Consider the following 72,089-nt stretch of genomic DNA (forward strand, 5'->3'; position numbering starts at 1 on the left):
TATTATTATTATTATTAGGGCCTGAGCAGCGACCGCTGCGAAGTCCCTATTGTTTTTGTAGAAATTATTATTATTATTATTTTTCCGATTGTTCGATCGCATTTTTGACCCCCGAAACATGCACAAAAACTCACCAAACTTGGCAGTCTCATCGGGCATGGCGAAAAATTTGATATTTTAACGTCTAATATGAACAGGAAGTGAGTTATGAATTTTTGAAAGTCCGACTTTTGCCCTTTTTTGCATGTTTACAGGGGTCATTCTTTTGCACCCTGATCCTAAAGGCTTCATCTGATTGCCTTAAAATTCTGTCTGTAGCATCTGAAGACCTGGGACAAACACTGGGGCTAAAATTTTTTGTTTCCGAAATACTATATGACGGGGGCGGGGCTTCAAAGTTTTCACTTAAGATTTCCTTCGCCGCAATGGACAAAATGCTTAATAACTCTCCTGCACATGCTGCTAAAAATCCAAAACTTCACATGTACATAAAGAGTCTGTACCTGAAGACATCTATATGTTTATATTCAGTTATACACCTTGCGCCAATCAATATCATTTTTTACATTTTGACGTACTGCATGGTGCCCTTTTAACGAATCCGATTGAAAATTGGCTAGAAAAGACTCAAGACATTGATCTTACTCTATCCCTATTTTTATGACTTTCCTTCAAAGGGCGTGGCTATTACGGTGCCGCAGAGTCTGATTATTCTCCGTGGCAACAAAAGTTCCTGCAAAATGATTCAGATGATCCATCTTCTGGAAATCTTTCACATTTGAGGATATTCAGGCCCTGAAGACGGCTGCCAACTTATTTTTGATCGCAGTGGTAGCGCCACCAACTGGTTAAAACAAATACAAATTATTTTCGTTGATGTTTTTCTCCGGGCAGGTGAACAAAATCTACCTTATATTTGCTCGGATGAGTGTTTAGGCCTTGAGCATGTCACAATACAAAAGTCTTTCGCCTTCTTCAGAGTGTCACATGATGCTGTCTTGTGACCCGTCTTTATCAGCTGATGTTCCATGAGGGCGTGACTTACCTGTCACAAGAATGAAGGCAAGTCACGCCCCCCGCTGTCCGTTCACTCCGCCAAGATGCTGGTCCAGGTGGTAGAGAGGATGAAGGCTCCCTTGTCTCTGTTCATGGTTTTTATGCCTCGCTTGCAGATCTCAATGGCCTCTCTGATCCAGCGCTGTTGTTTGTTCTCTTCTGTGCGGATGACCCTGCCCTTCTCCCGGTCCATGATGTGGTTTTCCCTTTTGCAGTGGTCAGTGATTGCTGATTTGTAATGTTCATGTTGTGCTTGTTCTTTTACTGCTCTGATTTTTTCATTTTTTTGACAGGTAAGTCACACCCTCATGGAACATCAGCTGATAAAGACGGGTCTCAAGACACCATCATGCGACACTCTGAAGAAGGCGAAAGACTCGCCGAAACATGTCAGGTAAAAAATTAACCTAAAACATAATTGTCTGCTTTTAATGAATCAGTCAAATATCAATAATAAGAAGACAAAATGAACCTAATACAAATAAATGAATGCTTAATAACTCCCCTGCACATGCTCCTAAAAATCCAAACCTTCACCTGTAAATAAAACGTCCCGACCTGAAGACATCTTAATGTTATTATTTTGTTATACACACAGTGCCGCCAAGTGGAATCAAAAATTAGTTTTTATTTTAATTTTCACGTACTGCACGGTGCCCTTTTGACGAATCCGACTGAAAATGAGTCAGAAAAGACTCAAGACAATGATCTTACTCTCTGCCGAATTTTGTGACGTTTTGGCAAAAGGCGTGGCTATTAAGGTGCTGAAAAGTCCGATTGTACTCTGTGGCAACAAAAGCTCCGGCAACATGACTCAGATGATCCTATCTTCTCGAAGTTGTACACATTTGAGGATACTTCAGCCCTGAAGACATCTACCAACTTATTTTCCATCGTAGTAGTAGCGCCACCAACTGGTAAAAGCTAATACAAGTTATTTTCTTGGATGTTTTTCTCCGTGCAACTCAACAAGGTCGCCCTCATATATGCTCGGATGACTGTTTCGGCCATGAGGATGTCACAATACGAAATTCGTCCTTTTTCATGAAAAGTTGTGGGAGTGGCATTGCACTGTTCGGCAATAAAACAAAGCTGATTATGAGGTTCTAAATATGAACGACAACTCGTAAAACTTTACACACACATCAGGCCGAGCAAATTTATCAATATTTTATACGTTAGTTGTGCAGCTTTTTTGAAATGGCTCGCCATGGCCCTCGAGAAATGTTAAAAAAAGCAGCTCTGGTTGAGTGTTTCACCTCGCTTTTTGTAAATTTTATGGAGTACAGTGAACCCTCGGTTATCGCGGTTAACGGGGACCGAGACCACCCGCGAAAACTGAAAATCCGCGAAGTAGCGGCGCACCTTCAAAAATGCTTAAAAAAAATAAACAATATATATAATAAATATATATATATATATATATATATATATATATATATATATACGGGGAGAGAGAGAGTGAAATTCATGTTATAACAAAAAAACCAAATTATTATTAAAACGTATTATTTTTTTATTCCCCAGCCATTCTTTTAGTATTTATTTAATTACTCCGACTTTTACCTGCTGGTACGCCGTCCGGTGTGCCCTGTGAAATGAAAGGTGGCATTCTTTATTTATTTATTCATTTATTCATTCATAACTGACAGCCTCGCGCTCCGCTCGTGCCCGGGCAGAAGAGGTGCTCCAATTTGGCTTAACTGTGACACACGCCCGCCCTCCTCCCCCGGAGCTTCCATTCGGTTAAACTTAGGGGCCGCTTGGCACCGCCCGTGCCCGGGGAAGGTGCTCCTCTTCGGCTTACTGTGACGCGAGCATGCCCTCCTCCTCCGGAGCTTCCATTCGGTTAAACTTAGGGGCCGCTTGGAACCGCCCGTGCCCGGGGAAGGTGCTCCTCTTCGGCTTACTGTGACGCGAGCATGCCCTCCTCCTCCGGAGCTTCCATTCGGTTAAACTTAGGGGCCGCTTGGCACCGCCCGTGCCCGGGGAAGGTGCTCCTCTACGGCTTAACTGCCACGCACGCCGGCCGGAGCTCTGGTACGGTCCGAACCGCGCGAAACGTCGCCACCGATCGTGTCCGGGAGAACGTGCTCTTCTTCGTCCACTCTCCTCTTCGCCCACGCTCTTCTTCGGCGCACGCCGGCCGTCTAACCGCTCCAGCGCCCCATTTGAGGATATTCAGGCCCTGAAGACGGCTGCCAACTTATTTTTGATCGCAGTGGTAGCGCCACCAACTGGTTAAAACAAATACAAATTATTTTCGTTGATTTTTTTCTCCGGGCAGGTTAACAAAATCTACCTTACATTTGCTCGGATGAGTGTTTAGGCCTTGAGGATGTCACAATACGAAAGTCTTTCGCCTTCTTCAGAGTGTCACATGATGGTGTCTTGTGGCCCGTCTTTATCAGCTGATGTTCCATGAGGGCGTGACTTACCTGTCACAAGAATGAAGGCAAGTCACGCCCCCCGCTGTCCGTTCACTCCGCCAAAATGCTGCTCCAGGTGGTAGGTGCTCCAATTCGGCTTAACTGTGACACACGCCCGCCCACCTCCCCCGGAACTTCCATTCTGTTAAACTTAGGGGCCGCTTGGCACCGCCCGTGCCCGGGGAAGGTGCTCCTCTTCGGCTTACTGTGACGCGAGCATGCCCTCCTCCTCCGGAGCTTCCATTCAGTTAAACTTAGGGGCCGCTTGGAACCGCCCGTGCCCGGGGAAGGTGCTCCTCTTCGGCTTACTGTGACGCGAGCATGCCCTCCTCCTCCGGAGCTTCCATTCGGTTAAACTTAGGGGCCGCTTGGAACCGCCCGTGCCCGGGGAAGGTGCTCCTCTTCGGCTTACTGTGACGCGAGCATGCCCTCCTCCTCCGGAGCTTCCATTCGGTTAAACTTAGGGGCCGCTTGGCACCGCCCGTGCCCGGGGAAGGTGCTCCTCTACGGCTTAACTGCCACGCACGCCGGCCGGAGCTCTGGTACGGTCCGAACCGCGCGAAACGTCGCCACCGATCGTGTCCGGGAGAACGTGCTCTTCTTCGTCCACTCTCCTCTTCACCCACGCTCTTCTTCGGCGCACGCCGGCCGTCTAACCGCTCCAGCGCCCCATTTGAGGATATTCAGGCCCTGAAGACGGCTGCCAACTTATTTTTGATCGCAGTGGTAGCGCCACCAACTGGTTAAAACAAATACAAATTATTTTCGCTCGGCGAAACTACAATGCCCCCGAATATTTTTTAGACCCGCGAAGCACTGAACCCGCGAAAGGTGAACCGCGAAGTAGCGAGGGTTCACTGTATGTATAAGACCAAGACCTACAAAAAAGTCTCTTGGAGCAATGAGCTAGGTTTTACAGGAAGTCGGCCATTTTGAATTTACTTAAAAGGGGGCGGGTCACCACAATGGACTTTGTGTAGAAATTATTATTGGGGCCCGAGCAGCGACGGCGGCGAGGTCCCTATTGTTTTTGTAGAAATTATTATTAGGGCCTGAGCAGCGACCGCTACGAGGTCCCCATTGTTTTTGTGGAAATTATTATTATTTTTATTATTATTATTATTAGGGCCCGAGCAGTGACCGCTGCGAGGTCACTATTGTTTTTCTAGAAATTGTTATTAGGGCCCGAGCTGCGACGGCTGCGAGGTCCCTATTGTTTTTGTAGAAAATATTATTACTTTTATTATTATTAATATTATTATTATTATTATTAGGGCCTGAGCAGCGACCGCTGCGAAGTCCCTATTGTTTTTGTAGAAATTATTATTATTATTATTTTTCCGATTGTTCGATCGCATTTTTGACCCCCGAAACATGCACAAAAACTCACCAAACTTGGCAGTCTCATCGGGCATGGCGAAAAATTTGATATTTTAACGTCTAATATGAACAGGAAGTGAGTTATGAATTTTTGAAAGTCCGACTTTTGCCCTTTTTTGCATGTTTACAGGGGTCATTCTTTTGCACCCTGATCCTAAAGGCTTCATCTGATTGCCTTAAAATTCTGTCTGGAGCATCTGAAGACCTGGGACAAACACTGGGGCTAAAATTTTTTGTTTCCGAAATACTATATGACGGGGGCGGGTCTTCAAAGTTTTCACTTAAGATTTCCTTCGCCGCAATGGACAAAATGCTTAATAACTCTCCTGCACATGCTGCTAAAAATCCAAAACTTCACATGTACATAAAAAGTCTGTACCTGAAGACATCTATATGTTTATATTCAGTTATACACCTTGCGCCAATCAATATAATTTTTTACATTTTGACGTACTGCACGGTGCCCTTTTAACGAATCTGATTGAAAATTGGCTAGAAAAGACTCAAGACATTGATCTTACTCTATCCCTATTTTTGTGACTTTCCTTCGAAGGGCGTGGCTATTACGGTGCCGCAGAGTCTGATTATTCTCAGTGGCAACAAAAGTTCCTGCAAAATGATTCAGATGATCCATCTTCTCGAAATTTTTCACATTTGAGGATATTCAGGCCCTGAAGACGGCTGCCAACTTATTTTTGATCGCAGTGGTAGCGCCACCAACTGGTTAAAACAAATACAAATTATTTTCGTTGATGTTTTTCTCCGGGCAGGTGAACAAAATCTACCTTATATTTGCTCGGATGAGTGTTTAGGCCTTGAGCATGTCACAATACGAAAGTCTTTCGCCTTCTTCAGAGTGTCACATGATGCTGTCTTGTGACCCGTCTTTATCAGCTGATGTTCCATGAGGGCGTGACTTACCTGTCACAAGAATGAAGGCAAGTCACGCCCCCCGCTGTCCGTTCACTCCGCCAAAATGCTGCTCCAGGTGGTAGAGAGGATGAAGGCTCCCTTGTCTCTGTTCATGGTTTTTATGCCTCGCTTGCAGATCTCAATGGCCTCTCTGATCCAGCGCTGTTGTTTGTTCTCTTCGGTGCGGATGACCCTGCCCTTCTCCCGGTCCATGATGTGGTTTTCCCTTTTGCAGTGGTCAGTGATTGCTGATTTGTAATGTTCATGTTGTGCTTGTTCTTTTACTGCTCTGATTTTTTCATTTTTTTGACAGGTAAGTCACACCCTCATGGAACATCAGCTGATAAAGACGGGTCTCAAGACACCATCATGCGACACTCTGAAGAAGGCAAAAGACTCGCCGAAACATGTCAGGTAAAAAATTAACCTAAAACATAATTGTCTGCTTTTAATGAATCAGTCAAATATCAATAATAAGAAGACAAAATGAACCTAATACAAATAAATGAATGCTTAATAACTCCCCTGCACATGCTCCTAAAAATCCAAACCTTCACCTGTAAATAAAACGTCCCGACCTGAAGACATCTTAATGTTATTATTTTGTTATACACACAGCGCCGCCAAGTGGAATCAAAAATTTGTTTTTATTTTAATTTTCACGTACTGCACGGTGCCCTTTTGACGAATCCGACTGAAAATTAGTCAGAAAAGACTCAAGACAATGATCTTACTTTCTGCCGAATTTTGTGACGTTTTGGCAAAAGGCGTGGCTATTACGGTGCTGAAAAGTCCGATTGTACTCTGTGGCAACAAAAGCTCCGGCAACATGACTCAGATGATCCTATCTTCTCGAAGTTGTACACATTTGAGGATACTTCAGCCCAGAAGACATCTACCAACTTATTTTACATCGTAGTAGTAGCGCCACCAACTGGTAAAAGCTAATACAAGTTATTTTCTTGGATGTTTTTCTCCGTGCAACTCAACAAGGTCGCCCTCATATATGCTCGGATGACTGTTTCGGCCATGAGGATGTCACAATACGAAATTAGTCCTTTTTCGTGAAAAGTTGTGGGAGTGGCATTGCACTGTTCGGCAATAAAACAACGCTGATTATGAGGTTCTAAATATGAACGACAACTCGTGAAACTTTACACACACATCAGGCCGAGCAAATTTATCAATATTTTATACGTTAGTTGTGCAGCTTTTTTGAAATGGCTCGCCATGGCCCTCGAGAAATGTTCAAAAAAGCAGCCCTGATTGAGTGTTTCACCTCGCTTTTTGTAAATTTTATGGAGTACAGTGAACCCTCGGTTATCGCGGTTAATGGGGACCGAGACCACCCGCGAAAACTGAAAATCCGCGAAGTAGCGGCGCACCTTCAAAAATGCTTAAAAAAAATATACAATATATATATATATATATATATATATATATATATATATATATATATATATATACGGGGAGAGAGAGAGTGAAATTCATTTTATAACAAAAAAACCAAATTATTATTAAAACGTATTATTTTTTTATTCCCCAGCCATTCTTTTTGTATTTATTTAATTACTCCGACTTTTACCTGCTGGTACGCCGTCCGGTGTGCCCTGTGAAATGAAAGGTGGCATTCTTTATTTATTTATTCATTTATTCATTCATAACTGACAGCCTCGCGCTCCGCTCGTGCCCGGGCGGAAGAGGTGCTCCAATTCGGCTTAACTGTGACACACGCCCGCCCTCCTCCCCCGGAACTTCCATTCTGTTAAACTTAGGGGCCGCTTGGCACCGCCCGTGCCCGGGGAAGGTGCTCCTCTTCGGCTTACTGTGACGCGAGCATGCCCTCCTCCTCCGGAGCTTCCATTCAGTTAAACTTAGGGGCCGCTTGGAACCGCCCGTGCCCGGGGAAGGTGCTCCTCTTCGGCTTACTGTGACGCGAGCATGCCCTCCTCCTCCGGAGCTTCCATTCGGTTAAACTTAGGGGCCGCTTGGAACCGCCCGTGCCCGGGGAAGGTGCTCCTCTTCGGCTTACTGTGACGCGAGCATGCCCTCCTCCTCCGGAGCTTCCATTCGGTTAAACTTAGGGGCCGCTTGGCACCGCCCGTGCCCGGGGAAGGTGCTCCTCTACGGCTTAACTGCCACGCACGCCGGCCGGAGCTCTGGTACGGTCCGAACCGCGCGAAACGTCGCCACCGATCGTGTCCGGGAGAACGTGCTCTTCTTCGTCCACTCTCCTCTTCGCCCACGCTCTTCTTCGGCGCACGCCGGCCGTCTAACCGCTCCAGCGCCCCGTCGTGCCGCTCGGCGAAACTACAATGCCCCCGAATATTTTTTAGACCCGCGAAGCACTGAACCCGCGAAAGGTGAACCGCGAAGTAGCGAGGGTTCACTGTATGTATAAGACCAAGACCTACAAAAAAGTCTCTTGGAGCAATGAGCTAGGTTTTACAGGAAGTCGGCCATTTTGAATTTACCTAAAAGGGGGCGGGTCACCACGATGGACTTTGTGTAGAAATTATTATTGGGGCCCGAGCAGCGACGGCGGCGAGGTCCCTATTGTTTTTGTAGAAATTATTAATAGGGCCTGAGCAGCGACCGCTACGAGGTCCCCATTGTTTTTGTGGAAATTATTATTATTTTTATTATTATTATTATTAGGGCCCGAGCAGTGACCGCTGCGAGGTCCCTATTGTTTTTCTAGAAATTGTTATTAGGGCCCGAGCTGCGACGGCTGCGAGGTCCCTATTGTTTTTGTAGAAAATATTATTACTTTTATTATTATTAATATTATTATTATTATTATTAGGGCCTGAGCAGCGACCGCTGCGAAGTCCCTATTGTTTTTGTAGAAATTATTATTATTATTATTTTTCCGATTGTTCGATCGCATTTTTGACCCCCGAAACATGCACAAAAACTCACCAAACTTGGCAGTCTCATCGGGCATGGCGAAAAATTTGATATTTTAACGTCTAATATGAACAGGAAGTGAGTTATGAATTTTTGAAAGTCCGACTTTTGCCCTTTTTTGCATGTTTACAGGGGTCATTCTTTTGCACCCTGATCCTAAAGGCTTCATCTGATTGCCTTAAAATTCTGTCTGGAGCATCTGAAGACCTGGGACAAACACTGGGGCTAAAATTTTTTGTTTCCGAAATACTATATGACGGGGGCGGGTCTTCAAAGTTTTCACTTAAGATTTCCTTCGCCGCAATGGACAAAATGCTTAATAACTCTCCTGCACATGCTGCTAAAAATCCAAAACTTCACATGTACATAAAAAGTCTGTACCTGAAGACATCTATATGTTTATATTCAGTTATACACCTTGCGCCAATCAATATCTATTTTTACATTTTGACGTACTGCACGGTGCCCTTTTAACGAATCTGATTGAAAATTGGCTAGAAAAGACTCAAGACATTGATCTTACTCTATCCCTATTTTTGTGACTTTCCTTCGAAGGGCGTGGCTATTACGGTGCCGCAGAGTCTGATTATTCTCCGTGGCAACAAAAGTTCCTGCAAAATGATTCAGATGATCCATCTTCTCGAAATTTTTCACATTTGAGGATATTCAGGCCCTGAAGACGGCTGCCAACTTATTTTTGATCGCAGTGGTAGCGCCACCAACTGGTTAAAACAAATACAAATTATTTTCGTTGATGTTTTTCTCCGGGCAGGTGAACAAAATCTACCTTATATTTGCTCGGATGAGTGTTTAGGCCTTGAGCATGTCACAATACGAAAGTCTTTCGCCTTCTTCAGAGTGTCACATGATGCTGTCTTGTGTCCCGTCTTTATCAGCTGATGTTCCATGAGGGCGTGACTTACCTGTCACAAGAATGAAGGCAAGTCACGCCCCCCGCTGTCCGTTCACTCCGCCAAGATGCTGGTCCAGGTGGTAGAGAGGATGAAGGCTCCCTTGTCTCTGTTCATGGTTTTTATGCCTCGCTTGCAGATCTCAATGGCCTCTCTGATCCAGCGCTGTTGTTTGTTCTCTTCTGTGCGGATGACCCTGCCCTTCTCCCGGTCCATGATGTGGTTTTCCCTTTTGCAGTGGTCAGTGATTGCTGATTTGTAATGTTCATGTTGTGCTTGTTCTTTTACTGCTCTGATTTTTTTCATTTTTTTGACAGGTAAGTCACACCCTCATGGAACATCAGCTCAAGACACCATCATGCGACACTCTGAAGAAGGCGAAAGACTCGCCGAAACATGTCAGGTAAAAAATTAACCTAAAACATAATTGTCTGCTTTTAATGAATCAGTCAAATATCAATAATAAGAAGACAAAATGAACCTAATACAAATAAATGAATGCTTAATAACTCCCCTGCACATGCTCCTAAAAATCCAAACCTTCACCTGTAAATAAAACGTCCCGACCTGAAGACATCGTAATGTTATTATTTTGTTATACACACAGTGCCGCCAAGTGGAATCAAAAATTTGTTTTTATTTTAATTTTCACGTACTGCACGGTGCCCTTTTGACGAATCCGACTGAAAATTAGTCAGAAAAGACTCAAGACAATGATCTTACTCTCTGCCGAATTTTGTGACGTTTTGGCAAAAGGCGTGGCTATTAAGGTGCTGAAAAGTCCGATTGTACTCTGTGGCAACAAAAGCTCCGGCAACATGACTCAGATGATCCTATCTTCTCGAAGTTGTACACATTTGAGGATACTTCAGCCCTGAAGACATCTACCAACTTATTTTACATCGTAGTAGTAGCGCCACCAACTGGTAAAAGCTAATACAAGTTATTTTCTTGGATGTTTTTCTCCGTGCAACTCAACAAGGTCGCCCTCATATATGCTCGGATGACTGTTTCGGCCATGAGGATGTCACAATACGAAATTCGTGATTTTTCGTGAAAAGTTGTGGGAGTGGCATTGCACTGTTCGGCAATAAAACAAAGCTGATTATGAGGTTCTAAATATGAACGACAACTCGTAAAACTTTACACACACATCAGGCCGAGCAAATTTATCAATATTTTATACGTTAGTTGTGCAGCTTTTTTTAAATGGCTCGCCATGGCCCTCGAGAAATGTTAAAAAAAAGCAGCTCTGGTTGAGTGTTTCACCTCGCTTTTTGTAAATTTTATGGAGTACAGTGAACCCTCGGTTATCGCGGTTAATGGGGACCGAGACCATCCGCGAAAACTGAAAATCCGCGAAGTAGCGGCGCACCTTCAAAAATGCTTAAAAAAAATATACAATATATATAATAAATATATAAATTTTTATATATATATATATATATATATATATATATATATATATATATATATATATATATATATACGGGGAGAGAGAGAGTGAAATTCATGTTATAACAAAAAAAACAAATTATTATTAAAACGTATTATTTTTTTATTCCCCAGCCATTCTTTTTGTATTTATTTAATTACTCCGACTTTTACCTGCTGGTACGCCGTCCGGTGTGCCCTGTGAAATGAAAGGTGGCATTCTTTATTTATTTATTCATTTATTCATTCATAACTGACAGCCTCGCGCTCCGCTCGTGCCCGGGCAGAAGAGGTGCTCCAATTTGGCTTAACTGTGACACACGCCCGTCCTCCTCCCCCGGAGCTTCCATTCGGTTAAACTTAGGGGCCGCTTGGCACCGCCCGTGCCCGGGGAAGGTGCTCCTCTTCGGCTTACTGTGACGCGAGCATGCCCTCCTCCTCCGGAGCTTCCATTCGGTTAAACTTAGGGGCCGCTTGGAACCGCCCGTGCCCGGGGAAGGTGCTCCTCTTCGGCTTACTGTGACGCGAGCATGCCCTCCTCCTCCGGAGCTTCCATTCGGTTAAACTTAGGGGCCGCTTGGCACCGCCCGTGCCCGGGGAAGGTGCTCCTCTACGGCTTAACTGCCACGCACGCTGGCCGGAGCTCTGGTACGGTCCGAACCGCGCGAAACGTCGCCACCGATCGTGTCCGGGGGAATGTGCTCTTCTTCGTCCACTCTCCTCTTCGCCCACGCTCTTCTTCGGCGCACGCCGGCCGTCTAACCGCTCCAGCGCCCCGTCGTGCCGCTCGGCGAAACTACAATGCCCCCGAATATTTTTTAGACCCGCGAAGCACTGAACCCGCGAAAGGTGAACCACGAAGTAGCGAGGGTTCACTGTATGTATAAGACCAAGACCTACAAAAAAGTCTCTTGGAGCAATGAGCTAGGTTTTACAGGAAGTCGGCCATTTTGAATTTACTTAAAAGGGGGCAGGTCACCACAATGGACTTTGTGTAGAAATTATTATTGGGGCCCGAGCAGCGACCGCGGCGAGGTCCCTATTGTTTTTGTAGAAAATATTATTACTTTTATTATTATTATTATTATTATTATTAGGGCCTGAGCAGCGACCGCTGCGAAGTCCCTATTGTTTTTGTCGAAATTATTATTATTATTATTTTTCCGATTGTTCGATCGCATTTTTGACCCCTGAAACATGCACAAAAACTCACCAAACTTGGCAGTCTCATCGGGCATGGCGAAAAATTTGATATTTTAACGTCTAATATGAACAGGAAGTGAGTTATGAATTTTTGAAAGTCCGACTTTTGCCCTTTTTTGCATGTTTACAGGGGTCATTCTTTTGCACCCTGATCCTAAAGGCTTCATCTGATTGCCTTAAAATTCTGTCTGTAGCATCTGAAGACCTGGCACAAACACTGGGGCTAAAATTTTTTGTTTCCGAAATACTATATGACGGGGGCGGGGCATCAAAGTTTTCACTTAAGATTTCCTTCGCCGCAATGGACAAAATGCTTAATAACTCTCCTGCACATGCTGCTAAAAATCCAAAACTTCACATGTACATACAGAGTCTGTACCTGAAGACATCTATATGTTTATATTCAGTTATACACCTTGCGCCAATCAATATCATTTTTTACATTTTGACGTACTGCACGGTGCCCTTTTAACGAATCTGATTGAAAATTGGCTAGAAAAGACTCAAGTCATTGATCTTACTCTATCCCTATTTTTGTGACTTTCCTTCGAAGGGCGTGGCTATTACGGTGCCGCAGAGTCTGATTATTCTCCGTGGCAACAAAAGTTCCTGCAAAATGATTCAGATGATCCATCTTCTCGAAATTTTTCACATTTGAGGATATTCAGGCCCTGAAGACGGCTGCCAACTTATTTTTGATCGCAGTGGTAGCGCCACCAACTGGTTAAAACAAATACAAATCATTTTCATTGATTTTTTTCTCCGGGCAGGTTAACAAAATCTACCTTACATTTGCTCGGATGAGTGTTTAGGCCTTGAGGATGTCACAATACGAAAGTCTTTCGCCTTCTTCAGAGTGTCACATGATGGTGTCTTGTGGCCCGTCTTTATCAGCTGATGTTCCATGAGGGCGTGACTTACCTGTCACAAGAACGAAGGCAAGTCACGCCCCCCGCTGTCCGTTCACTCCGCCAAAATGCTGCTCCAGGTGGTAGAGAGGATGAAGGCTCCCTTGTCTCTGTTCATGGTTTTTATGCCTCGCTTGCAGATCTCAATGGCCTCTCTGATCCAGCGCTGTTGTTTGTTCTCTTCGGTGCGGATGACCCTGCCCTTCTCCCGGTCCATGATGTGGTTTTCCCTTTTGCAGTGGTCAGTGATTGCTGATTTGTAATGTTCATGTTGTGCTTGTTCTTTTACTGCTCTGATTTTTCATTTTTTTGACAGGTAAGTCACACCCTCATGGAACATCAGCTGATAAAGACGGGTCTCAAGACACCATCATGCGACACTCTGAAGAAGGCGAAAGACTCGCCGAAACATGTCAGGTAAAAAATTAACCTAAAACATAATTGTCTGCTTTTAATGAATCAGTCAAATATCAATAATAAGAAGACAAAATGAACCTAATACAAATAAATGAATGCTTAATAACTCCCCTGCACATGCTCCTAAAAATCCAAACCTTCACCTGTAAATAAAACGTCCCGACCTGAAGACATCTTAATGTTATTATTTTGTTATACACACAGTGCCGCCAAGTGGAATCAAAAATGTGTTTTTATTTTAATTTTCACGTACTGCACGGTGCCCTTTCGACGAATCCGACTGAAAATTAGTCAGAAAAGACTCAAGACAATGATCTTACTCTCTGCCGAATTTTGTGACGTTTTGGCAAAAGGCGTGGCTATTACGGTGCTGAAAAGTCCGATTGTACTCTGTGGCAACAAAAGCTCCAGCAACATGACTCAGGTGATCCTATCTTCTCGAAGTTGCACACATTTGAGGATACTTAAGCCCTGAAGACATCTACCAACTTATTTTTCATCGTAGTAGTAGCGCCACCAACTGGTAAAAGCTAATACAAGTTATTTTCTTGGATGTTTTTCTCCGTGCAACTCAACAAGGTCGCCCTCATATATGCTCGGATGACTGTTTCGGCCATGAGGATGTCACAATACGAAATTCGTGATTTTTCGTGAAAAGTTGTGGGAGTGGCATTGCACTGTTCGGCAATAAAACAAAGCTGATTATGAGGTTCTAAATATGAACGACAACTCGTAAAACTTTACACACACATCAGGCCGAGCAAATTTATCAATATTTTATACGTTAGTTGTGCAGCTTTTTTGAAATGGCTCGCCATGGCCCTCGAGAAATGTTAAAAAAAAGCAGCTCTGGTTGAGTGTTTCACCTCGCTTTTTGTAAATTTTATGGAGTACAGTGAACCCTCGGTTATCGCGGTTAATGGGGACCGAGACCACCCGCGAAAACTGAAAATCCGCGAAGTAGCGGCGCACCTTCAAAAATGCTTAAAAAAAATATACAATATATATAATAAATATAGAAATATATATATATATATATATATATATATATATATATATATATAGATATATATAGATATATATATATATATATACGGGGAGAGAGAGAGTGAAATTCATGTTATAACAAAAAAACCAAATTATTATTAAAACGTATTATTTTTTTATTCCCCAGCCATTCTTTTTGTATTTATTTAATTACTCCGACTTTTACCTGCTGGTACGCCGTCCGGTGTGCCCTGTGAAATGAAAGGTGGCATTCTTTATTTATTTATTCATTTATTCATTCATAACTGACAGCCTCGCGCTCCGCTCGTGCCCGGGCAGAAGAGGTGCTCCAATTTGGCTTAACTGTGACACACGCCCGTCCTCCTCCCCCGGAGCTTCCATTCGGTTAAACTTAGGGGCCGCTTGGCACCGCCCGTGCCCGGGGAAGGTGCTCCTCTTCGGCTTACTGTGACGCGAGCATGCCCTCCTCCTCCGGAGCTTCCATTCGGTTAAACTTAGGGGCCGCTTGGAACCGCCCGTGCCCGGGGAAGGTGCTCCTCTTCGGCTTACTGTGACGCGAGCATGCCCTCCTCCTCCGGAGCTTCCATTCGGTTAAACTTAGGGGCCGCTTGGCACCGCCCGTGCCCGGGGAAGGTGCTCCTCTACGGCTTAACTGCCACGCACGCTGGCCGGAGCTCTGGTACGGTCCGAACCGCGCGAAACGTCGCCACCGATCGTGTCCGGGGGAACGTGCTCTTCTTCGTCCACTCTCCTCTTCGCCCACGCTCTTCTTCGGCGCACGCCGGCCGTCTAACCGCTCCAGCGCCCCGTCGTGCCGCTCGGCGAAACTACAATGCCCCCGAATATTTTTTAGACCCGCGAAGCACTGAACCCGCGAAAGGTGAACCGCGAAGTAGCGAGGGTTCACTGTATGTATAAGACCAAGACCTACAAAAAAGTCTCTTGGAGCAATGAGCTAGGTTTTACAGGAAGTCGGCCATTTTGAATTTACTTAAAAGGGGGCGGGTCACCACAATGGACTTTGTGTAGAAATTATTATTGGGGCCCGAGCAGCGACCGCGGCGAGGCCCCTATTGTTTTTGTCGAAAATATTATTACTTTTATTATTATTATTATTATTATTATTATTAGGGCCTGAGCAGCGACCGCTGCGAAGTCCCTATTGTTTTTGTAGAAATTAGTATTATTATTATTTTTCCGATTGTTCGATCGCATTTTTGACCCCCGAAACATGCACAAAAACTCACCAAACTTGGCAGTCTCATCGGGCATGGCGAAAAATTTTATATTTTGTAACGTCTAATATGAACAGGAAGTGAGTTATGAATTTTTGAAAGTCCGACTTTTGCCCTTTTTTGCATGTTTACAGGGGTCATTCTTTTGCACCCTGATCCTAAAGGCTTCATCTGATTGCCTTAAAGTTCTGTCTGGAGCATCTTAAGACCTGGGACAAACACTGGGGCTAAAATTTTTTGTTTCCGAAATACTATATGACGGGGGCGGGGCTTCAAAGTTTTCACTTAAGATTTCCTTCGCCGCAATGGACAAAATGCTTAATAACTCTCCTGCACATGCTGCTAAAAATCCAAAACTTCACATGTACATAAAGAGTCGGTATCTGAAGACATCTATATGTTTATATTCAGTTATACACCTTGCGCCAATCAATATCAATTTTTACATTTTGACGTACTGCACGGTGCCCTTTTAACGAATCCGATTGAAAATTGGCTAGAAAAGACTCAAGACATTGATCTTACTCTATCCCTATTTTTACGACTTTCCTTCAAAGGGCGTGGCTATTACGGTGCCGCAGAGTCTGATTATTCTCCGTGGCAACAAAAGTTCCTGCAAAATGATTCAGATGATCCATCTTCTGGAAATCTTTCACATTTGAGGATATTCAGGCCCTGAAGACGGCTGCCAACTTATTTTTGATCGCAGTGGTAGTGCCACCAACTGGTTAAAACAAATACAAATTATTTTCGTTGATGTTTTTCTCCGGGCAGGTGAACAAAATCTACCTTATATTTGCTCGGATGAGTGTTTAGGCCTTGAGCATGTCACAATACGAAAGTCTTTCGCCTTCTTCAGAGTGTCACATGATGCTGTCTTGTGACCCGTCTTTATCAGCTGATGTTCCATGAGGGCGTGACTTACCTGTCACAAGAATGAAGGCAAGTCACGCCCCCCGCTGTCCGTTCACTCCGCCAAGATGCTGGTCCAGGTGGTAGAGAGGATGAAGGCTCCCTTGTCTCTGTTCATGGTTTTTATGCCTCGCTTGCAGATCTCAATGGCCTCTCTGATCCAGCGCTGTTGTTTGTTCTCTTCTGTGCGGATGACCCTGCCCTTCGCCCGGTCCATGATGTGGTTTTCCCTTTTGCAGTGGTCAGTGATTGCTGATTTGTAATGTTCATGTTGTGCTTGTTCTTTTACTGCTCTGATTTTTTCATTTTTTTGACAGGTAAGTCACACCCTCATGGAACATCAGCTCAAGACACCATCATGCGACACTCTGAAGAAGGCGAAAGACTCGCCGAAACATGTCAGGTAAAAAATTAACCTAAAACATAATTGTCTGCTTTTAATGAATCAGTCAAATATCAATAATAAGAAGACAAAATGAACCTAATACAAATAAATGAATGCTTAATAACTCCCCTGCACATGCTCCTAAAAATCCAAACCTTCACCTGTAAATAAAACGTCCCGACCTGAAGACATCTTAATGTTATTATTTTGTTATACACACAGTGCCGCCAAGTGGAATCAAAAATTTGTTTTTATTTTAATTTTCACGTACTGCACGGTGCCCTTTTGACGAATCCGACTGAAAATGAGTCAGAAAAGATTCAAGACAATGATCTTACTCTCTGCCGAATTTTGTGACGTTTTGGCAAAAGGCGTGGCTATTAAGGTGCTGAAAAGTCCGATTGTACTCTGTGGCAACAAAAGCTCCGGCAACATGACTCAGATGATCCTATCTTCTCGAAGTTGTACACATTTGAGGATACTTCAGCCCTGAAGACATCTACCAACTTATTTTACATCGTAGTAGTAGCGCCACCAACTGGTAAAAGCTAATACAAGTTATTTTCTTGGATGTTTTTCTCCGTGCAACTCAACAAGGTCGCCCTCATATATGCTCGGATGACTGTTTCGGCCATGAGGATGTCACAATACGAAATTCGTCCTTTTTCATGAAAAGTTGTGGGAGTGGCATTGCACTGTTCGGCAATAAAACAAAGCTGATTATGAGGTTCTAAATATGAACGACAACTTGTAAAACTTTACACACACATCAGGCCGAGCAAATTTATCAATATTTTATACGTTAGTTGTGCAGCTTTTTTTAAATGGCTCGCCATGGCCCTCGAGAAATGTTAAAAAAAGCAGCTCTGGTTGAGTGTTTCACCTCGCTTTTTGTAAATTTTATGGAGTACAGTGAACCCTCGGTTATCGCGGTTAACGGGGACCGAGACCACCCGCGAAAACTGAAAATCCGCGAAGTAGCGGCGCACCTTCAAAAATGCTTAAAAAAAATAAACAGGTCACTGCTCGGGCCCTAATAATAATAATAATAATAATTTCCACAAAAACAATGGGGACCTCGTAGCGGTCGCTGCTCGGGCCCTAATAATAATTTCTACAAAAACAATAGGGACCTCGCCGCGGTCGCTGCTCGGGCCCCAATAATAATTTCTACACAAAGTCCATTGTGGTGACCCGCCCCCTTTTAAGTAAATTCAAAATGGCCGACTTCCTGTAAAACCTAGCTCATTGCTCCAAGAGTCTTTTTTGTAGGTCTTGGTCTTATACATACAGTGAACCCTCGCTACTTGGCGGTTCACCTTTCGCGGGTTCAGTGCTTCGCGGGTCTAAAAAATATTCGGGGGCATTGTAGTTTCGCCGAGCGGCACGACGGGGCGCTGGAGCGGTTAGACGGCCGGCGTGCGCCAAAGAAGAGCGTGGGCGAAGAGGAGAGTGGACGAAGAAGAGCACGTTCCCCCGGACACGATCGGTGGCGACGTTTCGCGCGGTTCGGACAGTACCAGAGCTCCGGCCGGCGTGCGTGGCAGTTAAGCCGTAGAGGAGCACCTTCCCCGGGCACGGGCGGTGCCAAGCGGCCCCTAAGTTTAACCGAATGGAAGCTCCGGAGGAGGAGGGCATGCTCGCGTCACAGTAAGCCGAAAAGGAGCACCTTCCCCGGGCACGGGCGGTTCCAAGCGTCCCCTAAGTTTAACCGAATGGAAGCTCCGGAGGAGGAGGGCATGCTCGCGTCACAGTAAGCCGAAGAGGAGCACCTTCCCCGGCCACGGGCGGTTCCAAGCGGCCCCTAAGTTTAACCGAATGGAAGCTCCGGAGGAGGAGGGCATGCTCGCGTCACAGTAAGCCGAAGAGGAGCACCTTCCCCGGGCACGGGCGGTGCCAAGCGGCCCCTAAGTTTAACCGAATGGAAGCTCCGGGGGAGGAGGGTGGGCGTGTGTCACAGTTAAGCCGAATTGGAGCACCTCTTCCGCCCGGGAACGAGCGGAGCGCGAAGCTGTCAGTTATGAATGAATAAATAAATAAAGAAAGAAAGAATGGCACCTTTCATTTCACAGGGCACACCAGACGGCGTACCAGCAGGTAAAAGTCTGAGTAATTAAATAAATACAAAAAGAATGGCTGGGGAATAAAAAAATAATACGTTTTAATAATAATTTGGTTTTTTTGTTATAACATCAATTTCACTCTCTCTCTCTCTCCCCGTATATATATATTTATATATTTATTATATATATTGTATTTTTTTTTAAGCATTTTTGAAGGTGCGCCGCTACTTCGCGGATTTTCAGTTTTCGCGGGTGGTCTCGGTCCCCATTAACCGCGATAACCGAGGGTTCACTGTACTCCATAAAATTTACAAAAAGCGAGGTGAAACACTCAACCAGGGCTGCTTTTTTTAACATTTCTCGAGGGCCATGGCGAGCCATTTCAAAATAGCTGCACAACTAACGTATAAAATATTGATAAATTTGCTCTGCCTGATGTGTGTGTAAAGTTTCACGAGTTGTCGTTCATATTTAGAACCTCATAATCAGCGTTGTTTTATTGCCGAACAGTGCAATGCCACTCCCACAACTTTTCACGAAAAAGGATGAATTTCGTATTGTGACATCCTCATGGCCGAAACAGTCATCCGAGCATATATGAGGGCGACCTTGTTGAGTTGCACGGAGAAAAACATCCAAAAAAATAACTTGTATTAGCTTTTACCAGTTGGTGGCGCTACTACTACGATGAAAAATAAGTTGGTGGATGTCTTCAGGGCTGAAGTATCCTCAAATGTGTACAACTTCGAGAAGATAGTATCATCTGAGTAATGTTGCCGGAGCTTTTGTTGCCACAGAGTACAATCGGACTTTTCAGCACCGTAATAGCCACGCCTTTTGCCAAAACGTCACAAAATTCGGCAGAGAGTAAGTGAGTCTTTTCTGACTAATTTTCAGTCGGATTCGTCAAAAGGGCACCGTGCAGTACGTGAAAATTAAAATAAAAACAAATTTTTGATTCCACTTGGCGGCGCTGTGTGTATAACAAAATAATAACATTAAGATGTCTTCAGGTCGGGACGTTTTATTTACAGGTGAAGGTTTGGATTTTTAGGAGCATGTCCAGGGGAGTTATTAAGCATTCATTTATTTGTATTAGGTTCATTTTGTCTTCTTATTATTGATATTTGACTGATTCATTAAAAGCAGACAATTATGTTTTAGGTTAATTTTTTACCTGACATGTTTCGGCGAGTCTTTCGCCTTCTTCAGAGTGTCGCATGATGGTGTCTTGAGACCCGTCTTTATCAGCTGATGTTCCATGAGGGTGTGACTTACCTGTCAAAAAAATTAAAAAATCAGAGCAGTAAAAGAACAAGCACAACATGAACATTACAAATCAGCAATCACTGACCACTGCAAAAGGGAAAACCACATCATGGACTGGGAGAAGGGCAGGGTCATCCGCACCGGAGAGAACAAACTACAGCGCTGGATCAAAGAAGCAATTGAGATCTGCAAGCGAGGCATAAAAACCATGAACAGAGACAAGGGAGCCTTCATCCTCTCTACCACCTGGAGCAGCATCTTGGCGGAGTGAACGGACAGCGGGGGGCGTGACTTGCCTTCATTCTTGTGACAGGTAAGGCACGCCTTCATGGAACATCAGCTGATTAAGACTGGTCACAAGACACCATCACAGGGTTCGAAGTTAACTTTAAAAACTGCTTCCCCATAGGGCAAGTGCCACTAAAATTTGCCTTGCCCGAGTGGCCAAATTACTTGCCCAACTTGGGCAAGTGACAATTCTTTTTCTCTTGCCCTGAGTGACTTTTTGTATGACAAAGTGTATAATTACAAATTGCATGAATTTTTTGTTCGGACAGTTCCCGCCTAGAAAGAATTAAAAATACGTTACAATCATAAGTGTTGCTTATATAAAAATGTATCATGTATTAACACATTAATTAGGTGTCTGCTGACCCAGGATTATGTTATTGTTATGTTATGTTATATATCAAAGAGAATGTGGAATGACACTGAACGATGGAAGGTGGAAGGATGTGGAAAGATCGTGAATGACATTGAATGATTTGGAATGACACTGAAAGATTTTGAATAATACTGAATGACACTGAATGAAGTAAAACTCTCTGGGAACGGGCCAATTCAAGATAGCTGCCGCACTGTGGGGGAGGCTTTGGTACCAAATTTGGAAAGAGACCCAAACGGTTGGGTCCATTTTATATCAGTGTGGGGGTGAAACGTTGGTCTCTGCGGAGCTGTCTGAATATTGGAGAAGTGAGAAGACAAAGTAAAACAGAACAATTAAAATCACTCTTCAAATACATATTGTTTGGTAAGCAGAGCATGATTTACAGCTCACCATTTTATTGCATGCACCAAGCATGTTATACATTTTTCTGTCCACGGGATGGCGTAGTCAAGAAAAATGAAGCATCTCGAAGCCCATTCGTGTGTGAAGTATTTCCCTGCAGGGCTTGGCTGCTTTATGGGGCTTCATTTTGCCATCACTAGTTTTAGATAGTTTTAATTTTTGAAAGAGCATTTTCATTTTACAGTGAACCCTCGCTACTTCGCGGTTCACCTTTCGCGGGTTCAGTGCTTCGCGGGTCTAAAAAATATTCGGGGGCATTGTAGTTTCGCCGAGCGGCACGACGGGGCGCTGGAGCTGTAAGACGGCCGGCATGCGCCGAAGAAGAGCGTGGGCGAAGAGGAGAGTGGACGAAGAAGAGCACGTTCCCCCGGGCACGATTTGGGGCGACGTTTCGCGCGGTTCGGACCGTACCAGAGCTCCGGCCAGCGTGCGTGGCAGTTAAGCCGAAGAGGAACAACTTCCGCCCGGGCACTAGCGGGGCGACATTTCGCTCTGTTCGGGAGCGTACGAGAGCTCCGGAGGAGGCCGGCCGGCGTGCGTGGCAGTTAAGCCGAAGAGGAGCACCTTCCCCGGGCACGGGCGGTGTCAAGCGGCCCCTAAGTTTAACCGAATGGAAGCTCCGGAGGAGGAGGGCATGCTCGCGTCACAGTTAAGCCGAAGAGAAGCACCTTCCCCGGGCACGGGCGGGGCGAAATGAAACCGAGTTCAACCGAACGGAGACACGCTTCGGGGGAGCAGGTGCATGACAATTAAGCCGAAGAGGAGCACCTCTTCCGCCCGAGCACGAGCGGAGCGCGAGGCTGTCAGTTATGAATGAATAAATGAATAAAAAAAATAAATGAAGAATGCCACCTTTCATACAAAAAGAAGTAATTGAATAAATACAAAAATAATGGCTGGGGAATAAAAAAATAATAAGTTTTAATAATAATTTTTTTTTTTTTGTTATAGCATGAATTTCACTCTCTCTCTCTCTACCCGTGTATATATATATATATATACATATATATATATATATATACATATTTATTATTATTTTTTTTTTAAGCATTTTTGAAGGTGCACCACTACTTCGCACTTTTTTTTTTTAAGCATTTTTGAAGGTGCGCCGCTACTTCGCGGATTTTCAGTTTTCGCGGGTGGTCTCGGTCCCCATTAACCGCGATAACCGAGGGTTCACTGTATTTTTTTCATTATCGAATTTTATTTTTTTCTATTCAAGTTTTGAGTTCATTTTCGTTTACTAAAATAACCTTGGGCTGCAACTACTATCACAGCAACGGCTCATTATATTTTGGCTGCTAAATATGCCAATTTGTCAGAGAGAAGACCGTGACAAAGAATGGCCCAATCGCAATAAACACTCTACACCATACGTTCCTCGTTGACGTGTACATGGGGTGTTGCAGAGCACAGGTTCCAAGCGTACCGATATTGCAAAATTGGGACAATGCGTGTGACGACACCAACTTCCGCCTCCTATGTCATCGAGCTTGGCGGCACGTTATCATTATGTATTTATTTGTAACAATTTTGACGTTGAGAGTGATATTAAAACTTAAGTAATGTGGTAGTTAAGAAAAAACCCTGGCTTGGGACCCACCGGAACAAGCTATAGCTTCATTTGTACTATTTGAGGCGCTCTCACAATCTGCGGCGCATGCACACAAGGTCGCTAAGTACGCTAGCTGCACTCGGACAAAACACGTAGGTGACTTTAAAAGAGTGACCGAAATTGCACACATGCAACTGTTTATCATAATGTCATAATTTGATATGTACATTTGAAGAGAATTTTTTTCAGCATGGGCACAAGAATTCCACCGAACATCGCCAGTTCAATGGGATTTTGGTTAAGTCCGCAAATAATTGTGGACAATATACTTTGGCTGCGCGCTCGAATAATTTTACTCGTATATACTTCAATGAGGGTGTAGTGTGGGTATCGGGATCTTTAACACGCCCTAACACGAAGCTGACTCTCCAACCGCCACAGCCTTTTAATGACGAAATTATAAAATAAACAAAAACACTGTTCAACAACATAAAATAAAATAAAAAATCACATCATACTTACATTTATAAACTTTAATCCTCAAGAACATTATTCTCAGGTTGACCGAAAGACGAGGACACGGGAGCGCCTCGGGCATGTTCTTCTTCCTTGTGTAGGCGAATGACGTTTTAAGGTGCTTGTCCGCCACCTGCTGTGCTGAACTATGTATTAAATAAGAAAAGCAAATTGTTGAATGTTTTTTCCCCAATGAAGACTGAATTGTAAAATACCCGGAAATGGCTTTTCTGTTTTATTGTGCATTTAAAAAAAATTCAGATTGTCCTTTTTTGTTGAGATAATTGTTGAATATTGAAATTGCACATGTAACTGGTAATTTAGTTTTAGATATTATTTGAACCAGTGGAGGGCCATGCATTTCACACCTGGGCCTTCAATGAAGTCCTACTTAGTCCTACTTGAATAAATCCCCCTCATAATACCATAATTTATGACACCACGGGTGGACAAACAATATACAGAAAAGCACTTAGACAGCACTGACCGAGTGTTGGACGATATAGCTTCTCTTGAAAGGTCCGTGTTGAAAATGGCCTCGCAAGTGAATCTTCAATTTCTAAAGATAAAGATGTCTTTTAATTGTCCAATAACGGGGACATTTGCAGTGTTACAGCAGCAAAGATATACATCACACAGTGGCACCGACGTAATGTAGCCGTTAATGTATAACATTGGCAGCAGGCATTCATAAAAAGCATGCAAATATACACAGTATATACGTATATACACAGATCCCCATGTATATACACACTTACAGCCCACAACATATACAAGTGTAAGGAAACACTCCTAATGCCTGTCTATGGTTCAGAGGGGAAATAAATAAAAATGCTGCAATGATAAAAAAAAATACTGAATGATTGAAAATACTGCAATGATAAAAATACTGCAAGAATAAAAGTACTGTACCCAGCCAACATGTCCAACTGGGCCCCAAATGGGGTAAATGCGGGATTCCTGGGTACCAAGTGGGAATGGGCTAGAAGTGGGCAATGGTACAGGGTTCCATGTGGGCGCCATCTGGGATTGGTGGGCATGGGCTTAAACTGGGCAAATGTTGTGGGTGCAATACGGGTTGTGTATGGGCTAAGTGGGCATGGGTTAGAACTGGTAAAGATAAAGATAAAGATGTCCTTTATTAGTCCCACAATGGGGAAATTTGAGGTGTTACAGCAGCAAAGATATAGCTCACACAGAGTCGGCGGCGTAATGTAGCCGTTAATGTATAACATTAGCAGCAGACATTCATAAAAAGCATGCAAATATACACAGTATAAACGTATCTAAGTGTAAGGAAACACTCCTAATGTCTGTCCATTATACAGAGGGGAAAATGCTGTAATGATAAAAACTACTGAATCTACTACTGAAACCATTTATAGGTCCTATTTGGGTTATGTGTGGGCTAAGTGGGCATGGGTTAGAACTGGTCAACCATGTGAGGGTCTCATATGGGCTGTATATGGGCCAAGTGGGCATGGGTTAGAGCTGGTCAACCATGTCTGGGTCCTATTTGGGTTATGTGTGGGCTAAGTGGGCATGGGTTAGAAGTGGTCACCATTTATCGGTCCTGTTTGGGTTATGTGTGGGATAAGTGGGCATAGGTTAGAGCTGGTCAACCATGTCTGGGTCCTGTATGGGTTATAGATGAGCTAAGCGGGCATGGGTTTGAAAATTTGTTCTGGAGCCTTTTTGATATTTAATGCATGCTATGCTAATAGTAACCACCCTGAAGACTATTCTCAGTAGAACTATTCAATGGATGCCAAAACGATAGAGACATGGCCATGGAGCCTATGCTGCGAGATTGTGAAAGGACTAAAATAAGTGTAGGATTTTTGAGGACCAGAAGTCAGCTTTTATTAGGTTTGACATTGATTTAACTTATGGAACAATGCAAATTATGGTCGGGTTGTTGTTGGACTTTTTCCGCTTTTGACTAAGGGACGGGTGTTTTTATTTTCTGGGACTCTTTAGAACAAGCGGCACGGTGGCGGACTGGTTAGCAAGTCCGCATCACAGTACAGAAGTGCAAGGTTCTCCCTGTGCCTGCTAGGGTTTTCGCCGGTTTCCTCCCACTTTCCAAAAACATCCATGATAGGTTGATTGGTCACTGGTCCAAGGTCTGAGTGTGAGAGCGGATGGTTGCTTGTCTCTGTGTGCCCTGCGATTGACTGGCAACCAGTTCAGGGTGTACCCTGTCGACTGCCCGAAGACAGCTGGGATAGGCTCCAGCACTCCCGGGGACCCTTGTGAGGACAAGAAGCAGTACAGAGGATTGATTGATTTATTAAAATTAAAATTAAATTCATGTATTTATCTATGCTAAATTTAACAAGGCTGGACGTTATATTTTGTGAATTTACATGTACCCCCAACTGTGACTTAATAACCCTTAAGGGACAAGATAACATTTTATAATATACCAGACAGCTAAGATTGTCATCTATGAACTATTTGACAAGGCAGGTCCAGCATTGTCAGCCACATCCAACAGTCAACACAGTTACTTTTTTTTAAATAAACAAAATCAACATTATTAATTAATGTTATTTTATTAATTCTGTATGCTGTGAAAGATCTTTATTCAAAGTATATTTGAAGTTATTTCTACCTTATTGCTTGATTTTTGTAGATTCAAGTTGGAGTTGTCAAAATTACAGATTCTTTTGAAGGCAGCATATTCAAACTGTGAGAAAAGGAGCGAATGCAAGCTACGCGGTCTTTGAGGTGCGGCAGAAGAGCTGAAAGCACGGTGAGTCCCGAACGATAATTGAATTAATTAATTAATCTTGGGTAAATGTCTGGCTCTCATTTTTTAGACTTACTTTACAATGTGTTTTGTAATTTTTCAAGGTTGCCTGTGTTGGAAAACTGCTTGGTGCGTTAGCTAAAACACAGTATGCTAAAATGATAAGTGACGAGAACACAGAGGGTATATCAACAACGTACGTACTCGAATTATTTTGGGGAAAACTTAAGTACATTATAATCACCCTTTTAATAATACTGATAAGCGTTGTGTGTTTTATTTATTTTTATGAGGACCTTTACAACGAGCTACATATTGTTAGCATTGGGCCTACGACGCTAAACACAGTGTCCCTCGATCTCTCTCCAAAATTCTCCAAAAGACTTAAGCTTTCACTCAAATTAATACAATCTACTCCACTAGCTCATTTAAGGCTTTTTTGTGATGTGTTTGATTTGGGTAAGTAAAGCAAAACATATTAACTGTTGAATGTTGCCTGTTATTTAAATAATAGAAATTCAAGATGAAAGTTGAACAGATATTGAAATGCTAGATTGGCTCATTCAGAATCATGCCACAATGTGCTTTGTATGTTTTGTGTGTGGGTTTATCAAGCTCTAATTCAATGCAGTGTCCAAAACGAGCGCGCATAATTGTTGGATGAATGTTGGTTAATAGAGTCAGATAATAGTTAAAATTCCAACAGTTGAACAGATGTTGAAATGCTAGATTGGCTCATTCAGAATCATGCCACAATGTGCTTTGTATGTTTTGTGTGTAGGCTTATCAAGCTCTAATTCAATGCAGTGTTGAGCTGCATTTGAGAGGAACTACGTAAGTAACTAATGTGGAAAAATTGTGACTTCTTTGTGTACTTTTATTTTGAATATTCAAATTTTGTGGGTAAAGGTTAGAGAAAATAAGTTAAAAATGAGAGCTGTACAGGTATTTAAGTTTTTGGTTTGTAAAATACCCGAATGTGGGTTTCAGCAGGTGAGGCAATGATTGGACAGAGCAAAAGCTATGCTCCAAAATAGAAGTGATTACACCTTCACTAGACTAACCTGCAGCTAATTACATAATTATAAAATTAACACTTTAACCTGGCTTCCCCATCACAGATGTATTCTTTTAAATGCAAAGCTCTTTGTTCTAGCTTTTGTTGTTAAATGACATTCATGCCCAAGTGTCTATGCATCCATTGCAGGGATGTTTTCTCAAGTGACGAGTCTGAAGCCTGTGATGACGAAGTACCATCTACACCTCCCCATGGATTGTCACAGAGAAAAAGCTTCCTAACCAAGAGAGGCGCTGCAGAAGGTCCTTGAGTACGTCCAACATGTTGAGTCTGTGAGTCTACTGCAGGATCTAATGCAGGTATGAAAATGATGAAATTTTAATGTATTATCTTCAAAATTATAAATAATTATTTAATTTCTTGAAATATAAAATTAGGTACCCTAAACCCAAGTAGGAACCCCAGTCCCAGTACATTCCTGATTCTGGAGCTACAGAGATCAAACCATCCTACTGTATCACTAAATAGCCCCACCTCTAAAACCCTGATTCGGAAGGCCGAGTTGAAAGACTTCAGAGTTCAAGATGGTCAACTGCAACTATGATAAGCCGAATGTGTTCACCCCAAGTCGGAAACTGAGAAAAAGACTCAATTTTCACATGATTTCAGTCCCTTCTATATTTAAAAGAATGTATTGGGGCTCTAAAAATGTGAAATATTTTTACAAGTATTTCTTTTACTACTCATAGGCAGTTTCATAATAATAGTACAATTTGGCATCGTGTATTGTTTTTTGGTTCCATTCAAAATGCACAAGACGTATAGACATATTTTGTTTGTGGATCGCTGCAGCATCACACGAGCGCACAGAGACAAACGTGGCAGCAACTTAAAACAATTAAAATATCGAATCGAAATCGGGAACTGAAAATCAAAAATCGAATCGGGGCTTGAGTGAATCGTTACCTCCCTAATCATAATCATTTTGGTAGAATGTTGGGCTCTTGCCCTTTGAGTGTATATGGCGTTACCGAAGCTGTTCACTTAATCGACAATTCCTTTCCTGTGACGTTTATCATAACCAGTTTAACTGCCAAAATATTTTTAAGTGTGTGATGATTATCTGGATCGAGTGACACCCATGTTATAATGGTTGCAGGTATTGGTGGATTGGACGATAGTGTCAGAACAATGATGGCGTTCATCATGACAAATCCTCTGTCTCTGAAGTACAATCTCTTTGGACATCGTAGCAAGAACAAGCGCCGAGACCTGCCTTTTTCTGATGTTCTATACGGTAATATATTTTTTTTTTAAGGGATTGTGGTGTGAAGACATTTCAGCATGTCCCATAAGGTTTCACAATCATTAAATAGCTTTACTAAGTTGGCTTCTTGTCTTTTTTGTTTTAGGAGCACTGAAAAGGAATGGAGCCACAAAGGACATCAACGAGAAGGACACAGGCAACCCTGTCCAAGTGGTTCATGGGAGCTTGTGATCAAGGTGGGAATAGGGCAGTTCGAGCTCGGAGATCTCAAGGCAACTGTCAGGTTTAAAACGTCCTGACGCCATTTTTAGACTGAAGGTGGCATAAATCCAGACCAAACCAGTTAGAGTTTTGTTTTTGACCATTCGCGAATGGGAGAGGAAGTCAGGAGGTGAAGCAGGCGTCTTGCCAGTTCAATCTCGCGCACTCTCTCTCACTCTCTACCACCCGTTCGGTCTTTTATCAGCAACCTAAGCAGACAATGGAGGTCTGTCTGAAATTCTAGCAGGCAGGCAGGAAGCAATCAACCACAGTAGTCAGTCAGGAATTCGAAACTAAAGTGTGTGCGTGTGTTCCAGTTGTGCGCGTGTGTGCTAAAGCAATAATGTGAGTGTCTGTGTGTGTGCGCAATTATAACTGATACAAATAGTGTATAAAAACATGATTAGAAATACACAAACTATTTACATATCCTCATCCCATCTCACATTCACCCGTTTGTGGGTTTAAATCATGTCCTTACGGCTTTAAGACAGATCATCATAATGAAATCATACAACAGTGTGGTCATCCGTGGAGGGGCGAAAACCCTCAGTAGGGACAAAATTCCCCTCCTCCCTTCCGGCGTGGAACGAGATTCTCATGGTATGTTGGTCACTTGGGAATAAAACATAAAAAAACTTCAATATACCTAGTGAAAAATAACAAAACTGTCTCCACGCAGAGTTTGTCTCCACGCAGAGCTTGTCTCTGCGGCGACTTGATGGAGGCCCTTGCCTCGTTGTAGGAGGGGACAGCCGTCTTTACCTCCCGGATCTTCGTGTGTGGTGTATGTGTGTGCATGTGTGGGGGCAGGGGCAAAAGGGTCCATGTGTTATTTAGGTTTCAGTGTCCAGTTCGAGTTTGTCATTGTCCAGTTCGAATTCGTCATTCTCAACATCAATCAGGTTGTAATGGTACATTTGGGCAACAAACATGCAGTTAATAATCATCTTTGTCATAAGAATAATGCAACATGAACAGACTACACATAACAAAAATGAAAACCATAATTATCCCGATATATTGTCTTTCAAATTCTTCGTAGTGGTCATAACATCAATAATTGTTTCATTTTATTAAAAATGTAAATGCAGTAATGTTCTCCAATCAAGGCTAAAATTCTTTATGTACGTCATTAATTTCCAAACAATATCTAATCTTTTTGTTCTGTGGCTTCAACATTCGTATCTGTGGCTGGTTGTGCGGTTCCGATGTGCGTGTGGTCCGATATTGTGACTCAGGTGGGCTCCTGTTCGAGGGATTCGCGTTGCTCGGCCTTTAGCTGGAAACCGGAGAAGCTTGTACTGCAACTGGTGGATCCAGCTGCCACGCCCCGCGACCTTTGCTGCCGTCGGGGTCACTGCAATCATCTGGCGAGGGCCATCTCAGCATTCACTTGTCCCAACGAAGTCGTTTCAGCACCTTGAAGAAGAGTTGGTCTCCCACACGGACGTGATTTCTCTGTGGATCAGAACACACTGACCAGTAATTGCGTCTTTTTTTTTTTTTTCTTTTTGGTCAAAACATGTTTCCCATGTGGACTGGGACTGATGTGCCAGTCGCTGGTGGTTCTGATGAACCTGAGAGTCGATAGGGGATAGTGTCCTAACTTCGGCTGGCACTATCCTCATTGTTGTGATTGAAACACAGTCTGGTCATTGTCTCCTTTTTTTCCCTCATTGTCTTGATAAGTCTGCCCTTAACAGTCCCATTAGTGCGTTCCACAAGTCCTGCAGACTGTATGCACAATGACGCTTTGAGTCAATTTTGCAACAACTGTCCCACTTGTTACAACATCATTCACAAAATGCATAATTTTCACTTCAAATCACTTCTTGAAATTCCAAATGTCAGGATAATTTGTGTTAGGTTGAAGATGTATTTTATCCCATATTTTACTCTATTAGTATTGCAAAAGAATTGTTCCACAGCGTGACCCATGTTTGACCATATGGATGAGAAGACTTCACAGAGAAGCGGATGCCTGAAGACTGGATCAACGTCTGCAACATCAAAGGAGGTGTGCTGAGACACACCTCTGAAACAAAAGGACTGAGACTTTAGTACCAGAGCACTAAAAGGGCATATCTGCCTTTTCAATCAGTGGATGACTGCCATTGATGTCTGTCTTTCCTCTTGTGTCTGAGATGTTTACATGTTCCTGCTGGTGCTCCCCCCTTCATCCCTTAGTGCAAATACATTGTATTGTTAGGGACTTCCCTAATAAAATAGAGGGCTCGGCGGAGTGTGCTCCAGAACGAATTTGGAGATGTAACTGAGCACACCTCCGTTCGTTCTCCTCGCGAGTAAAAGATCAACTCTTGTCTTCCTTCCATTCATTTAGCCTATGTTCAGTGAATGCTTAGGTGATTGAACCTGACAATTTGATTACACAACACTTTTTCCAACTGTTTTAGCATCAACATATGTTGTCGGAAACAACTTAATCCATTTTGAAAACATATGAATTACAACCAAACAATATTGCATCTCAAACAAATAACACTGTCTAAAAAAAAGTTTTTTGTTGAAAAGTCTGTATGTGGGAACAATTTCATATCATACTACCCCTCTCTTGACACATAGTTATGCTCTTGTGTCACTCTTATTACTTTTCCAATCAATGAATTAGGCAGCCAGGATTTGCCATCTGCCAATTTGCTGATCCTGTCCTCAGCAATGTTTGCACCTTTGTTCTCCCAATGTGTGCGTTCAATTACTGGTACCTTTTTCCCTGGCGTGGGATCAAATTGTCAAGTTGATTTTCTGCGTGTGTGTGCGTGTGGGGGTGTGTTCATTTTCCCTTTTAGCTGCGCTGTGTCGATATAAAGGCGAGGCAGTTTCCAATTGTAATTGTGTCATTTTCTGTTAAGTGAATTTTGCGTTCACAAATAACTATTTTAGACGTGCTTTATGCACAACTTTTCTTTTCCTGTTGTGGTTTTTAAAGCCCAATGTCGACAGAACGCATGAACATTTATCTTGACTGTCAGTCCACATTGTAACCATACAACTCATACAAGATGGGAAACCCCAAATTTTAATTAGCTCACACCCGCCTACGCTCTTCCTGCTTATCCTAACAATCTCTTATCCGTTGGTATCACAATGTTAGTACTCCCATCGCATAAAAGTCAGTTTGATTTCAGGCTGCGACCTTGGTTCTCAAACACTTTTACTTCTTATCAGTCTGGAATGCGCACCTGGTCTGTGTTACAAGTCTGAGTTCCTCCAGTCGGGAGGAAGGTCAAGTCGCGGTTTGGTGATAATTTGGACGGCTCCACAGTCGTGTGGCGCCTCCTAGATGATGCGGGGAAAAAATGACGCTGGGCTGAAATGCACCGCAACTTATCAGTATAATGTGTCCCTGTGACAATTAGGCCGGCGTGCAATGTGAATGTGGTGGGAAAAGAATGTAATTTTTTGATTCCTTAAAGCAGCAGTGAAAGCTCTTAATCACACTCTAAGTGGTTCTCTGCCACGAAATCCAAATTGTTGTGACTAAATATGCAAATGAATTCATTTTGCCCTGGTTCCTGCAGTAACCCAGGCTAATGAAGTCATTTTTTGCAGTCACTGTTTTGCTCAAATGGCTTATAATAATTTGGTAGTGCGTTAAGATGCTTTGTCGATACAATCTTGTAGTGTATCTTCACAAGTTCCAACATACACAACCCATTCCATGGCCATGACGATACTGTTTTAAAGATTACCAAGGCTTGTTGGACCTTTCTCTGCCACATAAATTACAGCCCTGAGAGGCACTGGGCCTCAACTTTATCTATGAAGGGTCAGGGATTTAATGGGGGTCACCGAGGCGTCCCAAGGAAAGTTTTTACAGAAAAGTGGTCTGGCAATATCTTTTCTCTTTCTTATCACTGACAATGCGCCCCTTTAAAGTTTTGACGTTTGTTTGAATTCGCCCGTGCTTATTAATTCTATTGAAGTCCAATTTTGCCAGTGTATCACGGCCTAATGAGTAAAACGCATGTTGATGTAGAACTCCTTCTACACACACTTTTATGTTTGACTTTTTACGTCACGTGATCCTCCATTGCTACCACATCTCGTCCTGAAAAGTTAATGTTTTGTAACAAGACTTACTGCTTCCTCCTTTCTTTCTTTTCTTTTTCCTTCCTTCTGCCCAACACGTTCATGCTTTCTGTGCATAATTTAGAATTTTCTTTTCCATTTTACAAGTTGGCCAATTTAAATTAGGTTGTTTTATTTGAAAAGCCTGTAATTCTCTTTTTTTTCCCCTTTTCACCTAATCACAAATTTCTTATCACAAAAATGAACATGTTAATTCTATTTTATTTCCTATTTTTCCAATCTTGTGACTCATTTCACTTCAACCAGTTCTACCTTAAAGTGGACAAGTACACATCAATGTTTTTTGTAGTTTCTATTTTCTTCTCTGCTTTAATGAAAATTATAGCCCTTCTAGCCAAATTTTTCCTGTGTCATTTCTATCTCTGCATTTCATTCCATTTCTGGCCTACCTTAATACTAAAACAAAAATGCTCTTTCAAAAATTAAAACTATCTAAAACTAGTGATGGCAAAATGAAGCCCCATAAAGCAGCCAAGCCCTGCAGGGAAATACTTCACACACGAATGGGCTTCGAGATGCTTCATTTTTCTTGACTACGCCATCCCATGGACAGAAAAATGTATAACATGCTTGGTGCATGCAATAAAATGGTGAGCTGTAAATCATGCTCTGCCCACCAAACAATATGTATTTGAAGAGTGATTTTAATTGTTCTGTTTTACTTTGTCTTCTAACTTCTCCAATATTCAGACAGCTCCGCCGAGACCAACGTTTCACCCCCACACTGATATAAAATGGACCCAACCGTTTGGGTCTCTTTCCAAATTTGGTACCAAAGCCTCCCCCACAGTGCGGCAGCTATCTTGAATTGGCCCGTTCCCAGAAAGTTTTACTTCATTCAGTGTCATTCAGTATTATTCAAAATCTTTCAGTGTCATTCCAAATCATTCAATGTCATTCACAATCTTTCCACATCCTTCCACCTTCCATCGTTCAGTGTCATTCCACATTCTCTTTCATATATAACATAACATAACAATAACATAATCCTGGGTCAGCAGACACCTAATTAATGTGTTAATACATGATACATTTTTCTATAAGCAACCCTTATGATTGTAACGTATTTTTAATTCTTTCTAGGCGGGAACTGTCCGAACAAAAAATTCATGCAATTTGTAATTAGACACTTTGTCATACAAAAAGTCACTCAGGGCAAGAGAAAAAAAATTGTCACTTGCCCAAGTTGGGCAAGTAATTTGGCCACTCGGGCAAGGCAAATTTTAGTGGCACTTGCCCTATGGGCAAGCAGTTTTTAAAGTTAACTTCGAACCCTGTGATGGTGTCTTGTGACCTGTCTTTATCAGCTGATGTTCCATGAAGGCGTGCCTTACCTGTCACAAGAATGAAGGCAAGTCACGCCCCCCGCTGTCCATTCACTCCGCCAAGACGCTGCTCCAGGTGGTAGAGAGGATGAAGGCTCCCTTGTCTCTGTTCATGGTTTTTATGCCTCGCTTGCAGATCTCAATGGCCTCTCTGATCCAGCGCTGTAGTTTGTTCTCTTCTGTGCGGATGACCCTGCCCTTCTCCCGGTCCATGATGTGGTTTTCCCTTTTGCAGTGGTCAGTGATTGCTGATTTGTAATGTTCATGTTGTGCTTGTTCTTTTACTGCTCTGATTTTTTAATTTTTTTGACAGGTAAGTCACACCCTCATGGAACATCAGCTGATAAAGACTGGTCTCAAGACACCATCATGCGACACTCTGAAGAAGGCGAAAGACTCGCTGAAACATGTCAGGTAAAAAATTAACCTAAAACATAAATGTCTGCTTTTAATGAATCAGTCAAATATCAATAATAAGAAGACAAAATGAACCTAATACAAATAAATGAATGCTTAATAACTCCCCTGCACATGCTCCTAAAAATCCAAACCTTCACCTGTAAATAAAACGTCCCGACCTGAAGACATCTTAATGTTATTATTTTGTTTTACACACAGCGCCGCCAAGTGGAATCAAAAATTTGTTTTTATTTAAATTTTCACGTACTGCACGGTGCCCTTCTGACGAATCCGACTGAAAATTAGTCAGAAAAGACTCAAGACAATGATCTTACTCTCTGCCGAATTTTGTGACGTTTTGGCAAAAGGCGTGGCTATTACGGTGCTGAAAAGTCCGATTGTACTTTGTGACAACAAAAGCTCCGGCAACATGACTCAGATGATCCTATCTTCTCGAAGTTGTACACATTTGAGGATACTTCAGCCCTGAAGACTTCTACCAACTTATTTTTCATCGTAGTAGTAGCGCCACCAACTGGTAAAAGCTAATACAAGTTATTTTCTTGGATGTTTTTCTCCGTGCAACTCAACAAGGTCGCCCTCATATATGCTCGGATTACTGTTTCGGCCATGAGGATGTCACAATACGAAATTCGTCCTTTTTCGTGAAAGGTTGTGGGAGTGGCATTGCACTGTTCGGCAATAAAACAACGCTGATTATGAGGTTGTAAATATGAACGACAACTCGTGAAACTTTACACACACATCAGGCCGAGCAAATTTATCAATATTTTATACGTTAGTTGTGCAGCTTTTTTGAAATGGCTCGCCATGGCCCTCGAGAAATGTTCAAAAAAGCAACCCTGGTTGAGTGTTTCACCTCGCCTTTTGTAAATTTTATGGAGTACAGTGAACCCTCGGTTATCGCGGTTAATGGGGACCGAGACCACCCGCGAAAACTGAAAATCCGCGAAGTAGCGGCACACCTTCAAAAATGCTTAAAAAAAATACAATATATATAATAAATATATAAATATATATATATATATATATATATATATATATATATATATATATACGGGGAGAGAGAGAGTGAAATTCATGTTATAACAAAAAAAACAAATTATTATTAAAACATATTATTTTTTAATTCCCCAGCCATTCTTTTTGTATTTATTTAATTACTCCGACTTTTACCTGCTGGTACGCCGTCCGGTGTACCCTGTGAAATGAAAGGTGGCATTCTTTATTTATTTATTCATTTATTCATTCATAACTGACAGCCTCGCGCTCCGCTCGTGCCCGGGCGGAAGAGGTGCTCCAATTCGGCTTAACTGTGACACACGCCCGCCCTCCTCCCCCGGAACTTCCATTCGGTTAAACTTAGGGGCCGCTTGGCACCGCCCGTGCCCGGGGAAGGTGCTCCTCTTCGGCTTACTGTGACGCGAGCATGCCCTCCTCCTCCGGAGCTTCCATTCAGTTAAACTTAGGGGCCGCTTGAAACCGCCCGTGCCCGGGGAAGGTGCTCCTCTTCGGCTTACTGTGACGCGAGCATCCCCTCCTCCTCCGGAGCTTCCATTCGGTTAAACTTAGGGGCCGCTTGGAACCGCCCGTGCCCGTGGAAGGTGCTCCTCTTCGGCTTACTGTGACGCGAGCATGCCCTCCTCCTCCGGAGCTTCCATTCGGTTAAACTTAGGGGCCGCTTGGCACCGCCCGTGCCCGGGGAAGGTGTTCCTCTACGGCTTAACTGCCACGCACGCCGGCCGGAGCTCTGGTACGGTCCAAACCGCGCGAAACGTCGCCACCGATCGTGTCCGGGGGAACGTGCTCTTCTTCGTCCACTCTCCTCTTCGCCCACGCTCTTCTTCGGCGCACGCCGGCCGTCTAACCGCTCCAGCGCCCCGTCGTGCCGCTCGGCGAAACTACAATGCCCCCGAATATTTTTTAGACCCGCGAAGCACTGAACCCGCGAAAGGTGAACCGCGAAGTAGCGAGGGTTCACTGTATGTATAAGACCAAGACCTACAAAAAAGTCTCTTGGAGCAATGAGCTAGGTTTTACAGGAAGTCGGCCATTTTTAATTTCCTTAAAAGGGGGCGGGTCACCACAATGGACTTTGTGTAGAAATTATTATTGGGGCCCGAGCAGCGACGGCGGCGAGGTCCCTATTGTTTTTGTAGAAATTATTATTAGGGCCCGAGCAGCGACCGCTACGAGGTCCCCATTGTTTTTGTGGAAATTATTATTATTTTTATTATTATTATTAGAACCGAGCAGTGACCGCTGCGAGGTCCCTATTGTTTTTCTAGAAATTGTTATTAAGGCCCGAGCTGCGACGGCTGCGAGGTCCCTATTGTTTTTGTAGAAAATATTATTACTTTTATTATTAATAATATTATTATTATTATTATTAGGGCCTTCGCAGCGACCGCTGCGAAGTCCCTATTGTTTTTGTAGAAATTATTATTATTATTATTTTTCCGATTGTTCGATCGCATTTTTGACCCCCGAAACATGCACAAAAACTCACCAAACTTGGCAGTCTCATCGGGCATGGCGAAAAATTTGATATTTTAACGTCTAATATGAACAGGAAGTGAGTTATGAATTTTTGAAAGTCCGACTTTTGCCCTTTTTTGCATGTTTACAGGGGTCATTCTTTTGCACCCTGATCCTAAAGGCTTCATCTGATTGCCTTAAAGTTCTGTCTGGAGCATCTTAAGACCTGGGACAAACACTGGGGCTAAAATTTTTTGTTTCCGAAATACTATATGACGGGGGCGGGGCTTCAAAGTTTTCACTTAAGATTTCCTTCGCCGCAATGGACAAAATGCTTAATAACTCTCCTGCACGTGCTGCTAAAAATCCAAAACTTCACATGTACATAAAGAGTCGGTACCTGAAGACATCTATATGTTTATATTCAGTTATACACCTTGCGCCAATCAATATAAATTTTTACATTTTGACGTACTGCACGGTGCCCTTTTAACGAATCCGATTGAAAATTGGCTAGAAAAGACTCAAGACATTGATCTTACTCTATCCCTATTTTTATGACTTTCCTTCAAAGGGCGTGGCTATTACGGTGCCGCAGAGTCTGATTATTCTCCGTGGCAACAAAAGTTCCTGCAAAATGATTCAGATGATCCATCTTCTGGAAATCTTTCACATTTGAGGATATTCAGGCCCTGAAGACGGCTGCCAACTTATTTTTGATCGCAGTGGTAGCGCCACCAACTGGTTAAAACAAATACAAATTATTTTCGTTGATGTTTTTCTCCGGGCAGGTTAACAAAATCTACCTTATATTTGCTCGGATGAGTGTTTAGGCCTTGAGCATGTCACAATACGAAAGTCTTTCGCCTTCTTCAGAGTGTCACATGATGGTGTCTTGTGACCCGTCTTTATCAGTTGATGTTCCATGAGGGCGTGACTTACCTGTCACAAGAATGAAGGCAAGTCACGCCCCCCGCTGTCCGTTCACTCCGCCAAGATGCTGGTCCAGGTGGTAGAGAGGATGAAGGCTCCCTTGTCTCTGTTCATGGTTTTTATGCCTCGCTTGCAGATCTCAATGGCCTCTCTGATCCAGCGCTGTTGTTTGTTCTCTTCTGTGCGGATGACCCTGCCCTTCTCCCGGTCCATGATGTGGTTTTCCCTTTTGCAGTGGTCAGTGATTGCTGATTTGTAATGTTCATGTTGTGCTTGTTCTTTTACTGCTCTGATTTTTTCATTTTTTTGACAGGTAAGTCACACCCTCATGGAACATCAGCTCAAGACACCATCATGCGACACTCTGAAGAAGGCGAAAGACTCGCCGAAACATGTCAGGTAAAAAATTAACCTAAAACATAATTGTCTGCTTTTAATGAATCAGTCAAATATCAATAATAAGAAGACAAAATGAACCTTATACAAATAAATGAATGCTTAATAACTCCCCTGCACATGCTCCTAAAAATCCAAACCTTCACCTGTAAATAAAACGTCCCGACCTGAAGACATCTTAATGTTATTATTTTGTTATACACACAGTGCCGCCAAGTGGAATCAAAAATGTGTTTTTATTTTAATTTTCACGTACTGCACGGTGCCCTTTTGACGAATCCGACTGAAAATTAGTCAGAAAAGACTCAAGACAATGATCTTACTCTCTGCCGAATTTTGTGACGTTTTGGCAAAAGGCGTGGCTATTAAGGTGCTGAAAAGTCCGATTGTACTCTGTGGCAACAAAAGCTCCGGCAACATGACTCAGATGATCCTATCTTCTCGAAGTTGTACACATTTGAGGATACTTCAGCCCTGAAGACATCTACCAACTTATTTTACATCGTAGTAGTAGCGCCACCAACTGGTAAAAGCTAATACAAGTTATTTTCTTGGATGTTTTTCTCCGTGCAACTCAACAAGGTCGCCCTCATATATGCTCGGATGACTGTTTCGGCCATGAGGATGTCACAATACGAAATTCGTCCTTTTTCGTGAAAAGTTGTGGGAGTGGCATTGCACTGTTCGGCAATAAAACAAAGCTGATTATGAGGTTCTAAATATGAACGACAACTCGTAAAACTTTACACACACATCAGGCCGAGCAAATTTATCAATATTTTATACGTTAGTTGTGCAGCTTTTTTTAAATGGCTCGCCATGGCCCTCGAGAAATGTTAAAAAAAAGCAGCTCTGGTTGAGTGTTTCACCTCGCTTTTTGTAAATTTTATGGAGTACAGTGAACCCTCGGTTATCGCGGTTAATGGGGACCGAGACCACCCGCGAAAACTGAAAATCCGCGAAGTAGCGGCGCACCTTCAAAAATGCTTAAAAAAAATATACAATATATATAATAAATATATATATATATATATATATATATATATATATATATATATACGGGGAGAGAGAGAGTGAAATTCATGTTATAACAAAAAAAACAAATTATTATTAAAACGTATTATTTTTTTATTCCCCAGCCATTCTTTTTGTATTTATTTAATTACTCCGACTTTTACCTGCTGGTACGCCGTCCGGTGTGCCCTGTGAAATGAAAGGTAGCATTCTTTATTTATTTATTCATTTATTCATTCATAACTGACAGCCTCGCGCTCCGCTCGTGCCCGGGCAGAAGAGGTGCTCCAATTCGGCTTAACTGTGACACACGCCCGCCCTCCTCCCCCGGAGCTTCCATTCGGTTAAACTTAGGGGCCGCTTGGCACCGCCGTGCCCGGGGAAGGTGCTCCTCTTCGGCTTACTGTGACGCGAGCATGCCCTCCTCCTCCGGAGCTTCCATTCGGTTAAACTTAGGGGCCGCTTGGAACCGCCCGTGCCCGGGGAAGGTGCTCCTCTTCGGCTTACTGTGACGCGAGCATGCCCTCCTCCTCCGGAGCTTCCATTCGGTTAAACTTAGGGGCCGCTTGGAACCGCCCGTGCCCGAGGAAGGTGCTCCTCTTCGGCTTACTGTGACGCGAACATGCCCTCCTCCTCCGGAGCTTCCATTCGGTTAAACTTCGGGGCCGCTTGGCACCGCCCGTGCCCGGGGAAGGTGCTCCTCTACGGCTTAACTGCCACACACGCCGGCCGGAGCTCTGGTACGGTCCGAACCGCGCGAAACGTCGCCACCGATCGTGTCCGGGGGAACGTGCTCTTCTTCGTCCACTCTCCTCTTCGCCCACGTTCTTCTTCGGCGCACGCCGGCCGTCTAACCGCTCCAGCGCCCCGTCGTGCCGCTTGGCGAAACTACAATGCCCCCGAATATTTTTTAGACCCGCGAAGCACTGAACCCGCGAAAGGTGAACCGCGAAGTAGCGAGGGTTCACTGTATGTATAAGACCAAGACCTACAAAAAAGTCTCTTGGAGCAATGAGCTAGGTTTTACAGGAAGTCGGCCATTTTGAATTTACTTAAAAGGGGGCGGGTCACCACAATGGACTTTGTGTAGAAATTATTATTGGGGCCCGAGCAGCGACCGCGGCGAGGTCCCTATTGTTTTTGTAGAAAATATTATTACTTTTATTATTATTATTATTATTATTATTATTATTAGGGCCTGAGCAGCGACCGCTGCGAAGTCCCTATTGTTTTTGTAGAAATTAGTATTATTATTATTTTTCCGATTGTTCGATCGCATTTTTGACCCCCGAAACATGCACAAAAACTCACCAAACTTGGCAGTCTCATCGGGCATGGCGAAAAATTTTATATTTTTTAACGTCTAATATGAACAGGAAGTGAGTTATGAATTTTTGAAAGTCCGACTTTTGCCCTTTTTTGCATGTTTACAGGGGTCATTCTTTTGCACCCTGATCCTAAAGGCTTCATCTGATTGCCTTAAAGTTCTGTCTGGAGCATCTTAAGACCTGGGACAAACACTGGGGCTAAAATTTTTTGTTTCCGAAATACTATATGACGGGGGCGGGGCTTCAAAGTTTTCACTTAAGATTTCCTTCGCCGCAATGGACAAAATGCTTAATAACTCTCCTGCACATGCTGCTAAAAATCCAAAACTTCACATGTACATAAAGAGTCGGTACCTGAAGACATCTATATGTTTATATTCAGTTATACACCTTGCGCCAATCAATATCAATTTTTACATTTTGACGTACTGCACGGTGCCCTTTTAACGAATCCGATTGAAAATTGGCTAGAAAAGACTCAAGACATTGATCTTACTCTATCCCTATTTTTATGACTTTCCTTCAAAGGGCGTGGCTATTACGGTGCCGCAGATTCTGATTATTCTCCGTGGCAACAAAAGTTCCTGCAAAATGATTCAGATGATCCATCTTCTGGAAATCTTTCACATTTGAGGATATTCAGGCCCTGAAGACGGCTGCCAACTTATTTTTGATCGCAGTGGTAGTGCCACCAACTGGTTAAAACAAATACAAATTATTTTTGTTGATGTTTTTCTCCGGGCAAGTGAACAAAATCTACCTTATATTTGCTCGGATGAGTGTTTAGGCCTTGAGCATGTCACAATACGAAAGTCTTTCGCCTTCTTCAGAGTGTCACATGATGCTGTCTTGTGACCCGTCTTTATCAGCTGATGTTCCATGAGGGCGTGACTTACCTGTCACAAGAATGAAGGCAAGTCACGCCCCCCGCTGTCCGTTCACTCCGCCAAGATGCTGGTCCAGGTGGTAGAGAGGATGAAGGCTCCCTTGTCTCTGTTCATGGTTTTTATGCCTCGCTTGCAGATCTCAATGGCCTCTCTGATCCAGCGCTGTTGTTTGTTCTCTTCTGTGCGGATGACCCTGCCCTTCTCCAGGTCCATGATGTGGTTTTCCCTTTTGCAGTGGTCAGTGATTGCTGATTTGTAATGTTCATGTTGTGCTTGTTCTTTTACTGCTCTGATTTTTTTCATTTTTTTGACAGGTAAGTCACACCCTCATGGAACATCAGCTCAAGACACCATCATGCGACACTCTGAAGAAGGCGAAAGACTCGCCGAAACATGTCAGGTAAAAAATTAACCTAAAACATAATTGTCTGCTTTTAATGAATCAGTCAAATATCAATAATAAGAAGACAAAATGAACCTAATACAAATAAATGAATGCTTAATAACTCCCCTGCACATGCTCCTAAAAATCCAAACCTTCACCTGTAAATAAAACGTCCCGACCTGAAGACATCTTAATGTTATTATTTTGTTATACACACAGTGCCGCCAAGTGGAATCAAAAATTTGTTTTTATTTTAATTTTCACGTACTGCACGGTGCCCTTTTGACGAATCCGACTGAAAATGAGTCAGAAAAGACTCAAGACAATGATCTTACTCTCTGCCGAATTTTGTGACGTTTTGGCAAAAGGCGTGGCTATTAAGGTGCTGAAAAGTCCGATTGTACTCTGTGGCAACAAAAGCTCCGGCAACATGACTCAGATGATCCTATCTTCTCGAAGTTGTACACATTTGAGGATACTTCAGCCCTGAAGACATCTACCAACTTATTTTACATCGTAGTTGTAGCGCCACCAACTGGTAAAAGCTAATACAAGTTATTTTCTTGGATGTTTTTCTCCGTGCAACTCAACAAGGTCGCCCTCATATATGCTCGGATGACTGTTTCGGCCATGAGGATGTCACAATACGAAATTCGTCCTTTTTCATGAAAAGTTGTGGGAGTGGCATTGCACTGTTCGTCAATAAAACAAAGCTGATTATGAGGTTCTAAATATGAACGACAACTCGTAAAACTTTACACACACATCAGGCCGAGCAAATTTATCAATATTTTATACGTTAGTTGTGCAGCTTTTTTGAAATGGCTCGCCATGGCCCTCGAGAAATGTTAAAAAAAGCAGCTCTGGTTGAGTGTTTCACCTCGCTTTTTGTAAATTTTATGGAGTACAGTGAACCCTCGGTTATCGCGGTTAACGGGGACCGAGACCACCCGCGAAAACTGAAAATCCGCGAAGTAGCGGCGCACCTTCAAAAATGCTTAAAAAAATATACAATATATATAATAAATATATATATATATATATATATATATATATATATATATATATATATATATATATATATATATATATATATACGGGGAGAGAGAGAGTGAAATTCATGTTATAACAAAAAAAACAAATTATTATTAAAACGTATTATTTTTTTATTCCCCAGCCATTCTTTTTGTATTTATTTAATTACTCCGACTTTTACCTGCTGGTACGCCGTCCGGTGTGCCCTGTGAAATGAAAGGTAGCATTCTTTATTTATTTATTCATTTATTCATTCATAACTGACAGCCTCGCGCTCCGCTCGTGCCCGGGCAGAAGAGGTGCTCCAATTCGGCTTAACTGTGACACACGCCCGCCCTCCTCCCCCGGAGCTTCCATTCGGTTAAACTTAGGGGCCGCTTGGCACCGCCGTGCCCGGGGAAGGTGCTCCTCTTCGGCTTACTGTGACGCGAGCATGCCCTCCTCCTCCGGAGCTTCCATTCGGTTAAACTTAGGGGCCGCTTGGAACCGCCCGTGCCCGGGGAAGGTGCTCCTCTTCGGCTTACTGTGACGCGAGCATGCCCTCCTCCTCCGGAGCTTCCATTCGGTTAAACTTAGGGGCCGCTTGGAACCGCCCGTGCCCGAGGAAGGTGCTCCTCTTCGGCTTACTGTGACGCGAACATGCCCTCCTCCTCCGGAGCTTCCATTCGGTTAAACTTCGGGGCCGCTTGGCACCGCCCGTGCCCGGGGAAGGTGCTCCTCTACGGCTTAACTGCCACACACGCCGGCCGGAGCTCTGGTACGGTCCGAACCGCGCGAAACGTCGCCACCGATCGTGTCCGGGGGAACGTGCTCTTCTTCGTCCACTCTCCTCTTCGCCCACGTTCTTCTTCGGCGCACGCCGGCCGTCTAACCGCTCCAGCGCCCCGTCGTGCCGCTTGGCGAAACTACAATGCCCCCGAATATTTTTTAGACCCGCGAAGCACTGAACCCGCGAAAGGTGAACCGCGAAGTAGCGAGGGTTCACTGTATGTATAAGACCAAGACCTACAAAAAAGTCTCTTGGAGCAATGAGCTAGGTTTTACAGGAAGTCGGCCATTTTGAATTTACTTAAAAGGGGGCGGGTCACCACAATGGACTTTGTGTAGAAATTATTATTGGGGCCCGAGCAGCGACCGCGGCGAGGTCCCTATTGTTTTTGTAGAAAATATTATTACTTTTATTATTATTATTATTATTATTATTATTATTAGGGCCTGAGCAGCGACCGCTGCGAAGTCCCTATTGTTTTTGTAGAAATTAGTATTATTATTATTTTTCCGATTGTTCGATCGCATTTTTGACCCCCGAAACATGCACAAAAACTCACCAAACTTGGCAGTCTCATCGGGCATGGCGAAAAATTTTATATTTTTTAACGTCTAATATGAACAGGAAGTGAGTTATGAATTTTTGAAAGTCCGACTTTTGCCCTTTTTTGCATGTTTACAGGGGTCATTCTTTTGCACCCTGATCCTAAAGGCTTCATCTGATTGCCTTAAAGTTCTGTCTGGAGCATCTTAAGACCTGGGACAAACACTGGGGCTAAAATTTTTTGTTTCCGAAATACTATATGACGGGGGCGGGGCTTCAAAGTTTTCACTTAAGATTTCCTTCGCCGCAATGGACAAAATGCTTAATAACTCTCCTGCACATGCTGCTAAAAATCCAAAACTTCACATGTACATAAAGAGTCGGTACCTGAAGACATCTATATGTTTATATTCAGTTATACACCTTGCGCCAATCAATATCAATTTTTACATTTTGACGTACTGCACGGTGCCCTTTTAACGAATCCGATTGAAAATTGGCTAGAAAAGACTCAAGACATTGATCTTACTCTATCCCTATTTTTATGACTTTCCTTCAAAGGGCGTGGCTATTACGGTGCCGCAGATTCTGATTATTCTCCGTGGCAACAAAAGTTCCTGCAAAATGATTCAGATGATCCATCTTCTGGAAATCTTTCACATTTGAGGATATTCAGGCCCTGAAGACGGCTGCCAACTTATTTTTGATCGCAGTGGTAGTGCCACCAACTGGTTAAAACAAATACAAATTATTTTTGTTGATGTTTTTCTCCGGGCAAGTGAACAAAATCTACCTTATATTTGCTCGGATGAGTGTTTAGGCCTTGAGCATGTCACAATACGAAAGTCTTTCGCCTTCTTCAGAGTGTCACATGATGCTGTCTTGTGACCCGTCTTTATCAGCTGATGTTCCATGAGGGCGTGACTTACCTGTCACAAGAATGAAGGCAAGTCACGCCCCCCGCTGTCCGTTCACTCCGCCAAGATGCTGGTCCAGGTGGTAGAGAGGATGAAGGCTCCCTTGTCTCTGTTCATGGTTTTTATGCCTCGCTTGCAGATCTCAATGGCCTCTCTGATCCAGCGCTGTTGTTTGTTCTCTTCTGTGCGGATGACCCTGCCCTTCTCCAGGTCCATGATGTGGTTTTCCCTTTTGCAGTGGTCAGTGATTGCTGATTTGTAATGTTCATGTTGTGCTTGTTCTTTTACTGCTCTGATTTTTTTCATTTTTTTGACAGGTAAGTCACACCCTCATGGAACATCAGCTCAAGACACCATCATGCGACACTCTGAAGAAGGCGAAAGACTCGCCGAAACATGTCAGGTAAAAAATTAACCTAAAACATAATTGTCTGCTTTTAATGAATCAGTCAAATATCAATAATAAGAAGACAAAATGAACCTAATACAAATAAATGAATGCTTAATAACTCCCCTGCACATGCTCCTAAAAATCCAAACCTTCACCTGTAAATAAAACGTCCCGACCTGAAGACATCTTAATGTTATTATTTTGTTATACACACAGTGCCGCCAAGTGGAATCAAAAATTTGTTTTTATTTTAATTTTCACGTACTGCACGGTGCCCTTTTGACGAATCCGACTGAAAATGAGTCAGAAAAGACTCAAGACAATGATCTTACTCTCTGCCGAATTTTGTGACGTTTTGGCAAAAGGCGTGGCTATTAAGGTGCTGAAAAGTCCGATTGTACTCTGTGGCAACAAAAGCTCCGGCAACATGACTCAGATGATCCTATCTTCTCGAAGTTGTACACATTTGAGGATACTTCAGCCCTGAAGACATCTACCAACTTATTTTACATCGTAGTAGTAGCGCCACCAACTGGTAAAAGCTAATACAAGTTATTTTCTTGGATGTTTTTCTCCGTGCAACTCAACAAGGTCGCCCTCATATATGCTCGGATGACTGTTTCGGCCATGAGGATGTCACAATACGAAATTCGTCCTTTTTCATGAAAAGTTGTGGGAGTGGCATTGCACTGTTCGTCAATAAAACAAAGCTGATTATGAGGTTCTAAATATGAACGACAACTCGTAAAACTTTACACACACATCAGGCCGAGCAAATTTATCAATATTTTATACGTTAGTTGTGCAGCTTTTTTGAAATGGCTCGCCATGGCCCTCGAGAAATGTTAAAAAAAGCAGCTCTGGTTGAGTGTTTCACCTCGCTTTTTGTAAATTTTATGGAGTACAGTGAACCCTCGGTTATCGCGGTTAACGGGGACCGAGACCACCCGCGAAAACTGAAAATCCGCGAAGTAGCGGCGCACCTTCAAAAATGCTTAAAAAAATATACAATATATATAATAAATATATATATATATATATATATATATATATATACGGGGAGAGAGAGAGTGAAATTCATGTTATAACAAAAAAACCAAATTATTATTAAAACGTATTATTTTTTTATTCCCCAGCCATTCTTTTTGTATTTATTTAATTACTCCGACTTTTACCTGCTGGTACGCCGTCCGGTGTGCCCTGTGAAATGAAAGGTGGCATTCTTTATTTATTTATTCATTTATTCATTCATAACTGACAGCCTCGCGCTCCGCTCGTGCCCGGGCAGAAGAGGTGATCCAATTTGGCTTAACTGTGACACACGCCCGCCCTCCTCCCCCGGAGCTTCCATTCGGTTAAACTTAGGGGCCGCTTGGCACCGCCCGTGCCCGGGGAAGGTGCTCCTCTTCGGCTTACTGTGACGCGAGCATGCCCTCCTCCTGCGGAGCTTCCATTCGGTTAAACTTAGGGGCCGCTTGGAACCGCCCGTGCCCGGGGAAGGTGCTCCTCTTCGGCTTACTGTGACGCGAGCATGCCCTCCTCCTCCGGAGCTTCCATTCGGTTAAACTTAGGGGCCGCTTGGCACCGCCCGTGCCCGGGGAAGGTGCTCCTCTACGGCTTAACTGCCACGCACGCCGGCCGGAGCTCTGGTACGGTCCGAACCGCGCGAAACGTCGCCACCGATCGTGTCCGGGGGAACGTGCTCTTCTTCGTCCACTCTCCTCTTCGCCCACGCTCTTCTTCGGCGCACGCCGGCCGTCTAACCGCTCCAGCGCCCCGTCGTGCCGCTCGGCGAAACTACAATGCCCCCGAATATTTTTTAGACCCGCGAAGCACTGAACCCGCGAAAGGTGAACCGCGAAGTAGCGAGGGTTCACTGTATGTATAAGACCAAGACCTACAAAAAAGTCTCTTGGAGCAATGAGCTAGGTTTTACAGGAAGTCGGCCATTTTGAATTTACTTAAAAGGGGGCGGGTCACCACAATGGACTTTGTGTAGAAATTATTATTGGGGCCCGAGCAGCGACCGCGGCGAGGTCCCTATTGTTTTTGTAGAAAATATTATTACTTTTATTATTATTATTATTAGGGCCTGAGCAGCGACCGCTGCGAAGTCCCTATTGTTTTTGTAGAAATTATTATTATTATTATTTTTCCGATTGTTCGATCGCATTTTTGACCCCCGAAACATGCACAAAAACTCACCAAACTTGGCAGTCTCATCGGGCATGGCGAAAAATTTGTTATTTTAACGTCTAATATGAACAGGAAGTGAGTTATGAATTTTTGAAAGTCCGACTTTTGCCCTTTTTTGCATGTTTACAGGGGTCATTCTTTTGCACCCTGATCCTAAAGGCTTCATCTGATTGCCTTAAAATTCTGTCTGTAGCATCTGAAGACCTGGGACAAACACTGGGGCTAAAATTTTTTGTTTCCGAAATACTATATGACGGGGGCGGGGCTTCAAAGTTTTCACTTAAGATTTCCTTCGCCGCAATGGACAAAATGCTTAATAACTCTCCTGCACATGCTGCTAAAAATCCAAAACTTCACATGTACATAAAAAGTCTGTACCTGAAGACATCTATATGTTTATATTCAGTTATACACCTTGCGCCAATCAATATCATTTTTTACATTTTGACTTACTGCACGGTGCCCTTTTAACGAATCTGATTGAAAATTGGCTAGAAAAGACTCAAGACATTGATCTTACTCTATCCCTATTTTTGTGACTTTCCTTCGAAGGGCGTGGCTATTACGGTGCCGCAGAGTCTGATTATTCTCCGTGGCAACAAAAGTTCCTGCAAAATGATTCAGATGATCCATCTTCTCGAAATTTTTCACATTTGAGGATATTCAGGCCCTGAAGACGGCTGCCAACTTATTTTTGATCGCAGTGGTAGCGCCACCAACTGGTTAAAACAAATACAAATTATTTTCGTTGATGTTTTTCTCCGGGCAGGTGAACAAAATCTACCTTATATTTGCTCGGATGAGTGTTTAGGCCTTGAGCATGTCACAATACGAAAGTCTTTCGCCTTCTTCAGAGTGTCACATGATGCTGTCTTGTGACCCGTCTTTATCAGCTGATGTTCCATGAGGGCGTGACTTACCTGTCACAAGAATGAAGGCAAGTCACGCCCCCGCTGTCCGTTCACTCCGCCAAGATGCTGGTCCAGGTGGTAGAGAGGATGAAGGCTCCCTTGTCTCTGTTCATGGTTTTTATGCCTCGCTTGCAGATCTCAATGGCCTCTCTGATCCAGCGCTGTTGTTTGTTCTCTTCTGTGCGGATGACCCTGCCCTTCTCCCGGTCCATGATGTAGTTTTCCCTTTTGCAGTGGTCAGTGATTGCTGATTTGTAATGTTCATGTTGTGCTTGTTCTTTTACTGCTCTGATTTTTTTCATTTTTTTGACAGGTAAGTCACACCCTCATGGAACATCAGCTCAAGACACCATCATGCGACACTCTGAAGAAGGCGAAAGACTCGCCGAAAGATGTCAGGTAAAAAATTAACCTAAAACATAATTGTCTGCTTTTAATGAATCAGTCAAATATCAATAATAAGAAGACAAAATGAACCTAATACAAATAAATGAATGCTTAATAACTCCCCTGCACATGCTCCTAAAAATCCAAACCTTCACCTGTAAATAAAACGTCCCGACCTGAAGACATCGTAATGTTATTATTTTGTTATACACACAGTGCCGCCAAGTGGAATCAAAAATTTGTTTTTATTTTAATTTTCACGTACTGCACGGTGCCCTTTTGACGAATCCGACTGAAAATTAGTCAGAAAAGACTCAAGACAATGATCTTACTCTCTGCCGAATTTTGTGACGTTTTGGCAAAAGGCGTGGCTATTAAGGTGCTGAAAAGTCCGATTGTACTCTGTGGCAACAAAAGCTCCGGCAACATGACTCAGATGATCCTATCTTCTCGAAGTTGTACACATTTGAGGATACTTCAGCCCTGAAGACATCTACCAACTTATTTTACATCGTAGTAGTAGCGCCACCAACTGGTAAAAGCTAATACAAGTTATTTTCTTGGATGTTTTTCTCCGTGCAACTCAACAAGGTCGCCCTCATATATGCTCGGATGACTGTTTCGGCCATGAGGATGTCACAATACGAAATTCGTCCTTTTTCGTGAAAAGTTGTGGGAGTGGCATTACACTGTTCGGCAATAAAACAAAGCTGATTATGAGGTTCTAAATATGAACGACAACTCGTAAAACTTTACACACACATCAGGCCGAGCAAATTTATCAATATTTTATACGTTAGTTGTGCAGCTTTTTTGAAATGGCTCGCCATGGCCCTCGAGAAATGTTAAAAAAAGCAGCTCTGGTTGAGTGTTTCACCTCGCTTTTTGTAAATTTTATGGAGTACAGTGAACCCTCGGTTATCGCGGTTAATGGGGACCGAGACCACCCGCGAAAACTGAAAATCCGCGAAGTAGCGGCGCACCTTCAAAAATGCTTAAAAAAAATATACAATATATATAATAAATATATATATATATATATATATATATATATATATATATATATATATATATATATATATACGGGGAGAGAGAGAGTGAAATTCATGTTATAACAAAAAAACCAAATTATTATTAAAACGTATTATTTTTTTATTCCCCAGCCATTCTTTTTGTATTTATTTAATTACTCCGACTTTTACCTGCTGGTACGCCGTCCGGTGTGCCCTGTGAAATGAAAGGTGGCATTCTTTATTTATTTATTCATTTATTCATTCATAACTGACAGCCTCGCGCTCCGCTCGTGCCCGGGCAGAAGAGGTGCTCCAATTTGGCTTAACTGTGACACACGCCCGCCCTCCTCCCCCGGAGCTTCCATTCGGTTAAACTTAGGGGCCGCTTGGCACCGCCCGTGCCCGGGGAAGGTGCTCCTCTTCGGCTTACTGTGACGCGAGCATGCCCTCCTCCTCCGGAGCTTCCATTCGGTTAAACTTAGGGGCCGCTTGGAACCGCCCGTGCCCGGGGAAGGTGCTCCTCTACGGCTTAACTGCCACGCACGCTGGCCGGAGCTCTGGTACGGTCCGAACCGCGCGAAACGTCGCCACCGATCGTGTCCGGGGGAACGTGCTCTTCTTCGTCCACTCTCCTCTTCGCCCACGCTCTTCTTCGGCGCACGCCGGCCGTCTAACCGCTCCAGCGCCCCGTTGTGTCGCTCGGCGAAACTACAATGCCCCCGAATATTTTTTAGACCCGCGAAGCACTGAACCCGCGAAAGGTGAACCGCGAAGTAGCGAGGGTTCACTGTATGTATAAGACCAAGACCTACAAAATAGTCTCTTGGAGCAATGAGCTAGGTTTTACAGGAAGTCGGCCATTTTGAATTTACTTAAAAGGGGGCGGGTCACCACAATGGACTTTGTGTAGAAATTATTATTGGGGCCCGAGCAGCGACCGCGGCGAGGTCCCTATTGTTTTTGTAGAAATTGTTATTAGGGCCCGAGCTGCGACGGCTGCGAGGTCCCTATTGTTTTTGTAGAAAATATTATTACTTTTATTATTATTATTATTATTATTATTATTAGGGCCTGAGCAGCGACCACCTTGCACCACCCAGTGGTGACAAAAATTATAATTTTTTACATTTTGACGTACTGCACGGTGCCCTTTTAACGAATCTGATTGAAAATTGGCCAAAAATGACTTTAGACATTGATCTTGTTGAATCCTTTTGGGCAATTTATCGATACTCATAGTGGTGTCTTTGAAAAAGGTACCGATGACGCGCTGGTCCAATGATCAGCATCTCGGTTTTATCTGAGTTAAGACGCAAAAAATTGAAAGACATTCATAGTTTAATTTCGGCAAGGCATGCCTCTAATTTATAGCAATCACACGGATTCGTTATATCCAACGGCATGTATAATTGCGTATCATCAGCATAACAATGAAAACTAATGTTATATTTCCGTATAATATCACCAAGCGGTAGCATCTAGTACCAATCCCTGCGGAACTCCGCGTGTGATCTTACAAAGATCAGAAGTCGCATTGCCATGAATTACACGGTGCCTCCTCTCCGACAGATACGAATTAAACCAAGAAAGCGCTGAACCTGAAATGCCAACACAAGTTTCAAGGCGTTTTAATAATATGTTATGATCAAGTGTCAAAAGCGGCGCCAAGATCGAGTAAGAGTAATACAGTGAACCCTCGGTTATCGCGGTTAATGGGGACCGAGACCACCCGCGAAAACTGAAAATCCGCGAAGTAGCGGCGCACCTTCAAAAATGCTTAAATTATATATATATATATATATATATATATATATATACGGGTAGAGAGAGAGAGAGTGAAATTCATGTTATAACAAAAAAAAATTATTATTAAAACTTCTTATTTTTTTATTCCCCAGCCATTATTTTTGTATTTATTCAATTACTTATTTTTGTATTTATTTAATTACTTCGACTTTTAACTTCTGGTACGCCGTCCGGTGTGCCCTGTGAATGTTATGATCCTCCAGCAGAGCTGGAGGATTGAGCAGGACTCTCCAAACGCAGACACAAGTAGGATAACAATCCGACGCCAGGTAGTCAGTGTAGGTGGTAGTGAGTGTAATCAGTGAGTGAATGGGAATCCGGTGCGGGGCTGGTGGGCGCGTCTCGCAGCAGCTGACCGCATGGCGCGAGACGATCGCTGGAGGAACGCCCACACAGCTGAAAAAACAAAAACACACGCGGCATGACAGGCACGGATCATGCCAGTGAAATGAAAGGTGGCATTCTTCATTTATTTATTTATTCATTTATTCATTCATAACTGACAGCCTCGCGCTCCGCTCGTGCCCGGGGGGAAGAGGTGCTCCTCTTCGGCTTAACTGTGACGCGAGCATGCCCTCCTCCTCCGGAGCTTCCATTCGGTTAAACTTAGGGGCCGCTTGACACCGCCCGTGCCCGGGGAAGGTGCTCCTCTTCGGCTTAACTGTGACGCGAGCATGCCCTCCTCCTCCGTAGCTTCCATTCGGTAAAACCTGATTGGAAAGGTTCAAATTGATTATTACTAGTCATATATTCATTAAGTTTTTCAAGATTTTTGCAATAAACGGAAGATTTGAAACCGGTCTATAGTTGTTGAGACTCTCTGGGTCGAGGTTTGGTTGCTTAAGTAGCGGTCGCATAATGGCGGTCCTAAAGCTGCTGGTACTATACCCGTGGTAAGTGATAGATTAATAATATTTAAGACAGACGGTCCTAGGGTCATAAACAGTTCTTTAATTAGTTTGCCAGGAAGCGGATCGAGCACACAAGTTGTCGGTTTTGCCCCACTAACCAATTTTGTTTGGCTTTCAAGAGATACTTTTTTAAATTGAGATAAGGTTATCGGACAGTTATCAGCCCTAATGTCCCTATTAACACCATTTATGACGGAATTCAACGGAATTGTAAGAACAGTGTCTTTAATCTCATCACGAATACACTCAATCTTCTGAGTAAAGAATTGCATGAAATCGTGAGCTGAATAGGAAGAGCTATCCGAGGTTGGTTGCTGTTGCGTTAGCATTGCTACAGTAGCAAATAAATATTTAGGGTTGTTTTTATGTAAAACAATTAATCTAGAGTAATAATTAGTTTTGGCTAGATTGAGCGCTTCCTTGTATAAACTAGCGCACCATGCCTGACGGAAGACCTCCAGTTTGGTCGCACGCCATTTGCGCTCAAGCTTCCTACAAGAATCGTTTCAGTATGCGTGTTTCCTCATAAAACCACGGAGTCAGCCTCTTTGGACAAGTTTTAGTTTTTAAAGGTGCGACGGAGTCAGGCGCATTTAACAGAGCGACATTAAAGTTGTTTGTAAGATCATCAATCGTACCAATATAATTAGGAAACGAATCGGTTACTAAAGGGAGTAGCTCAGAGAGCGCAGCGGTGGTTAAGGAGCTAATGTTGCGGCTGCTATAGCTTTGATCATGGTCAGAACGATGGCAATGCGCCAAGACTTCAAATTTGATTAAGTAATGGTCAGCTATAGCACTAGTATATGGTAATACAATTATTTTTGAGGATGCTAAGCCCCGGGTTAATACCAAATCTAACGTGTTACCATTTATATGCGTTGCTTCATCTATTATTTGCATGAAACCAAACATATCAATTATTGTCCGAAACGCCACGGTAAGTGGTTCCGACGGGAGATTCATATGAATGTTGAAGTCGCCCATGATATATTATCCGCATGAGTTACCAAATCAGCCACAAATTCAGAAAATTCATCTAAAAAGCCTGAGTAAGAGCCAGGGGGACGGTAAAAAACGGCAAGATAAAACGGCAGTGCGGCCGTGGATCGCATAATGAGAACTTCAAATGTTTTGAAGGAATTGCTAGGACGAGGACTAAGTTTTAGATTAAATTCGGAAATGAGGGCTACACCCCCATCTTTCTCATCATTGCCTCTCGCAGGCAAGGGGCCAGAGAAAATTACTCGACTCAGACTCATCTTTCTGGCGAGATCACAAGTCCTTGCTATGTTTTTTCTTTGTGATCTCTGATTGCTTCATCCTAGTTGTTGGAGCAGTTTTCTTTTGAGTAATGCAGTATGGCAACACCACCACTAGGGCAATTGATGACGTCAGCACTGGTTGCGTTCATCCATAAATAACAAATGCAGGACAGGTGGGGGAACGCTGGTCGGATACCGTTTTTCAACCGCACTTACTCAAGACGCATTATTTATGTACAAACTGGAAGATAGAAGATAGTATATTGTATTGATTACCGCATATGCGCGGATGTTTTTGATTTGAAGTTTGGAAGACCGTAGCCATTGATTTATTTATTTGATTTACTTGACTTCACGGCATGACATCTGGACTGAAATGACTACGATTAAGACTAACCCTTGACTGTTTGACGTGACATACATAACTACACATCAACATCAAGACCAGTGAAGCCGAGCGAACGTCATCGCAACTTCAACCCATGGTGAGTGAGTGCGCGTTAAAACTTTCTTTAGCCAGCGTATCATTGAAACGGCAGTAACACTAGTGTCATTGGAGCCGACGTGTATTACTATATCTGAATAGCTAGCGTTGTTTGCACTGCGCTGGTGTCTAGGTCTCTTGCGTGCTAGCTCCATAAGATTAGCTTCAATGTCGGGTGCTCTGGCCCCAGCAATACACATTCTGTGGTTGGATTTTCAAGCTTAATGTATCGAGTAATGGAGTCACCTTTCACTAAAGTGCGGGAGCCAGGAGACCGAGGTGGAATGGAACTGCTCTGTGTCTTAACAGGCTCAACGCGATTAGCAAGCCGTTTACGGCCAATGCTAACCGGTGCTGTCCGCCACATTTACGCTTACCACATTACTCTGCTCTAGCTGGCGGACACGTCCCTCCAGCAGGGAGAGTCTTTCCATGAGAATGGTGCAAGTGTTGCATGTGGTGGTGCACGAAACCATAGTTGCGTTTTCACTTACTTTTGATACATTGTATCTGATAGTCCCTTGCAGACTAACCATGTGTTGCACGTCATCGCCCAAACAGACTCTATTGTGAGCTACTTCTAATAATTTATTGACGTCCTAATTTGTTCTTCCAAATGTAGCAACCGATAATAATGTGCCCTTTTAAAGTTTTGACGTTTGTTTGAATTCGCCCTTGCTTATTGACTCTGATATTAAGGTCCAATTGTGTCAGTGTATCACGGCCTAATAAGTAAAACGCACGTTCATGTAGAACTGCTTCTCCACTTGCTTTTTTTGTTTGTTTTTTACTGTGAGAGTATGTAAATAGTTTGTGTATTTTTAATCATGTTTTTTATACACTATTTGTATCAATGATAATTACACACACACTCACAGACACGCACATCATTGCTTCAGCACACATGCGCACACCCACACGCTTGTTTTAAGTTTCACTTTCCATAGGTTTCGTTTTTCTCTGAATAAAGTCCAGAGGGATGGGCGAAGGAGCCAGTGAGAGTGCGGGAGAGTGAACTGGCAAGACGTCTACTTGACTTCCTGGCTTCTCCTCCCATCGCGATGGAGAAAAGACAAAACCTTCCCTGGTTATTCCTCTGGTTCTCTGCATTTAATTCAGTCTAATGAAGGCGTCAGGACCTTTTAAACCTGACATTTATTGGTGCCGGTCAACCCGGGAGCCACACCCGGACGGGCGAACGTCGCTGGATATTTCGGGGGCCAACGAATCTGACGTCAGCGCTTCACCATTTGAAAGCGGGTCCCTGAGCTGCGGCGCGGCCGTCCGTCCGGATGTCGGTTCCCTGTCGGACCAGGCGGATCCGGAGGAAGCCAGGTATTGTTTTTCAAATTATTTTGTGCCACCATTTTAAAATTTAAAATATTAACACAATTCGTAAAGGGGTGATTTATGTGAGTAAGGAAGCGCGCGCCGGCCGTTTTGCAGTAGTTCGGTCGAAAAGAAAAGAAACTGGATCGTGCTCGTCTAAGGAGTTATAGAAAAATAATTAGGTCATAACTCATTGCGCTGAAGAGAAACTGGGTTTCTCGGGAGACTAGATCTCCCCTACGGAGGGTACGGTAGCATAAAAGAACGTCCTGAGGTACGTCTAAACCACGATCGTGTTGTTTAGGGAGTTACAAAAAGAAGAAATTAGGTCGTAACTCGTTCAAACCGACAGCACGGTAGAGTCTATTAAAAGTTCCTCGGTGTCGATAAATAGAAATTATCGACGACTTAGAGGTCTACTCACAATTTCACATTGAAATTTAGGGAATAATAAGGCATTATTTTTGGTGGTTTTTATTATTTTTATTTGAATATTCTTTGTAGCTGCGCAGCTGTGTGTGTGTGTGTGGGTGTATGAGGACAAAGAGAAAAAAAAAAAAAAAAAAAGGTGAGCATACGTGCGTGAGTGTGCGTGCGTGCGTGCGCGTGTGTGTGTGTGTGTGGGTTTGGAGAAGTAGCTGACCAGACAACAGCAAAAGAAGAGGTCTGGCTGGGCCAAGCCTGAAGGATCAGGTTTCAGGGTAGTGAGAGAAGAATTTGCAGAGAAGCTGAAGAAAAAAAAAAAAAAAAACCCGCACACACAACACCAGATGTGGAATGATCATTTTGCTGTATGCAAAGTGAGTGAATGGTGTGATTGGGGATTACAAATACCATTTGGTATTTTATCTTGTATAATGCAATAAGGGTTATAAACAGGAATAGTATTTGAGAATGACAGAGAAGGTTGTAAAAGAAGGGGGAGGGGGGTGCAAATGCCCCCTACATCCTGAATTACCCCCACCTCCACATTATCAGGTAATGCCACATAGAATGACAACTAGATCAGACAGAATTGCATCGATAAGACAAAAACCCCCAGAAAAGATAGACAAACCAAAAAAGCGCTCACCTCAATGTGCTGCGTGTATAAGTGACAGTGTGCATTTGTGGCAGAGGCTGCACTCGCCCTACAGGGCTGCACACACATAATTATGAGCGATATTAGATAAATTAAAGTATTTATTATGGGCAAAAGATAAAGATGGATTGTGTTGCTGTTATGACTAACATGTTATTCTTGTTTGAAGTTGTTCAGTGTTGAGAACTGTGTGTGTCGTTTTGTGGGCCCGTGTATATGTCTGTGTGTCTGTCTGAGTGTCTGTCTGTGTGTCTAAATGTCAGGGAGAGTGATCAAAGTGGTTGGAATTATGCTAAAAGGATTGATGAAGTAGAGATAAAATGGAATCAAGGATTAGTAACCAACAAAAGGCTACTTATGAGTGACGAGATCTTATTGAAAAATAATTCCCAAATTTACAAAAGAAATTAATAAAGAAGATGATTTGAGGAGATAAATTCATTTAAATTTGAAATTAAATAAAATAACTTATACAACGGGATAGGCTTAAAAGAAAAGAGAGAAATAGCCTGATGTGCGTTTTCTGAAAAATAAAGAAATTGAACCCAGACGCCTAGGCTGGTTTAAAAAGATGAGTGTAGATAAGGAAGTTCATCGAAAAACAGGATCTTGATAAAATTCAGTATTTAGACTCATGGAAAGCTGAATATGGTTTTAATGGTCAGTTAAAAACACGAAAAATAGCCGCATTGCAGAAATCAATCATAGCAAAGACAAAGAAAGACCACAAAAAGATTAAGAAAAATGGCTTTGAGGAAACAGAATATTGGATGAGGGTAGCCTTAAAAAGAGAAGAGGGTGAATGACAGCTGTGTTTCAAAACCACAGCGGGCTGCAGGAAGATGGTGATGTGGATGGGGCATTTCAACAGCAGTTGAAGAATGCTTTACATGCAGGATCAAGAGAGGAAATTCATAAGTGGGTAAATAAATATTACATTTGCCTGCCAACAGGTACCCTGGAGGAGTATGTAAATCACGCCCTCCATGCTGAGAAGATAGAAAATAAAAAGAAACAGAGGTCTATAGACACTTTTTATCAAAATAAAGGTCAGAATGTCTTTTATCAAGGTGGAAGAGGCTGAGACAAGGACGCCTTCCCACCGGAGATGATATTTTTTACAGTTGTGGCAGATCAGGACACTTTGCCAGAAACTGCCGTCAACCACACAGGAAGACCACACTAAAAGAAGGCCAGATAGCAAGAAATTGCCTTGAGAAGAAGCAGCCTTCAGCATGACTAAGATAGAAAGATTAAAGAACAGATGAGTTTTTAAATGAAGAGGTTTTCCTAAATTTACAAAAGATATTGGCTTTTGATTAAATGATTGAGCTGAAATAACCGTATTGGTAATGGGACACCAATTACCCTTTTTATGTGACATTGGTGATAGGATTGCTTATAATAAATCAATTTCAAATGATAGGGCAAGTGAGAAAGGGGCCATAGTCAGATTTGCAAGGGGAAAAATGGAACAGAGTAACAGAATTAGAACCTGTGTGGTTGAGGGACCCAGAAGGCCACTGAGTTGGTTGCATGAATTGAAATTAGTTTTATTTTTACAGAATAATGAGAGCCCAAGTTGTGGGGATGTGATTAATTTACAGAAAAAGTTTAGTGATGAGATAATTTATATTTACATGATTCAATAGACAAGATATATCATTTTGATGATGGTTTTTACTTAATTGTATACTTGCGTCTCCTTCAGAAAGGGAGAAGTAGGTGTTATGAAATTTTAAAAATTGGATGAAGCTTCTGAAAGTGAACATGAGGAATTTTTGCAAAAACATAGGTGTTTCTTGATTTTTTAAATTTTGATTCGAGACATTGGTAGGTTTGAGTGGTTGTGGAAAAACTACAGTGAATTTGGAAATTAGGAGCAGACTGTGGAGAGGCTCCTGTGAGGAGGAGGATAGAAATTAGATTTTGCTTTTTGGTGAATTGAAGAAATAAATATTTTAGATTTCATATTCCAGTTGATGATGTTTATATTAAAGTAGGCCAGAGATGCAATGAAATGCAGAAATATAAATGATACAGGAAAAATTTGGCAAGGGCTATAATTTTCATTAAAGCAGAGAAGAAATTAGAAATTGCAAATAACATTGATGTGTACTTGTCCACTTTGAAGTAGAATTAACATGTTCATTTTGTGATAAGAAATTTGTGATTATGTGAAAAAGGAAAAAGAGAATTACAGGCTTTTCAAATAAAACAACCTAATTTAAATTGGCCAACTTGTAAAATGGAAAAGAAGATTCTAAATTATGCACAAAAAGCTTGAACGTGTTGAGCAGAAGGAAGGAAAAGAGAAAACATTAAAAAAAAAAAAGAAGGAAGCAGAGAGTCTTGTGATAAACAATAACTTTTCAGGACGAAGAGAGAAGCAATAGAAGATCACATGGCGAAAGAAAAAAACTAACATAAAAAGTGTGTGTAGAAGGACTTCTACATCAACATGCGTTTTGCTTATTAGGCCGTGATACACTGACAATTGGACTTTAATATCAGAATCAATAAGCAAGGGCGAATTTAAACAAAAGTCAAAACTTTAAAAGGTCGCATTGTCAGTGATAAGCGGGAAGAAAAATAGTAATAAAACTTTGCCAGACCACTTTTGTGTAAACACTTTCCTTGGGACTTTCATGACCTCCATTAAGTCCCTGACCTTTCATAGATAAAGTTGGAGCCCAAAGTCTCTCAGGGCTGTAATTTATGCGGCAGAGAAAGAGCCCAACAGGCTTGGGGTGAGTTTAAAACAACAGTATCATGGCCATAAAATGGGTTGTGTATGTTGGAACTTGTGGAGATACACTGCAAGATTGGATTTACAAAGCATCTTAATGCACTACCAAATTATTATTATAAGCCATTTGGGCAAACAGTGACTGCAAAAAATGGCTTCATGGACTTGTGTTGCTGCAGAAACACAGGAAAGTGAATCCATTTGCATATTAGTCACAACAATTTGGATTTCGTGGCAGAGAACCACTTAAGAGTGTGATCAAGAGCTTTCACTGCTGCTTTAAGGAATGAAAAAATGACATTCCATCACACGACATTCACATTGCACGGCGATTTAATTGTAACATTACATTAATAAGGTGCGATGCATTTAAGCCCAGCGTCATTCTTTTTCCACGCACCATTTAGAAGGCGCCACACGACTGTGGAGCCATCCAAATTTTCACCAAACCCAGGACTTGACTTTTTGACATTTTTTCCTCCCGACTGGAGGAGTTAAGACGTGTAAAGACATGAAGACCAGGTGCACCTTCCAGACTGATAAGAAAGTGTCTGAGAACCAAGGTTATAGGAAGAAATCACGCTGACTTTTATGCGATGGGAGTATTAGTAGTGTGATACCAACAGATAACTTGTAAAAGAGAGAAATTGTTAGGATAAGCAGGAAGAGCGTAGGCGGTTGTGAGCTAATTAAAATTTGGAGTTTCCCATCTTGTATGAGCTGTATGGTTACAATGGGAACTCACAGTCAAGATAAAATGTTCTTGTGTTCTGTTGATTTTGGGCGAACGGGTGCTTTAAAAATCACAAAAGATAAAAGAAAGGTTGCGCATAAAGCACGTCTAAGTAAGTATTTGTAAATAAAAAAAAATTCTCTGAACAGAAAATGACACGATTACGATTGAATAAAGGCTGGAGCCAAGCCATAACCCCAGAGTCAACAAAGCACAAGAGGTTTCATGAAAGCACACACACACACACACATACACCCCCCCACACACACACACACACAGTAAATCAACTTGACAAGTTAATCTCAGGCCAGGGAAAAAGGCACCACTAATTGAACATGCACATTGGGTGGACAATGATGCAAACATTGAGTGAGACACGAGCAGACGTCGTGCCTCAACAGGGAGGAGATATCATATGGAATTGTTCCCACATACAGACTTTTCAACAAAAATTTTTTTTGGACACTGTTATTTGTTTGGGTTGCAATATTGTTTGACTATGATTGATATGTTTTCGAAATGGATCAAGTTGTTTCCAACAACACATGCTGATGCTAAAAACGATTGGGAAAAGTGTTGTGTAATCAAATTATCCTGACATTTGGAATTTCAAGAAGTGATTTGAAGTGAAAATGATGCATTTTGTGAATGATGTTGTAACAAGTGGGACAGTTGTTAAAAAATGGACTCAAAGCGTCACTGTGCATACAGTCTGCAGGACTTGTGGAACGCACTAATGGAAAAAAAAGAAAAAAGAGAGACAATGGCCAGACTGTGTTTCAATCACAGCAATGAGGACAATGCCAGCCGAAGGAAGGACACTATCCCCTATAGACTCTCAGGTTCATCAGAACCACCAACAAAAAACATGTTTGACCGAAAAAGATGCAAAAGACGCAAATACTGGTCAAGTGTGTTCTGATTTACAGAAATCACGTCCGTGTGGGAGACCAACTCTTCTTCAAGGTGTTGAAACGACTCCGTTGGGGGGAAGTGAATGCTGAGATGGCCCTCGCCAGATGATGGCGGTGACCCCGACGCTGCAAAGGTCGCGGGGCGTGGCAGCTGGATCCACCAGTTGCAGTACAAGCTTCACCGGTTTCCAGCTAAAGGCCTAGCAACGCGAATCCCTCCCCGAGTCACAATTTCGGACCACACGCACATCAGAACCACACCACCAGCCACAGATACGAATGTTGAAGCCACAGAATAAAAAGATTAGATATGGTTTGGAAATTAATGACGTACATAAAGAAATTTGAACCTTGATTGAAGAACATAATTGCATTTAAAGTTTTAAAAATGAAACAATTATTGATGTTATGACCACTATGAAGAATTTGAAAGACACAATATATATCGGGATAATTATGGTTTTCATTTTTTGTTATGTGTAGTCTGTTTTTGTTGCATTATTTTTATGACAAAAATGATGATTAATTGCATGTTTGTTGCCCAAAAGTAACATTACAATCTGATTGATGTTGAGTATGACGAACTCGAACTGGACAATGACGAACTCGAACTGGACACTGAAACATAAAATGAATATGGACTTGTCGCCAAAGCCCCACACACGAAGATCCGGGAGGTAAAGACGGCTGTCTCCTCCTACAGCGAGGCAAGGGGCCTGCATCGAGTCCCCCAGAGACAAGCTCTGCGTGGAGACAGTTTTGTTATTTTTCACTAGGCACATTGAAATGTATTTTTATATGTTTTATTCCCTGATGACTCATCTTAAAGCCGTATGGACATGATTTAAATCCGACAAACAGGGGGGAAATGTGAGAGTATGTAAATAGTTTGTGTATTTTTAATCATGTTTTTTATACACTATTTGTATCAATGATAATTACACACACACTCACAGACACGCACATCATTGCTTCAGCACACATGCGCACACCCACACGCTTGTTTTAAGTTTCACTTTCCATAGGTTTCGTTTTTCTCTGAATAAAGTCCAGAGGGATGGGCGAAGGAGCCAGTGAGAGTGCGGGAGAGTGAACTGGCAAGACGTCTACTTGACTTCCTGGCTTCTCCTCCCATCGCGATGGAGAAAAGACAAAACCTTCCCTGGTTATTCCTCTGGTTCTCTGCATTTAATTCAGTCTAATGAAGGCGTCAGGACCTTTTAAACCTGACATTTACGTCACGTGATCCTCCGTTGCTTTCACGACTGGTCCTGACAAATCACAAATTTCTTATCAAACTTGATTCTGTCTGTGTAAATTGTAATCGGTTTTCCTGGGTGGTTGACGGCAGTTTCGAGCAAAGTGGCCATGTTTCCTACAGTTGTAGCAGACGTCGTCTTTTGTTGGCAGGTGTCCTCTTCCTCTTCCACGTCCTTGGTAGAAGATCGGTGCTGACGGGGTGGTCGTGAGGCCCGCAGCCCATTTACGCATATTATCTTGGATTGGTGTGATTGTTTGGCAGGCCGCTTTGCATTCATCTCTTGTGGCAGGCTTCCCAGGGCGCTGTTGTCCACTTGTTGAGGCAATCCCGGCTCCTTTTCTCGCTGGCCCTCCTCCTCAGCTCTCTCACCCTGACTTCCTTTTTCACTGTCACTGTCTCTTTGATCCTCGGCTGGTGCATTTCCTCCTTTTTTTCTCGCTCCTGTTTCTTCGTCTTTCTTTATCTCCATATTAAGTACTTTCTGCTTCTTCTCTTAAACGTCTTTCACTCTCTTTCTAAATCAGCACACATCTTTCTTGGAGATGATAACCACCGGACTGCACCACTCCGACTTGGAAGGCTCAATGACTCCAAGCTTCAGCATTTCCTGGAGCTCCTTGGTTAGTCTCTCCACCAAGTGTTGCGGAACTCGGTAGGGGCGCTGACGAATTGGTAATCCTTCTTTGAGACGAATGACGTGTTCTACCACCGTCGTCTTCCCTGGGCTGGCGGAAAAAAGAGAAGGCACCGTCTTGAAAATTAAGCACATCTCTGTGACTTGCTTGGGTTTCCGACGTGCCAGTGCAGGCGCATCTGTCGTCGTCGAGGACTCCAGCTCTGCCTCGTCATCATCATCATCATCATCATCATTGTCGTCGTCCTCGTCCTTGTCGTCGTCGTCGTCCTCCTCCACCTTCCGCGCGAGTATGACCTCCTTTGGAGCCTGGTTTGAACGCTCCTTCCACTCTTTGAGGAGGTTCACATGATAAGTTTGTTTATTTTTTTTCTTCTCCGGATGGAAAATCTCATAGGTCACTGGACCCATCTTCCGGGTGACCTCATATGGCCCCTGCCACTTTACTAAAAGCTTGTTGTTGCATGTGGGGAGAAGCCGCAATACTTTTTGGCCGGGTTTAAACTCCCGGTGGCGAGCTTGCTGGTCATACCAGGTCTTCTGGCTTTTCTGGGCCTCCCGCAGGTTGACCTCTGCCTCCTACTGGTACCTGGCCAGTCTCTCCCTCATTTCCAGCACAAATTTCACCACCCCCCGATCACTTCACGTGGTGGAAGGTGCCTCCTAGGCCTTTCGGAGCAAGTCCAATGGCCCCTGAACCTCCCAAGCATGCAAGAGTTCAAAGGGAGAGAAACCTGTTGACGCCTGAGGAACTTCGCGATAGGCAAACAGCAAAAAGGGCAGCCACCGGTCCCAGTCTTTTCCAGTATCATCCACAAATTTCTGGAGCATCTTCTTTAAGGTCTGATTGAACCTTTCCACTAGTCCATCAGTCTATGGGTGGTATGGAGTGGTTTTGATGGCGGAGATGCCCAGTTGTTTGTTGAACAGTTGCATTAACCTTGAAGTGAAATTGGTTCCCTGGTCTGTTAGAATCTCATCTGGTATGCCAACTCTGGAAAGGAGTTGCACCAAGGCACAAAGTACTGCCGGAGCAGTGATTGTGCGCAATGGAAATGCCTCTGGGAAACGTGTGGCGTTGTCACACACTACACCACTGCTTTTTGTCAAAGGACCCACAATGTCCATAGCAATCCTGCGGAATGGAATGTGCAGCTTTTTTAAAATGGCTTGCCATGGCCCTCTAGAAATATTCAAAAACTTCAGCCCTGGTTGAGTGATTCACCTACTTTTTGTAAATTCGATGGAGTATGTATAAGGCCAAGACCTACAAAAAAGTCTCTTGGAGCCATGCACTAGGTTTTACAGGAAGTCGGCCATTTTGAATTTACTTAAATGGGGGCGGTTCACCACAATGGACTAAATGCTTAAAAACTCCCCTGCTCATGCTCTAAAAAAATCCCAAACTTACCCTGTACATAAGGTGCTAACTTTGATAGGTAAGCTAAACTTTAGCCACAGTAGACGCGTCAGCGACTATGCAATCGGTGGGTGGCATTCATGAGAATCGGGATCGCTCAACATACAGATAATAAATAAAATCACTGTAACTGGAGGGATTGTAAACTGCTAAAGCAGGTACAACAAGCGGATCCAAAAAATTTCTGAGAGTTACCGGTGAGCAGTGGCAGCCAAACGTGCCAGCGTCCACCCAACCGGGAGTTGATTCAATATTCACAATATTTTATTATTTTGTCGTACAGTTGTTTAAAAATGGCTCGCTATCGCCCCCTAGAAAAAAAAAACAACAAAAAAAAACAGCCCCATATCTCTGTTTCACCAAACTGAAAATTTGATGAAGTGTGTACAAAGCCAAGACCTAATAAAAAGTCTCATGGAGCCGTATGCTAAATTGAACAGGAAGTCGGCCATTCTAAATTTATCAGAATCCGAAATCCTTTTATTGTCATTGTACAGTGTGCAACAAGATTAGGGAGCTCCCCTCTCCAGTGCAATACAACAATAATTTAATCAAATATATAAATTAGATAAATAAGAGAATAAATATTGTGATGGAAAATAGTATGAAATTGGAGAAATACAACACAATACGTCGCTGTTCAGCAAGGTAAGGGTGGTCGTGTGTGTGTGCATGTGTGTGAGAGTTCAGAATGGTGATGGCGCTCGGAAAGAAAATGTTTTTCAGTCTATTAGTCTTTGATTTGATGCACCTGTAGTGCCTGCCAACAAATTTACTTCAAACATTGACGAGGCTTTGAAAACAAAAGCTGCTCTAACTTTAACTACAAGCAAATTCCTCTTGAAGATTCCTCACGTTATTTCTCGGAAATATTTCACATTTCCAACGTGCCAGTACCCCAACGTTGTCCGGGTGGCGAGGGCCCTTTATAGCTGCTCGCAGCTCTAGTTTTTAATTAATTTTTTAAAATCAATGGTGATGACAGTGAAATATGTCTGGTCTGGTATCATGATAGCTGGAGGATATTTTGTCATGATATTTTAGTCAGGCCTGATAACAGTGATGTATGCTGATTTCAGGCTACTTTTATTTTGAAATGCCGTATCACATTTTGGTGGGACCGCAATTGATGGACAACTGGGGTTGTCTAGTGTCCCCCAAAATGGGTCTGATATCACGATAGCTCGAGGGTATTTTGAAATGATTATTTTAAAATCAGTGTTGATGACAATGAAATGTGCATATTTCAGGTGTTTTTTTTTTTATTGTGAAATTACACCAGATTTTGATGGGACCACTTTTGATGAACAGCTGGGGTCGTCGAGTGTCCAACAAAACTAGTCTGGTATTACGACAGCTCCAGCTCTTTTATTTTAAAATGCCTCCTTACATTTTGATGGGACTACTTTTGGTGGAAAGCTGTGTTGTCTAGTGTCCTCCAAACCTGGTTTGGTATTACCATAGCTAGAGGATATTTTTTAATGAAATTTTAAAGTCAGGCATGATGACAGTGAAATGTGCAGATTTCAGGCAACTTTTAGTTTGAAATTACAAATTAGATTTCAATGGGACCACTTTTTATGGACAGCTGGGGTAGTCTCGTGTCCCACAAAACTGGTCTGGTATCACGAAAGCTCGAGCTATGTTTTTTTTTAACTCAGTGGTGATGACCGTGAAATAAGCGAATTTCAGGCTACTTTTATTTTGAAGTGCCACATCACATTTTGATGTGACCACTTTTGGTGGACAGCTGGTGTGGTCTAGTATCCCCAGTCCTGGTTTGGTATCACGATAGTTTGAGGATATTTTTTAAAGATTTTTCTTTTAAATCAGTGTTGATCACAGTGCATATTTCAGGTGATTTTTTTATTTTGAAATGCCACATCAAATTTTGAAGTGACCACTTTTTGTGGACAACTGGGGTGGTCTGGTGTCCCGCAGAACTCGTCTGGTATCACGATAGCTTGAGGATTTTGTAATGATTTTAATTTTTTTAATCATTGGTGACGACAGACAAATAAGCAAATTTTCACGCTTTTATTTTTAAATATCCAATCAGATTTTGATGGGACCACATTTGTTTTTCCGGTTCCGTCGCCACGCGAGTGGCTACCTGCTAGAGCAGCACGGCTCACTATTTGAGCCTTTTTCGCGTGTTTTTCCCTTTACCCAGTTTTATTTATTTTACCTCATCGCAGCAATGGACATCCAAATTGCGGTGGTTTTATTGCTGCTGAGGGCTGTTTTTTGCGTGATCGTGTCCGGAGATGTCACTGGGAGCTACGGATCAATCGTTTACACAAGAGATCAGCTGTTAGCACTTCGTGCTAACCCCGTGCCGACTCCCGGAGCGAGACCCGATATCCCCCACGAGTTGAGGAGGAAGAGACGGGGGATGTCGCGCGGGGGCGAAACGCCAGGCAAAGAGGAGGCGTGACCACCCCGTCCTCCCGTCCGTTTTTATGGGAAATGTTAGATACCTTCCCAAGAAAATGGACGAGCTAACAGCGCTAACGCGGCACGAGAGGAACTTCCAATGAGCTAGCTTGCTGATGTTCACGGATTCATGGCTAACAGAGCTAACGCCGGACACCGTTGTGGAATTTGACGGCTTCCAAATACTACTTGCGGACAGGACACTGGAAAGCGGTAAGAGGAAAGAGGAGGGCTGGCTGTGTTTGTTAATGATAGATAGTGTAACCCTAGGCACATCACAGCTAAGGAGCAACTTTCCAGTCGGGACAATGAGCTGCTAGCTGTTAGCATGCGTCCATACTTGACAAGCATCGCGAGTTAACAAGGACGCGCACGTAACAGGTGCGTGAGTAAACTGCTTAAAACTTTGATCGTCATTCGGCTGACCTACAAATTGAGACGCTACAGTCAGTTTGACGTTTTTGTTTGCTTCATTGTGGATTGACATGGAGGAACAAGACAGTGGAAAGCGGACATTAAAAATGACGGAGAAAAGCTGTAGAAGATCACAAGCCTAAACGGATGCAGGCACGCAGCTGCAAATTTGCTCAATTGACCTCCATGCAACGTCAAATTGAACAATTGATGGAGGATGATGCAAATGTTGACGCTGTAAAAAACTGAGGTTCGTGTTTGCTTTAGCGGCATGGAGCAAGAATTTGTGGACCTCAATTCCGGTCTGCAAAATTTAAAGACTGAAGAGGATTTTGCCGATGACCAAAATAACTGGTTTGATCCAAAAAATGTAATTAATGGAAATGTGAGCAATGGAAGAAGGACGTTTTGAAACGTGCAGAGGAAGGATGCAATAAACAAATATCACCTGCTGATAGTAGATCTGCATCAACTAACTACACCCATAGAAGTAGAAGTAAAGAATCTAACAGACAGAAGCTCACTTCTGTCAACGTCTTCAATTAAATTAAAGGCTCAAATGGAACGAGCATGTTTAAAGGCAAAGGCTGCTGATTTACAACAAAGGTTGGCACTTGAGCAAGAAGAAGCTGCAATTAAAGCAAAGAAGGAAATGCATGCAATGCAAACGGCACTCCCTGAGTCTGATGCTAAATTGGATGTCTTGAGAAGATATGAAAATACCCAGGAGGATGGTATCCACATTCCTGATGAGTGTGTTACAATTTAAACAAGGAAAAACATTCAATTACCATCACAGCCTATCAGAGCAACAAGCAGTGTTGACCTGAAATGCTCCCACTTCGACTATTCCAATGGCTAGATTTCCACATCAGACAGAAAGTAGAGAACAACAGGGACATGTGCTTGATGGCCTTTGCCACGCAATCTCACAGCAAGCCAGTGTCGCAGAATACTTAGCAAAGAGTCAAAAAGCATCGCTTCTTCCCGAACTTTCCATTCCTACGTTTTACAGGCGACCCTCTGCATTATAAAACCTGTATAGGTGCCATTGAACATGGGATTGAAGGCCGTACAAGTGATAACCGTGATCATCTTCAATTTTAGCTGCAGTATACTAGTGAACAACCACATGAGTTGGTGAAGAGCTGCATCCATATGGAACCTCTGACAGGATATACCAAAGCAAAACAAATCTTGAAGGAGTTTTATGGTGATGACTTCATGATAGCAGAAGCATATTTAAAGGAAGCCATGGATTGGCCAACAATCAAGTCTGAAGATGGTGTTGCACTTCAGTCTTTCACATTATTCCTTATGGGCTGTTCGAACATAATGGCAGATGTTAATTACATGGAGGACTTGGACAACATGGCTAATATAAAGGCATTGGCAAACAAACTTCCATACAGACTTATAGAATCTTGGAGAAAATTTGCCTGCAATCTCCAAGAAAGAACAAATAGAAGAGTGAAGTTTAAGGATTTTGTTGACAAGCACGAAAGATTTCTATAAAACAGAAAACAAAATCACAACACACAGAAACAACAAAATCAAAGAAAGTCTTCACAACAGTCATTGTGCCCGCCAAGATGGAAAACAACAAAACCACCACGCCAAAGGCAGAACCTGTTTCAGTGGATGCTATTGCCAAACCATGTGCTAATTGTAATGGAGAGCAACACAGTCTCACAATTGGTAAGGAATTTAGGAGAAAGCATCACAAGGATAAGATTGACTTCTTGAGGAGCAAGGGTCTGTGTTTTGCATGTTTGATGCACGGTCGCATTAGCAGTTGCTGGAAACAAAAGCTTCAATGTCAAGAATGCTCTAGACTGCATCCTACAGCACTACACATTGTCCATAAACTTCTGCAAAGAAACAGCCTAAGACGATTGTGAATAGCAGTACCTATTAAGCGCCCTCGTACAAACAACAGAAACCTGGGGTGTCACTGGGGCCTGTAAATAGGACTGCATCCTTTCAATAATTCCGGTATGGGTCAAGGCACAAAAAGGAACCAAGACAGTGGCGACTTACTGTCCGGTTTAAAAATGCCCTGACGCCTTTTTTAGACTGAAATAACTTACTAAAGTTTTCGTTTTGTGCCATTCAGAATGGGAGAGGGAGCCAGGAGGTGAAACAGCCGTCTTGCCAGTTCAATCCCGCACACCCTCTGACTCTCACCCTCCGTTCTGCCTTTTTATTGAAACTAACTCATCAATAACTAATCACCAGAAGACAGAAAAGCATCAACAACTAATCACCAAGAGACAGAAAACATCAATAACTCACGGTATAAAGGTCAGTTTAACTAAAGCATCAATAACTAATCACCAGGGACTCCAGCAGGCAGAAAATCATAACCCAAGGTCAGTTTAACTAAACACATCTTCAGGATACGGTGTCTGTGTGTGTGTGTGTTAAAATAACAAGTAAGTGTCTCTGTGTGTGTTCAACATTAATGAGTGTATAAAAACATGATTATGAATACACAAACTGATTACCTATCCTCAGCCCATCTTACATTTCCCCCCTGTTGTGGATTTAAAAATCATGTCCTTACGGCTTTAAGACAGATCATCATAATGAAATCATACAACAGTGTGATCATCAGTGGAGGAGCGAAAACCTCACATTAGGGAAAAATTCCCCTCCTCCCTTCCGGCGTAGAATGAGATCCTCATAATTTGATGACCATCAGGGAATAAAACTTGTCCCTGGGGTGACTTGGTGGAGGCCCTTGCCTCGTTGTAGGAGAGATAAGATAAGATAAGATAAGATAAGATGTCCTTTATTAGTCCCACAATGGGGAAATTTGAGGTGTTACAGCAGCAAAGATATAGATCACACAGAGTCGGCGGCGTAATGTAGCCGTTAATGTATAACATTAGCAGCAGACATTCAGAAAAAGCATGCAAATATACACAGTATAAACGTATCTAAGTGTAAGGAAACACTCCTAATGTTTGTCCATTATACGGAGGGGGAAACGCTGTAATGATAAAAACTACTGAATGATTGAAAATACTGCAATCATAAAAATATTCCAATGATAAAAGTACTGTAATGGTAAGAGTACTGAAATGATAGAAAAGTACTGCATGATAGAAAATACTGCAATGGTAAAAGTACTGTAATAGTAAAAGTACTGCAACGATAGAAAAATACTGCAATGATGAAAGTACTGCAATGGTAAAAGTACTGCAATGGTAAAAGTACTGTAATAGTAAAAGTACCGCAATGATAGAAAAATACTGCAATGATAAAAGTACTGCAATGATAAAAGTACTGTAATAGTGAACATCCTGCAGTGGTAGAAATACTACAGTGATAGAAGTATTGTAATAAGAATACTGTAATGGTAAACAAAATACATCATTGGTCAATATTTAAGTACACCCTTGGCTGAAAGTACAGTAGTAGTTAATATTGCATCCTAGGACTGCACAATTGCACTAATGCCCTCCCGTTTGTAGGCCTGACCCAATGTTCTTGTTAAAAAGTCTGACAGCAGTTGGCAGGAAGGAGCGGCGAAATCTCTCTTTGGTACAGCGAGGGTGTAAAAGTCTGTCACTGAAGGAGCTGTAAAGTGTTCTCAGAGTGTCATTGAATGGGTGGGCTGGTTTGTCCAGCATTGATGACAGTTTTGCCGTCATCCTTCTGCCCCCCACTGAGTCCACAGAGTCCAGGGAGCAGCCCAGGACAGAGCTGGCCCTCCTCACCAGTTTGTCCAGTCTCTTTTTGTCTCGGCCCGAGATGCCTCCTGCCCAGGAGACCACTCCATAGAAGATGACTGATGAAACCACCGAGTCATAGAAGTTCCTGAGGAGTGTTCCCCGAACGCCAAAGGACCTCAGCCGCCTGAGTAGGAAGAGTCTGCTCTGACCCTTCCTATAGAGAGCGTCTGTGTTGTCGCTCCAGTCCAGTTTATTGTTCAGATGAACACCCAGGTACTTGTAAGTTGAGACCCTCTCAACGTCTGTTCCCTGGATATTCACTGGTGCAGGTGGAGAGTGCCGACGCTTGCGGAAATCCACCACCAGCTCTTTGGATTTCCCAGCGTTGATTTGGAGGCGGTTCTGCTGACACCAGTCCACGAACCCCTGCGTAACCCCTCTGTACTCCCGATCGTCATCGTCAGTGATGAGGCCGACAATCGCAGAGTCATCAGAGAACTTCTGCAGGTGACAGGTTGTGGAATTGTATTTGTAGTCCGAGGTGTAGAGGGTGAACAGGAAGGGAGCCAGCACAGTTCCCTGCGGCGCTCCCGTGCTGCAGAGGAGCACGTCAGACACACAGTCCTGTGTTCTCACGTACTGTGGACGGTTTGTGAGG

General features: G+C 42.9%; 1 long non-coding RNA gene across 1 annotated transcript; it reads left to right on the forward strand.

Annotated features, from left to right (window-relative positions):
- Positions 1 to 27,137: 27,137 nt before the first annotated feature.
- On the forward strand, positions 27,138 to 34,549 carry LOC148315658 (uncharacterized). The gene is made up of 5 exons (XR_015840711.1): positions 27,138 to 27,161; positions 27,535 to 27,704; positions 28,505 to 28,642; positions 28,758 to 28,848; positions 34,448 to 34,549. It is a non-coding gene; the product is annotated as an uncharacterized LOC148315658 (long non-coding RNA).
- Positions 34,550 to 72,089: the final 37,540 nt, after the last annotated feature.

Source organism: Idiotropiscis lumnitzeri, unplaced genomic scaffold (assembly GCF_059441095.1).
Source record: "Idiotropiscis lumnitzeri isolate Australia: NSW breed Sydney's pygmy pipehorse unplaced genomic scaffold, RoL_Ilum_1.0 HiC_scaffold_65, whole genome shotgun sequence".
Classification (NCBI taxonomy): Eukaryota; Metazoa; Chordata; class Actinopteri; order Syngnathiformes; family Syngnathidae; genus Idiotropiscis; species Idiotropiscis lumnitzeri.